Raw genomic sequence first — 71,822 nt, 5'->3', positions numbered from 1 at the left:
CATGATAGATATCATCCTACTCATCACCGCCCACCGAGCCTACGAATAGATTACTCACGAACGATGAAGAGCTTCATGGAATTGGAGAGGGGAGAAGGTTGATGATGATGATGGCGACAATCTCCTTGATCTGGAGCCCAAAACGGACTCCAGATCTGCCCTCCAGGGCAAGAACGGGATGTGGCGGCGCCTGTGGATCGTGAAACGCGATGAAATCTTCTCTCTTGATTTTTCCGGGACGAAAGGGAATAAATAGCCCTAGAATTGGGGGCGGCAGAGCCACGTGGGCCCACAAGCCTGGTAGTCGCGGCCAGGGGGAGGCCGCAGCTACACGGCTTGTGGCCCACTGGCCCATCCCCTGTGGTGGATCTTTGCGCAGGAATTTTTCATATTTTCCAGAAATATTCTCCATAAATTTTCAGGACGTTCCGAGAACTTTCATTTCTGTACAAAAACAACACCATGGAAATTCTGCTGAAAACAGCGTCAGTCCGGGTTAGTTCCATTCAAATCATGCAAATTAGAGTCCAGAACAAGGGCAAAAGAGTTTGGAAAAGTAGATACGATGGAGACGTATCAACTCCCCCAAGCTTAAAACCTTGCTTGTCCTCAAGCAACTCAGTTGACAGACTGAAAGAGAAAGAAAAACTTTGACAAACTCTGCTTGATCTTGTTGTTGCAACTATGTCCAACTCATAACCAGAATTTCAGCAAGATCACAAGTTAACCACATAAGCAAGTGACAAATAGGTCTCACGGTAAACTAATATCAATGGCATAATCAGCTAGCGAGCAAATAATAATGAGTTTCAGATACCAACAATTCAATCAAAACAAGCATGAAGCAATATGAATAGGTGGTATCTCGCTAGCTCTTTCTGAGACCGCAAAAGATAAATGCAGAGCACTTTGAAAGATCAAGGGCTGACTAAACATTGTAATTCATAGCAACGAAGATCCAGTCATAGTCATACTCAATATCAATCAAAAGCAAAGCATAAAAATGACAGAGGTGCTCTCTAATTGGTGCTTATATAAGAACAGGATGACTCAACAGGAAAATAAATAGACAGGCCCTTCGCAGAGGGAAGCATTGATTTGCAGAGGTGCCAGAGCTCAAGCTTTGAAAACAGAGATAATAATTTTGGGTGGCATGCTTTCATTGTCAACGCAATGACCAAGAGTTCTCAATATCTTTCATGCTACTCATGCTATAGGCGGTTCCCAAACCGAAAAGTAAAGTTTTAACTCCCCCACCACCAATCAATCACACTCCACGGCTAGCCGAATCCTCGGGTACCGTCCATACTGACATCAATCCGGGGGGAGTCTTGTTTTACAGTTATGTTTTCGATTTAAGCGTGGAACTGGGCATTCCAATTACCGCCCCCTTTCTCATGAATGACAGTGAATAAACACATGTTGAGGATAACATGCCTAACATGGAAGATACCAATAGCCCCCTGTCACCACATGAGCGGTTCGGGCATGCAAAACAGATTATTTCTTGAAGGTTAGAGAATGGCACATGCAAGTTTACTTGGAACGGCAGGTAGATACCGCAAATAGGTAGGTATGGTGGACTCTCATGGAAAAACTCTTGGTCTTATGGAAGTGGATGCACAAGCAGTATTCCGCTTAGTACAAGTGAAGGCTAGCAAAAGACTGGGAAGCGACCAACTAGAGAGCGACAACAGTCATCAAGATGCAATGAGTTTGACTAACATTGAGTGCAAGCATGAGCAGGATATAAATCACCATGAACACGAACATCATAGAGGCTATGTTGATTTTGTTTCAACTACATGCATGAACATGCGCCAAGTCAAGCCACTTGAATCATTCAAAGGACAATACCATCCTATCATACTACATCATAGTCATCTCAAAATCTATGTTGGCATTCAAGACAAACCATTATAAGCTCCTAGGTAATTAAGCATGGCATCAGAAACTATGATCTCTAAGTTGTCATTGCAAACATGGTTCTCTCTCAACAAAGCGGAATCTGGGACGACAAGCTAGTCATATTTACAAAAACAAAATAGATAGAGTACATACCAGCTTTTCCAGTCTCAGTCACTTCATCATATATCATCATTATTGCCTTTCACTTGCACGATCGAACAATGTGAACAATAATAAGAGTGCTCGTGCATTGGACTAAGCTGAATCTGCAGGCAAATACAAAGGAGAAGACAAAGTAATATGGCTCTTTAACAAATGAACAGGTATGCATGCGAGAGACACTAAACATTGTAACCATGGTCTTCTACCTCGACTCAAAGAAAAATAAAACTATTTACACGGGAAAGCTCCCAACAAGCAAAAGAAGAAAGGAAAATCTTTTTGGGTTTTCTCAAAAGGACACAAAACAAGAAAACAAGAAAACGAAAAATAAACTAGCATGGATAATATAGTGGCAAAGTGTAAACACCGACTAACAAAGTGAAAGCATAAGCATGAATGTAAAGTTGGTGCAAACACGTACTCCCCCAAGCTTAGGCTTTTGGCCTAGCTTGGTCTACTCCCAAGGAGGGAAATAACCAGCTCCGGGATACTCCGGAGCGGACTGTGGATGACACTGCTGTGTGAGCTCCTCTGGCTCCCACTGATAAACTGGCGTCTGGTACTCGACTGGCCGCTCGGGCATGGGCACCTGTGGTTGGGCCAAGCCCCAATATGCCTAGATGTATGAGGGCATAATAGTGTACCTGTCTGCATGAAGATTGAACAAAGAAGGAGCAGGCAAAGTAATAGTCTCACGAGTACCCTGACTAAATACCAGGTTATAAATCATCCGTCTACTAGCATCTCTATCCAGAAAATCATGGCGAACCATGCTGTCATAATCCAGATATTTCTCAAGAAGAAGCATTTCTTCTTCCTCCTTTAGTCTAATGGGTATCTCAAAGTGTCTGGCAAGACGGGTAGCATAGATACCTCCATAGACGACACCTTTGGAACGGTTTGTGTTCAACCGCTGAGCTACTATAGCACCTAGGCTATAAGTCTTATTGTTCTAAAGGCCTTCGTGCAAAACCGCAAGGTGTGGAGAGCTAAGTGATACAGCCTCCCCACGGCCAATCAAACATTTTCCCACAAATAATGAGAAGTATCGAAGCACAGGAAAATGTATGCTAGCAATTCTAGCGCGAGACACTCCTCTCTCCTCTCCAACAGCAATAGTACCTATGAAAGCCTCCAAGTCCCGTGGACGAGGATCATGGATACCCCCAACATAAGTTAATTTGCACACATTGCAAAAATCCTGTAGTGTCATGCGCTGGGGGATATCGTATAACATGAACTCAACCATAGGAGGATTCTTCCTCGGAAAAAGTTGAAGCTTTGAACGAAAATATTGGTGAGAAGGAGGTATTGTGGGCACTTATCTTCAACGAACACGGTAAGACCTGCGTTCTCCACCAAGTAATAAAAGTCTTCATAAAGTCCGGCGGCGCGCAAAGATTCATCACTTGGCCACTCACACGCTCGAACTTCTGTGACTCGAGGAACCACGTACTTGGGGTGGTTCTTCTCATCCTCCTTGGGGTTACGGCTTGAAGAGCCTCTCAAGAACCTCCTCATCTTTTCCCTTTTCTAACTGTGAAAAATTCTGAAATTTTTAGAGACTTCCAAAGAAAAGTGAGTAAGGATTAACCCAACTCATAGCAACTACTCCTACTAGTGCCTAGAGACCGTATCACACGCAAAAACTACTTGGGACCAGCTAAAATCAACATTTCAAGCTCAAGAACAGGGTCACCAAGGTAGCAAGAATACGCGAAGGATAAAGCACTAGAGTAGAAACTAATTGGACCAATGGAGGAGTCACTTACCAAGGAGTAATTTCCCCAAAACGGTTCGGAGAATGGTGCTTTGAGCAAGGAGATCGAAAATCATAGCCAAATGAGCAAGAACACGGGTTTGAGCTGCGAAACGATTTTTTCTAGAGGTAGAAGAAGAGGATGGGAGCTGGAATGAGTGGAGGGGGTCCCTGTGGGCCCCACAAGCTTGGTAGCCGCGGCCAGGGGGGAGGTCGCGGCTACAGGGCTTGTGGCCCACTGGTGTGGCCTCCAGGCCAGCTCTCAGTCCCAGTATTTTTCAAAAAATCCATAAAAAATCATATTTGATTTTCAGGACCATCGAAGAACTTTTATTTTTGGGGTACTTTTCTCCAGGACGCTAAAACGGGAAATAGGAAAAACTAAACTAAATCTATCATTTTTATTCTAAGCAACAGAAGTGAAAGCTTAAAACAGAGGTATGTGACTCGTTGATTCATCCATTACATGGTCATCGAAAGAAATGCGTCAATGGGGTTGATCAAATCCCCTCGACAAAACTTTTTCGAATCACAAAAGGAAACAGAGAATTGTCGAATAGCCACTAAGTCACCTCAATGGGGACATGAATCTCCCCAACAAGCAAATCATACTTCATCTTAACACGAGGAATAGGACATTCAAAGCTCCCAATAAGAATCGATGAAGTTTTTTCGATAGCATTGATGCAATGTACTTGATATCGTTTCTTCGGAAAGTGCATTGTATGCTCATTACCGTTGACATGGAAGGTGACATTTCCTTTGCTGCAATCTATAACAGCCCTTGCGGTGTTTAAGAACGGTCTTCCAAGAATGATCGCCATGGCATCATCCTCAGGAATATCCACGATAACAAAGTCCGTCAAGATAGTAACGTTAGCAACCACAACAGGCACATCCTCGCAAATGCCGACAGGGAAAGCAGTTGATTTGCCGGCCATTTGCAGAGAGATTTCAGTGGGTGTCAACTTATCCAGTTCAAGTCTACGATAAAGAGAGAGAGGCATAACACTAACACCGGCTCCAAGGTCACATAAGGCAGTTCTTACGTAGTTTCCTTTAATGGAGCAAGGTATAGTGGGAACTCCGGGATCACCAAGTTTCTTAGGAGTTCCACCTTTGAAAGTGTAATTGGCAAGCATGGTGGAGATCTCAAGATCTGGTATCTTCTGTTTATTAGTCACGATATCTTTCATGTACTTGGCATATGGAGACTTTTTGAGCATATCAATTAACCGCATCTGCAGAAAGACGGGTCTCAACATTTCAATAAAGCGCTCAAAATCCTCATCATCCTTTTTCTTGGATGGCTTAGGAGGAAAGGGCATGGGTTTCTGAACCCATGGCTCCCTTTCTTTACCATGCTTCATAGCAGTGAAGTCATTCTTATCGTATCTCTTAGGTTGTGGGTTACCAGGATTAACCGTAGGTTCAATCTCCACATCCTTATCATTGCTAGGTTGAGCATTATTATGAACATCGTTGTCCATATTGTCACCAGGTTCATGTTCATCACCAGATTGTGTTTCTGCATCAGACGCAGAAATATCATTTGGTTCTTCACGTGTGACAGTATTTGGTGAACTGACATGTAGGTTTCTATCATCCTTCTTCTTCTTCTTAGGATGACTGGGTGTATCAGCATTAATTCCTTGAGAATCTTGATCAATTCTCTTAGGATGGCCTTCAGGATACAAAGGTTACTGAGTCATTTTGCCTCCTCTAGTAATGACTCTGACAGAGTTGTCATTTAATTCATTGAGCAAGTCATTCTGAGCTTTAAGTACTTGTTCTACCTAAGTAGTAATCATAGAGGCATGTTTACTCAGAAGCTTCAGATCATTGACATTTCTGTCTACACAAGCACTTAAACGACTAAGCATACGAGTACTTTGTTCCAATTGTGTGCTAACATAATCATTGAAACTCTGTTGTTTGGCAACAAAGTTGTCAAATTCATCAAAGCATAGGCTAGCAGGTTTGTCAAAAGGAATATCACTCTCATTGAATCTACGCAGAGAATTCACCTCTACTACTTGTATCGGGTTATCGAGACCATGGATCTCTTCGATAGGCGGTAGATTTTTGACTTCTTCAGATCTAATGCCTTTCTCTTGCATAGATTTCTTGGCTTCTTGCATATCTTCGGGACTGAGGAATAGAATACCTCTCTTCTTAGGAGTTAGCTTAGGAGGTGGTTCGGGAATAGTCCAAGCATTATCGTTGATCAAGATGTTATTCAGTAGGATCTCGGCTTGTTCTATAGTTCGTTCCCTAAAAACACAACCGGCACAACTATCTAGGTCGTCTCTAGAAGCATCGATAAGTCCGTTATTGAAGATATCAAGTATCTCATTCTTCCTAAGAGGGTTATCAGGCAAAGCATTATGTAGCTGGATGAGCCTCCCCCAAGCTTGTGGGAAACTCTCTTCTTTGAGTTGCGCAAAGTTGTATATTTCTTGCAAGGCAGCTTGCTTCTTATGGGCAGGGAAATATTTCTCACAGAAGTAATAGACCATATACTGGGGACTACTCACACATCCAGAAGCAAGAGAAGTGAACCAGGCTTTAGCGTCATCCTTTAGAGAGAAAGGAAACAGCTTAAGGATATAGTAGTAGCGGATCTTCTCCTCACTAGTGAAAAGGGTGGCTATATCGTGTAGTTTGGTAAGATGGGCTATGATCGTCTCAGACTCATAACCGTGGAAAGGATCAGATTCGACTAGAGAGATTATCTCAGGGTCGACGGAGAATTTATAATCCTCATAGGTGACAAAGATAGGTGAAGTGGCAAATTTCGGGTCGTATTTCATCCTAGCTTTCAGAGATTTTTCCTTCCACTTGAGAAGTAATTTCTCAGCGTCATAGGCATCCTTACACGCAAGAAAATCCTCAGCTATCTCTCCCTCCATAACATAACCCTCAGGTATATCAGGCAATTCATATCTAGGAGAGCTAGATCTAGCAGGAGCAGAAGCAGGTTCTATCTCAATAGTATCGGCAGTTTCAGAAGCATCACGAGCATTGGCAGTAACTCTAGCAATATGAGCATCAAGGAATACCCCTAGTGGCATATCAGTCAAAGTAGCATCTCTAGCAGTATCAAGCATAGCATCATCAGGCAAAATAGCATCTCTAGCATCATCAGGCAAGGCAGTATCAAGCATAGCATCATGGATAGCAGTATGAGGCATAGCATCTCTAGCAATATCAGGCATAGCATCTCTAGCAGTATCAGGCATAGCAGCATCATAAGCATCATCAATAGCAGTAGCATCTCTAGCATCATCTAGCACAGGCGACATATCAAGATTTCTAGCAGGAGGTGGTGTCACAAACTTACTCATAACTGAAGGTGAATCAAGTGCAGAGCTAGATGGCAGTTCCTTACCTCCCCTCGTAGTTGAGGGCAAGACTTTGGTTCTTGGATCTTTCAGATTCTTCATAGTGATCAGCAGATATAAATCCCAAGTGACTCACAGAATATAGCTATCCTCCCCGGCAACGGCGCCAGAAAAGAGCTGTTGGCAGTCCCCGGCAACGGCGCCAGAAAAGAACTTCTTCCAGTTGCTCAACAATTAGCAATTGTCTTGCAATGGCCCACCAGCGTGTGGGATCGCGGCAGTTTTCGAGGGTAGAGTATTCAACCCAAATTTGTTGGTTTGACACGATGGGAGTGAAAGGATATTCTCCAGTATTAGCAGTTGAGTTGTCGGCTCAACCACACCTGAAAGATTAGTATCTACAAGTAGGATAAAAGCAGCAAAGGTAGTATGATAGCAACGGTGCTAGGACAGAATCTGTTGACGGCAGATTATTCCTAACTGAAGTATCAATGGCGCCAGAAAAGTATTGTAGCAGGTAGCAGCAGTGTAACGAGTAACAGCAGTGGCAAGGAACAACAAGTAACAGTAGTAGCAACAGTAGTGGCAGCAGCAGCAGGACAAAGCAAGTAACAGTAGTAGCAACAGTAGTGGCAGCAGCAGCAGGACAAAGCAAGTAACAGTGGCAGTGGGACAAACTCGTAGGCGATGGATCGGTCATTTGTTGGATGACATTCATCATGCAACACTTATAACACGGAGAGATATGTGGCTAGCTCCCGTTCGTCAATGTGATGTAGGCATGCATTCCATGTGTAGTCATACGTGCTTAGGAAAGAACTTGCATGACATCTATTGTCCATCTCTCCCGTGGCAGCACGGTCCAAATGGATACTACGGGATATTAAGGTTCTCCTTTAAATAAAGAACCGGACCAACGCATTAGCACTTGGTGAACACATGAACTCCTCAAACTATGGTCATCACCGGGAGTGGTTCCGGTTATTGTCACTCCGGGGTTGCTGGATCATAACACATAGTAGGTAACTACAACTTGCAAGATCGGATCTAAAACACACATATATTGGCGACAACATAATAATTTCAGATATGAATTCATGGCACTCGGGCCCTAGTGACAAGCATTAAGCATGGAAAAGTAGTAGCAACATCAATCTCAGAACATAGTGGATACTAGGGATCAATCCCCGTCAAAACTAACTCGATTACATGATAGATCTCATCCTACTCATCACTGCCCAGCGAGCCTATGAATAGATTACTCACGAACGATGAAGAGCTTCATGGAATTGGAGAGGGAAGAAGGTTGATGATGACGATGGCGACAATCTCCTTGATCCGGAGCCCAAAACAGACTCCGGATCTGCCCTCGAGGGCAAGAACGGGATGTGGCGGCGCCTCTGGATCTTGAAACGCGATGAAATCTTCTCTCTTGATTTTTCCGGGACGAAAGGGAATAAATAGCGCTGGAATTGGGGGCGGCAGAGCCACGTGGGCCCCACAAGCCTGGTAGCTGCGGCCAGGGGCAGGCCGCGGCTACAGGGCTTGTGGCCCACTGGCCCGTCCCCTCCGGTGGATCTTTGCGCAGGTATTTTTCATATTTTCCAGAAATATTCTCCGTAAATTTTCAGGACGTTCCGAGAACTTTCATTTATGCACAAAAACAACACCATGGCAATTCTGCTGAAAACAGCGTCAGTCCGGGTTAGTTCCATTCAAATCATGCAAATTAGAGTCCAAAACAAGGGCAAAAGAGTTTGGAAAAGTAGATACGATGGAGACGTATCAGTGCCATTGGAGTGTGCTTGTGGTGGATTTGAACTGTAGGACTCCATATCTTGTTTTGTAGTTTCCGGTTGATCCGTAGCTCCGTTCTCAACGTTCTTTATATGTTTTTGCACCATTTTCTCGTGATGCACCTGTTCATGCCAATCTCACGCATGTCAAGATAGCTTAGTATGAAGTTCTGTCCAGAAGTTTATCAACTCATCTCATGCATCATATTGTTTGTTGCATCATGTTGTGTTGGTGTTCATTGGTTGTTATTTTTATCTTGGGTAGCACCGGGATCGGAGAGCGAGTGTGTGGATTCTGGAGAGTACGTGCAGGAAGATCACGAGCAGTTCCAAGCTGAAGACATCACACGCAAGATGACCATGACCTTGATACCGTATCTAGCTTTGTTATGCTTAGAATCACGTTTCCTTCGATATATGCTCGCTGCCTACCACTTGATATATTGCCTCCTGTCATTGCCATGAAACCCAAACACCTTCCCCTCCTAGCTAATGTTATTTGGCTAAGTAGGCTTGCTCAGCTTCTAATTTATAGCTTTGCTAGTTGCAGGTGCCTGCTGTCTCATGTGATAACATGAGTATTTTGATATCATTATGATTAAACTGCTATTTAATTAATGCACCTATATACTTGGTAAATGACGGAAGGCCTAGCCTTTTGCCGGGTGATTTGTTTCGTTATTGCCGCCTTAGTTTCGGTTACCGGTGTTGCTTCCATAACTGATCGCTCCTAACACGTTCGGGGTTGTTATGGGGACCCCCTTGATAAATCGTGTAGCGTTAAGGCTCGTCTGGCAGGACCCAACATTGGTTTTAATTTGCTAATCACCTAATGATAATTTGCATAGGAAATAGCTACCCTGAGGATTTTAATCAACAACCCGGGCCAGTGCTCCTCATGAGTGTTGGTCCAAACTAGAGCACTGTGCGGGGCCAACTCAGGGCAACTTGAGTGATTTCTATCAAGCCACTGTACGCGTCGCTTATCTGTCGTGTCCTGAGACTGAGATACGCGGCTCTTCTCGGGGTCGTCGACACGACGGGAGTTCCTGCTAGATTTGTCTTACCTTAGCGATATATCTTGCATATAGGAATCCCGGTGAAACTTTGGGTCTCCTCAAAGTTGAGGTTTTCCTCTAAGGAATCCGACGAGATCACGAGATTCATGATAGAGGGTTACTTTGCGGCCCATGGCAGTTTGTGATGGACTAGTTGGAGCACCCCTGCAGGGTTTAATCTTTTGGAAAGTCGTGCCCGCGGTTATGTGGCAAACTTGGATAATTTGTTAACATCCGGTTCTAGATAACTTGAATTAACTCTAATAAAAGTGCCAACTGTGTGTGTAACCGTGATTGTCCCCTTCGAATACCTCTCTTCGATCGGGAACACGGTGGGGTTATGGTTGACGTAAGTAGGTGTTCAGGATAACTTAGTGATCACCTAGTCTTCGACCGCTCGCGTAGACCACCATATCAAATACTCTGATCATCGTAAGTTAGTCACCATACAAGCTTAGGATGCTGCAACCTATACACTAAACCTTCCTCACCTAATAACTTGACTAGATTCGTTACCAAGGTCATTCGATTGCTGAGTCCTTGTGGCTCACAGTTTACTACAAAACCCCAACAGGCACAGGTACGCCCGACGCAGGAGATCCTGATGGCACGCAGCTGGCGTGGCAGTACGATGAGGAGAATGACCGACTGTACGTGAACTATTTGGAGGACTGAGGCCGTGGTCGTGATCGTGGGCCAGCATGCGGGATATCATAGTCTTTTCCTTGTTTTCATGTTGTCCGTAGTGGGACTAACTTGTTTGAATAATTGTGTGGATCTATACCTCATGTTATACTATGTCACATGGCAAGTGTATGCCCAACTTGTCATTCTTCGTTTATGTAATGTTATGATTATCTCGCTTGCGAAACTTTTAGATGCGCCTCTTTCCCTTTTGGGGCATCGCCCCCAAAATAGGAAAGGGTCGCATCTTGATCGTTACATCGCGCCCCATTGTGCAGCTTACGGAGTCCATCTCGGGAAGGAGGAGGCCCCATCGGTCCAATCCGAGGAGGATGGGGCGACTAGGTTAGGGCTGCTATTGCCAGACATCGTTAGTATCCCCTAAACTAGTCTTCGACACCGAGGTAGAAGCTCTCAGTCTTTGGTCCCGAAGTCTTCCGCTCGATAGGCGAGTTCCCTTAATCCTTCTAGTCTTCGGCTTTAGAAAATCTTCGGCTAGTTTATCGAATTTGCCTAGCGGGCTGATATGTCCAAAACCATATGTTTTTGTTTGTCGATATCTATTTTGCAGGGGCTTCTACCCAATTTTCCGAAGCCGAAAAAATCCCGAGAAAAATATATAAAAAATCAGCGTAACGGAAGCTTATAGATCACCGAAGATGGGCCAGAGGGGGGGCCAAGGGCAGCCTAGGCGACCTGTGGGCACGGCCCACCCCTAGGCGGCGCCAAGAGGCCGCCTGGGTGGGTCCCACTTCCTTTGGTGCCCTCCTTTCGCCTATATTTACTCCTCCGGGAGAAGACCCTTCAATCAGATCCAGAATTGCGAATTTCTCCATCGTTCCGCCGCCGCAACGCTTCCGAGATCGGAAGCGTCAGGAGACCTCTTCCCGGCAACCTGCCGGAGGGAGGATTGACCTCCGGGAGCTTCTCTACCGCCATGGTCTCTTCCCGTACATGTCGTGAGTAGTCCTCCTTGGACCATGAGTCCATGACCAGTAGTTATGTGATTTCTTCTCTCCAATCTTATGCTTCCATGATTAGCCCTTGTGAGTTGCCCTACATGATCAAGGCATCTATGTAATTCTCTTTCTATTGCTATGCTCGGTTTGTTGGGATCCGATGGATTATGATATTATGTTCAGATTGTTATGAGTTATATATTTGATTATCCTTTTATATTATGTTCCTTAGTGATTCATGCATGTTCTCCATTGCTATTTACTGCTTTGGCCGAGTAGTAGATTGTAACTCCAAGAGGGAGTGTTATGCATGATTCTGGGTTCATGCCCCTCGATGTCTAGCTTGAGTGAGAGAAACATGAGACTAGGGGATGTGCCGTTGCCACCAGGGAGAAAACAATGGTGCTTGTGACCGCGGTTGCAAGGATTGTTTACCTTACGCATAGTTCGTTAATGCAGTTGTCCATTGCTTTGAGTTTACGCTTTGGGTGGGGCTCGCAACTTAATACCGGCGAGATGTCCTGGATAGATATCTCAAGGTGGATGATTAGTAAGTAGATGTTGATAAATAAACGGTCTACTTGTCTTGGCGTACTGCCCATTACTATTGAACCTCTAAGTATCAAGTAGCATAATTAGCATTGCGGTGCATTCATAATTCTATCAATTGCCCAACTGTAATTTGTTCACCCAAGCATAGTTGTTTATCGTCTTTTGGGAGAGAGACATCACTAGTGAACATCATGTGACTCCAGTCCATATCTGTGACAGCCCGAGACCGACGTTCCAGGAGATTCCCCTTTCTTTCCATTTTCGTCGTGTGTCTATTTTCTTTTATCGCATCATGCGCATCATCTGCATTGCATCGGCATCTCCGTGCCGCCAGTTTTCAAAAGTTGCATCCGTTGTTAGTTGCCGGTTCTCGTCGTTGTCCGGTCTGAGCCCGACCGCACACGCACGCGCCCGCGGCATGTCAAAACCCTGTTTTAAAAGTGCGTTTAAAAATTTCTCTCATCGGGGTGAAACTTGGCATGCGGTCGTAATTAGTTATAGCCAGGCCGCCTGTCAAGTTTCATCGCAATCGGAGACCGTCTGGTACCCGAACGGTCGACCGTAGCGGCACCGTATTCGGTCTACCATCGGACGTTTGTCGGTGTTTTAAAATTCGTTCCCGCGCCGCCCGTTCTCCCTCTCGTCTCCGGGTACCCCCTTTACACGGCCGCGTACCCATTCCCGCGTGTAGAATCATTCGAATCCGACCCCGCGGTTGGATCCGGAACGCGATTTCGGGTAACCTAGCCCCCCCCCCCCGTTTGTCTATATAAAGGCCCCCATGTCATTATTTTAGACACCCCCTCCCCTCTATCCTCGAAACCCGTGCTCACCCTAGTCTCCCACAGCCGCTCCCACCTCCTCTCTCCACCCACCAGCAGCCACCGGCCCGCGGAGCCCGATTGGAGCCTGCCCGAGCCCATCCGGGCCCGGATTAGCCGCTGCGAGCATCTACCCGTGCCCCCGCGCCCCTGGTGCCGCGCACCGGCCGCCTCCCGTTGTCGGACCCGCGCCACCCCGAGCTCCACCCGTGCCCCGCCGCCGGTAGGCCGCCGCCGCCCTTGCTCCGCCGCCGCCCCCTCGGTTCCTGCCGTGACGGGCATGCGTCACCGTCGTCGGCAGCCGCAGCAGCAGCCGCCGTTGCCTCACACCTTCCCCGTCGTCGTCGGGATCGCCGTCGGCCCTTCCAGCGCCGGGAACGGACCCATCGGTCCTTGAGCTGCCAGTCCGGACGGCCTCGCCTCGATCCCTCCAGTGCCGTCGCATCCTCCAGGCCCACCGACCGCTAGAGCCGATGCCGACGAGGTCCCCTCGATCCCGATCTAGATCGCGAGGAGCGGCTCGCTCGCGTGGGCCTCCCGCATCGCCGCGTGCCTCGGCCCACTCCGCCCCAGGCATGCTCGTCTTGGCCTCTTCCGTGGCCCAGCTGCCTCCTCCGGCCCGTATGGCCTCAGGTGAGCTTTCCCCATGCCCTACCTGTGCCTAGGCGCCATATAGATATCATGCACCCACGAGTTAGGCCCGTTAGCTATTTTTTTAGGAATACGGTGTTATTTATTTCAGGAAATACGTCAGATTTTAAACGTCCGTAGATATTTATCCGTATATCGGATCGGAGCGTTTTAGATATGTATCTCGTGTAGAATTTCGCGTAGATTACGAATTTACAACTTGCATTTTTGTTTGATGTAGTTTTGCGTGCCGAATGCCTAGATATATGTGTTGTTTATATTGTTTTGGTCCCGTGTTATTTTTCCGCGCGTGTTCGAATAGCCCGAATGCCATATTAGAAATGCCCATGTTTTAGGAACCTATTTTCCATGTATTTTAGAGCGGTCATTGGTATTTTTACGTGTACGGATTGCCGGTAGTTTATTTTCCCGAGTATAGGTTTTTTCTCGCATTTTCAAGTGGTATTATTTTGTTGTGCAACCCCACATATTTTATATGTTTTCGGGGTAGAAAAATCCATAGGAGCATTAGAGCAAGTTAATTCGCGTGATATTTTGCCGTGATGCCCTTTTGTTTAATCCGTAGGATTTATTCCGTGCTTCGTTTGATTAATTTGTCAACTAGGGAGTTGTTCTTGGGTGTTTAGACTAGCCCCTGGTATTTTTAGTTGCAATAGAAATGCAAGTTTAGGTGTGGTTTGATAGCCCTCAAGTTGCTAGAAATAGTGCTGATTTGGAGGAGCTGAAATATTTCCAAGTCTGAGATCTGTTATATTTTGTTGTTGTCTTGTCTTGCTTGTAACTTGTGATCTGTAGCTCTTTTGAGGTTGGTGCAATGGAGTTAGTTGTACCCCTTGTGTTTCCCTAGCATGCTGTAAATTTTCATGCCATTTGGAGTCATGTAGATATAGGTTTTGCTGCTGTCAATATTGCTTCAGATCGAAAACTGCACTTCATGAAATGCTATTTTCAATAAGTCTGAAATAGTGTGTGGGAAGCCATTTTGTGTCTTCTTTCCCTAGAGATCCATGATGCCATGCTAGTTGTTGTTAGTTGTTTGTAGTAGTGCTTCTTTCCCTCTTTCGTGTCATGCCTTGGTTGATTATATTTGAGTTGTGTAGCTCGTAGTTGTGGGGTGTAGAAAATGCTATGTGGCTGATTTTGGCAGATTGGGGTGATTTCTTGTTTTGCTCGTAGTTGTTGAACCGTAGCTCCGATTTGATCGTGTCCTACATGAAACTTGCTTAGAATCTCGTGTAGTTTCATTTTCTCTTGCTGGTTGTATGTTTTGAAGTCCTTGTGACCGCCGTTGCACACATATTGCATTCATCCCATCATATCTTGCGGTGCTTGTATCTTTTGATCCGTAGCTCCGTTGGAGATGTTCTCTATGTGTAAATTGCTTGTAATGACGCGTAGAATCACGTGAACCTATTTGTTTTGCTGGTTAACAACTAATGAAAGGTGTTAGATCAGATCTGGTCAGAATTGTAAATTAACATGTGAGGTCGTCTCGGAGATGCTATAAGTCATTTCCGACCTCATTTAAAATGCCTAGATAGGTAGATTAATTACGCTTCACCTCTTGCCATGTTTAACCACATTTAATAATGTCGTGTATCTAATCGGGATAGAACTAAATAATTAGACGTGGAGTTTCGTCAATATGCAACTCGTTGCATATTGAACTTCACTTAATGTGTAGTGTTTGTTTGACGTGAATTGTCATGCCGTGTCCTGCATGTATTCAGCTGCTCATGCATCATTTGTGTTGTGCATCGTGTGGTGAATATCGTGTGTTGATTCTTGTTTCCGGTTTGCTTCGTCTCGTTAGAGTTCCGCAAGCGTGCCGGATTGTGAGGACCCGTTCGACTACATCGGTTCGTCTGCTTCACGGAGGCATTCTTCTTCCAAGCGGGATCTCAGGCAAGATGACCATTTCCCCAGATACCATTACTATCATTTTCATGCTAGTATTACCGTTTCTATCGACTATGTCTCGTTGCCTACCACATGTTAAATATCAGCCTCTCAACAATGCCATGAAAACCTTCAACCTGTTCAACCTAGCAAACCACTGATTGGCTATGTTACTGCTTGCTTAACCCTGTGTTAGCGTTGCTAGTTGCAGGTGCAGTTGCTTCGATGTGAAAACATGGGTTCCTTGTCATATCACCATATTAATGCTATTAAATTTAATGCACCTTTATACTTGGTAAAAGGTGGAAGGCTCGACCTTTCTAGCCTGGTGTTTTGTTCCACCTTTGCCCCCTTAGTTTCGGCTACTGGTGTTATGTTCCATAATTGAGCGCTCCTAACACGATCGGGGTTGTTATGGGGACCCCCTTGATAATTCGTTTTAGATTAAAGCTGGTCTGGCAAGGCCCAACATTGGTTTTACATTTGCCCAACATAATAATTTTGATAATACTGTAATGCAAAAGGAGTTAGCGCTACCCGAGGAGTAATTTTACATAAACAGGGGGGCCAGTGCTGATGGTGTTGGTCCCAAATGGTCTGCCTGTGGGGACACCGCGAGGAAACTCAAGGTTTGGCACCTGTAGCTAGTTCCATCTGTCGTGTCCTGAGAACGAGATACGCGGCTCCTATCGGGATCGTCGACACGCCGGGCGGCCCTGCTGGATTAGTTTTACCTTTGACGAGATATCTTGTGCATCGGGATTCCGGTGATGCTTTGGGTAATCTCAGAATTGAGGTTTTCCACTAAGGAATCCGACGAGATTGCGAGTTTCGTGATCGAGGATTTCTATGCGACTTGTGATAATTTGTGATGGACTAGTTGGAGCACCCCTGCAGGGTTAAATCTTTCGGAAAGCCGTGCCCGCGGTTATGTGGCAACGTGGAAACTTTGTTTAACACTGGTTCTAGATAACTTGAAGTTAACGTAAATAAAACTTGCCAATTGTGTGCGTAACCATGACTGTCTCTTTCGTGAGTTCCTTCTCCGATCGAGGACACGGTGGGGTTATGTCTGACGTAGGTAGGTGTTCAGGATCATTCATTTGATCATCCGTAGTTCACGTCCGCTATGCGTAGATCTTCCCCCTCTTATTTTCTTGTACTCGTAATTTAGCCACCAAATATATGCTTAGCCGTTGCTGCAACCTCACCACTTAACCATGCCTCACCCATTAAGCTTTGCTAGTCTTGATACCTTTGGAAATGGGATTGCTGAGTCCCCTGTGGCTCACACATTACTACAACACCAGTTGCAGGTACAGGTAAAGGTTACTTGACGCGAGCGCGTTGATTGTTCATTTAGAGTTGCTTCTTCTTCTTCTTCATCGATCTAGGATGGGTTCCAGGCCGGCAGCCTGGGATAGCAAGGATGGACGTCGTTCTTCTTTTGTCGTTTGTTTTCGTCCGTAGTCGGACCCTGCTCTTACTCTTGATGATTATGTAATGTACTGATGTGACTCTGATGTAGCTTGTGGTGAGTGTAAGCCAATTCTATATTTATATCTCTTCTTTTCAGTACATGTACTTGTAATGATATCCATTCTTGCGACACGACAAGATGCGCTTCTATCCCTGACGAGGCCTTCGTGCCAAATTGAGGATATGGTCGCATCTTGGGCGTGACAAGTTGGTATCAGAGCAGTACCGACCTAGGAGCCCCTTGATTGATTGAACTTGGCCGAGTCGAGTCTAGTGAAAAACTGCTTTGAGTCTAGTTATATATCGGAGAGTAGGATTCTTTTTTCTCCTCTTCTATGCTCTAGTGAGGAATCTTGACGTAATAATTTATTCTACTCCTCTTCTCACTCAATTTTTTTTTAGGATCACGCGGATATTTTTGGAATCTATATGATGCCGATGTGACGGAGTTCTGTCTTGGTGCCTCCTATCTGCTTTAAGTTTCAGGGGAGTTGAGCTCCAAGGGATTCTCGAGCACATCGTTATCATTCAGGTTTCTGAGTATCTCAGAACGAAGGATGTTCGTAATTGCTTCAATACTAGTAGTGGCGAGATAACCCCGATGTCCCCAGTACTGGTGCAGATTGTTCGGGAGTACTGCCATACTTTGTATCGTTGTGGTCACGAGGGTCTGTTGTAGATGAAGGTCTGAGATTCTGGTTGTGTGTTGACGGATGTGATACAGGTGACGGGTTAGTATAGGAGTTGTGTGATATTACTCCTTGTATCCGTGTACCAGATTGCATGGCCAGATATTTCGGGAATTCTTAGGTGGGAATTCAAGTAGTTACTTATAGGACGATCTTCCAACAAATTCGTGTCGCTTCGATGTCAAGTGGTGATTTCAGATCTTTTCTAAGAGATTTTCTCATATTTTTATGAAAGTATTAATTCTTTTGCTCAATCAATTGTCTTATCAATTTTGTCAACCGGAGTCGTCATGTTAATTCTTTTCCAACCGGTGTGTTTCTCTCCAAGTGGATTCAATCCTCTCCAATTTTTGCAAGATCATTCTCTCATTTTATTCTGGAGTTCATCTCATCTGCCCAAATTCTCTTTGTTTTTCCCCGCCCTCCCGCCCTTTTTCTTCAGTGATTGGATTTCATCCAAGTGCATTTCATTCCAGTGATGCTTCCGCTATCTCGTCTTCCTTTCGTAGCCGTCGGTTCATTGTGAAGATTCTCAGGAGCTTCATGTTCATCTTTATTCAGTCTTGTTATCTTTTCCGGTGAAATCAATGCAGTTATCCGTGTTCATCATATTCTTGTCATCCTTTAAATTCTTTCCTGTGTTGGTAATTCTCATCGGTCTTCTCATTGTCATTTCTCTCTATTCCATCCGGAGTGTTGAAGTTATCTCAGTAATTTTTGTTTTTAATATTTTCAATTATTTCGTGGTGCTCAACTTCATCAAGTTTTGATTTGTACCGGTGCAATATCTCTCTTTCTAAGAAATCTCTTCAACGGTGGTTTCTTTGAGTGGGCCCATAACCCACAGGTTCTTTCCCAGGATCTTTCCTGGCTCTTTTAATTCTTTCCCGGAGATCTCTAATTCTTTCAACTATGACGTAAGTATGAATTTCATCAGTCTTATTCCTTCTTAAAAATCAATTTGAGTTCATTCTCATATTTGGCTCAACCTTGCATTCTTCTTTATTCCGGAGTGTCTCAGTTATTCGTGGTGTTGCTCCTCGTCATCATTCTCAGCTTGCAAATTCAAAGGAGTGTTTCTCTCAGTCTTGTTCCATTCTTGTGAAGATTGTCATCTCAGCATCGTGTATCCTCTCATTTGTTGTCAATCATGAGTAATCCCTTTCGTGCTATCCGGTGCTTCTTTGAGTTGTTTTTATTTCTCGTTCCTCTGAAGGCCATCATTTTAGAAGATTCTTCGTTCTCAGCTTTCAGCTTTCATCCTCAATTCTTCTCAATTGTTGTCTCTTCGTTCGTCTCTCGAGTATTCCGGTGCCTTGTTATAGTTTTCTCTCAGGTGGCTCATGAGCTCTTCATTCTCTTGCATCTCCATTAATTCATGGTGTTTCCATTTATTTGTGAATTCTTACCGGTGCTTCCTTCAATTTTGCCTCAAATGGTGCTTATCTCTCTGCCTCTTCAAGATTCTTTCAAGAATAAGTGCTATGCTAAATCCGTTGCTTGTCATCAATTAAACTTGATGAAGGATTAGCATAACATAATTCTTATTCTTGTTTCATCAATGATTTCAATTCTTCTTCCGGAGTGGCTCTTGATATCAATTCCTTTTCTCTAGAATTCTTATCTTTCTTTTCCGGAGTTCCAAGTTTTCTCAAGTATCTTTTCGTGTTCCTTCATCTAAATCTTGGCAAGGTCATAATCTTATTCTTTTCTACCTTCATATCTTTGCATCGTTCATTTGTATACGGAGGTCCTTCATGGTGGTTCATCAAGGTTTCAATCCATTCTCAAGTGTTCTTCAAGATTCTTGTTGGAGAACCTCAAGTATCCTTTCTCTTGCATTTCTATGTGCATTTGTCCTTCCTTTATCCTTTGAGGTGGTATTATGGCATTCTTGTTAGTGTAGGAGTCTCGAAGAGATTTTCTTTCAGGAATGAGATAATTAAACCCACCAATTCTATGGTCATGAGATATTTTCAACCCATGATTGCTTCATTGAGCTATCTTGGTTTGGTCTTCACCTCAAGCTTTTCCTATGGATTGTGCTATCATGGTGCTTGTCATTAATCCAAGTTCTCATTGTATCCTCTTGGTGTAAGAAATTGTTCATGTCTTGTTTCTCCCAAGCAATCCTTAATTCTGTTAGTGGCTGGTTGTCACTTCATTAGTTTGGAAGGTTTCCATAAGCCCACTACTATCTTGTTCTTTTCGTTGTTGTTTTTTCCAACAACTACGTACAATTCTTCTTGCAAGGTTGCTTGCCAAGTTCATTGGAGTAGTAGTTGTCATTCTCTCTTCATGCTCTTCTTCCACTTGAGCTAGTGCATATTCTATTGTTCCGGAGGCTTTGTGACGTTGCTCTTTGGGTCTATTATGTTGTTCTATCAAGATCATGGTGTTCCCTTGTTCTATTTAGTTGTTTGTTATGTATATTGTCTATTTCTTCCACCTTTTCGAATTTTTTGTCCCGTTTTTCCTACCGAAGTGCTGCCGAAATTTTCCGTGAATTCTTGCTTCTTTCTCTTATCATTCCTTATCGCCTTGCAACCTTCAAGGATCGTTGGTTTCACTCGTTTGTCAAAGAAGCGACTAAGTTTTTACCTCTTGTTCTTTCTCATCCTCTCCCCCTTTCATTCTTGGATCTCGGGGCGAGATCCTCTTGTAGTGTAGGAGAGTTGTGACAGCCCGAGACCGACGTTCCAGGAGATTCCCCTTTCTTTCCGTTTTCGTCGTGTGTATATTTTCTTTTGTCGCTTCATCATCGCATCATGCGCATCATCTGCATTGCATCGGCATCTCCGTGCCGCCAGTTTTCAAAAGTTGCATCCGTTGTTAGTTGTCGGTTCTCGTCGTTGTCCGTTCTGAGCCCGACCACACACGCACGCGCTCGCGGCATCGTCAAAACCCCGTTTTAAAAGTGCATTTAAAACTTTCTCTGATCGGGGTGAAACTTGGCATGCGGTCGTAATTAGTTATAGCCAGGCCGCCTGTCAAGTTTCATCGCAATCGGAGACCGTCTGGTACCCGAACGGTCGACCGTAGCGGCACCGTATTCGGTCTACCATCGGACGTGTGTCGATGTTTTAAAATTCGTTGTCGCGCCGCCCGTTCTCCCTATCGTCTCCGGGTACCCCCTCTACACGGCCGCGTACCCGTTCCCGCATGCGGAATCATTCGAATCCGACCCCGCGGTTGGATCCGTAATGCGATTTCGGGTAACCTAGCCCCCCCCCCCCCCGTTTGTCTATATAAAGGCCCCCATGTCATTATTTTAGACAGCCCCTCCCCTCTATCCTCGAAACCCGTGCTAACCCTAGTCTCCCACAGCCACTCCCACCTCCTCTCTCCACCCACCAGCAGCCGGCGGCCCGCGGAGCCCGATTGGAGCCCGCCCGAGCCCATTCGGGCCCGGATCAGCCGCTGCGAGCATCTGCCCGTGCCCCCGCGCCCCTGGTGCCGCGCGCCGGCCGCCTCCTGTCGCCGGACCCGCGCCACCCCGAGCTCCACCCGTGCCCCGCTGCCGGTAGGCCACCGCCGCCCTTGCTCCGCCGCCGCCCCCTCGGTTCATGCTGTCACGGGCATGCGTCGCCGTCGTCGGCAGCCACAGCAGCAGCCGCCGTTGCCTCGCGCCTTCCCCGTCGTCGTCGGGATCGCCGTCGGCCCTTCCAGCGCCGGGAACGGACCCGTCGGTCCTTGAGCTGCCAGTCTGGCCGGCCTCACCTCGATCCCTCCGACGCCGTCGCATCCTCCAGGCCCGCCGGCTGCTGGAGCCGATGCCGACGAGCTCCCCTCGATCCCGATCTGGATCGGGAGGAGCGGCTCGCTCGCGTGGGCCTCCCGCATCGCCGCGTGCCTCGGCCCACTCCGCCCTAGGCATGCTCGTCTCGGCCTCTTCCGTGGCCCAGCTGCCTCCTCCGGCCCGTATGGCCTCAGGTGAGCTTCCCCCATGCCCTACCTGTGCCTAGGCGCCATATAGATATCCTGCACCCACGAGTTAGGCCTGTTAGCTATTTTTTTAGGAATACGGTGTTATTTATTTCAGGAAATACGTCAGATTTTAAACTTCCGTAGATATTTATCCGTATATCGGATCGGAGCATTTTAGATATGTATCTCATGTAGAATTTCGCGTAGATTACGAATTTACAACTTGCATGTTTGTTTGATGTAGTTTTGCGTGCCGAATGCCTAGATATGTGTGATGTTTATATTGTTTTGGTCCCGTGTTATTTTTCCGCGCGTGTTCGAATAGCCCGAATGCCGTATTAGAAATGCCCATGTTTTAGAAACCTATTTTCCATGTATTTTAGAGCGGTCATTGGTATTTTTACGTGTAGGGATTGTCGGTAGTTTATTTTCCCGTTTATAGGTTTTTTCTCGCATTTTCGTGTGGTATTATTTTGTTGTGCAACCCCACATATTTTATATGTTTCCGGGGTAGAAAAATCCATGTGATTTTTCTGTACAATTAGTTTTAGCATTAGAGCAAGTTAATTCGCACGATATTTTGCCATGATACCCTTTTGTTTAATTCGTAGGATTTATTCCGTGCTTCGTTTGATTAAGTTGTCAACTAGGGAGTTGTTCTTGGTTGTTTAGACTAGCCCCTGGTATTTTTGGTTGCAATAGAAATGCATGTTTAGGTGTGCTTTGATAGCCCTCAAGTTGCTAGAAATAGTGGTGATTTGGAGGAGCTGAAATATTTCCAAGTCTGAGATCTGTTATATTTTGTTGTTGTCTTGTCTTGCTTGTAACTTGTGATCTGTAGCTCTTTTGAGGTTGGTGCAATGGAGTTAGTTGTACCCCTTGTGTTTCCCTAGCATGCTGTAAATTTTCATGCCATTTGGAGTCATGTAGCTATAGGTTTTTCTGCTGTCAATATTGCTTCAGATCGAAAACTGCACTTCATGAAATGCTATTTTCACTAAGTCTGAAATAGTGTGTGGGAAGCCATTTTGTGTCTTCTTTCCCTAGAGATCCATGATGCCATGCTAGTTGTTGTTAGTTATTTGTAGTAGTGCTTCTTTCCCTCTTTCGTGTCATGCCTTGGTTGATTATATTTGAGTTGTGTAGCTCGTAGTTGTGGGGTGTAGAAAATGCTATGTGGCTGATTTTGGCACATTGGGGTGATTTCTTGTTTTGCTCGTATTTGTTGAACCATAGCTCCGATTTGATCGTGTCCTACATGGAACTTTCTTAGAACCTCGTGTATTTTCATTTTTTCTTGCTGGTTGTATGTTTTGAAGTGCTCGTGACCGCCGTTGCACACATATTGCATTCATGCCATCATATCTTGCGGTGCTTGTATCTTTTGATCCGTAGCTCCATTGGAGATGTTCTCTATGTGTAAATTGCTTGTAATGACGCGTAGAATCACGTGAACCTATTTGTTTTGCTGGTTAACAACTAATTAAAGGTGTTAGATCAGATCTGATCAGAATTGTAAATTAACATGTGAGGTCATCTCGGAGATGTTATAAGTCATTTCCGACCTCATTTAAAATGCCTAGATAGGTAGATTAATTACGCTTCACCTCTTGCCATGTTTAACCATATTTAATAATGTCGTGTATCTAATCAGGATAGAACTAAATAATTAGACGTGGAGTTTCGTCAATATGCAACTCGTTGCATATTGAACTTCACTTAATGTGTAGTGTTTGTTTGACGTGAATTGTCATGCCGTGTCTTGCATGTATTCAGCTGCTCATGCATCATTTGTGTTGTGCATCGTGTGGTGAATATCGTGTGTTGATTCTTGTTTCCGGTTTGCTTCGTCTCGTTAGAGTTCCGCAAGCGTGCCGGATTGTGAGGACCCGTTCGACTACGTCGGTTCGTCTGCTTCACGGAGGCATTCTTCTTCCAAGCGGGATCTCAGGCAAGATGACCATTTCCCCAGATACCATTACTATCATTGTCATGCTAGTATTACCGTTTCTATCGACTATGTCTCGTTAAAACCTTCAACCTGTTCAACCTAGCAAACCACTGATTGGCTATGTTACTGCTTGCTTAACCCTGTGTTAGCGTTGCTAGTTGCAGGTGCAGTTGCTTCCATGTGAAAACATGGGTTCCTTGTCATATCACCATATTAATGCACCATATTAATGCTATTAACTTTAATGCACCTATATACTTGGTAAAAGGTGGAAGGCTCAGCCTTTCTAGCCTGGTGTTTTGTTCCACCTTTGCCCTCTTAGTTTCGGCTACGAGTGTTATGTTCCATAATTGAGCGCTCCTAACATGATCGGGGTTGTTATGGGGACCCCCTTGATAATCCGTTTTAGATTAAAGCTGGTCTGGCAAGGCCCAACATTGGTTTTACATTTGCCCAACATAATAATTTTGATAATACTGTAATGCATAGGGAGTTAGCACCACCCGAGGAGTAATTTTACATAAACAGGGGGGCCAGTGCTGATGGTGTTGGTCCCAAACGGTCTGCCTACGGGGCCACCGCGAGGAAACTCGAGGTTTGGCACCTGTAGCTAGTTCCATCTATCGTGTCCTGAGAACGAGATACGCGGATCCTATCGGGATCGTCGACACGCCGGGCGGCCTTGCTGGATTTGTTTTACCTTTGACGAGATATCTTGTGCATCGGGATTCCGGTGATGCTTTGGGTAATCTCAGAGTTGAGGTTTTCCACTAAGGAATCCGACGAGATCGCGAGTTTCGTGATCGAGGATTTCTATGCGGCTTGTGATAATTTGTGGTGGACTAGTTGGAGCACCCCTACAGGGTTAAATCTTTCGGAAAGCCGTGCCCGCGGTTATGTGGCAACGTGAAAACTTTGTTTAACATTGGTTCTAGATAACTTGAAGTTAACTTAAATAAAACTTGCCAACTGTGTGCGTAACCGTGACTGTCTCTTTCGTGAGTTCCTTCTCCGATCGAGGACACGGTGGGGTTATGTCTGACGTAGGTAGGTGTTCAGGATCATTCATTTGATCATCCGTAGTTCACGTCCGCTATGCGTAGATCTTCCCCCTCTTATTTTCTTGTACTCGTAAGTTTAGCCACCAAATATATGCTTAGCCGCTGCTGCAACCTCACCACTTAACCATGCCTCACCCATTAAGCTTTGCTAGTCTTGATACCTTTGGAAATGGGATTGCTGAGTCCCCTGTGGCTCACAGATTACTACAACACCAGTTGCAGGTACAGGTAAAGGTTACTTGACGCGAGTGCGTTGATTGTTCATTTGGAGTTGCTTCTTCTTCTTCTTCATCGATCTAGGATGGGTTCCACGCCAGCAGCCTGGGATAGCAAGGATGGACATCGTTCTTCTTTTGTCGTTTTTTTCGTCCGTAGTCGGACCCTGCTCTTACTCTTGATGATTATGTAATCTACTGTTGTGACTCTGATGTAGCTTGTGGCGAGTGTAAGCCAATTCTATATTTATATCTCTTCTTTTCAGTACATGTACTTGTAACGACATCCATTCTTGCGACACGACGAGATGTGCTTCTATCCCTGACGAGGCCTTCGTGCAAAATTGAGGATAGGGTCGCATCTTGGGCATGACAATATCATCACCATTGTTTACACCTCCATCATTTACTGCTCTCATTTACTTTTCCGTTGCAATCATTATCACTTTTCCCGCTTGTGTTTTGATCCTTTGCAAACTACAAGGCCTGAGAAGTTGACAACCTCTCTATACTCATTGGGAGCAAAGTTATTTGTGTGTGTGCAGGTCCACGTCTTCTGCTAGCACCAGGGTGGAAGACACCTACTTGTTGACTCTAGGAGTCCTCCTTGTTCGATAAACCTTACAGCCTCCGTGTAAGGGAAAACTTGTTGCTGACTACATCTCAACCTTCCACTTGGGATAACCAACGAGGTGCGAGAAGTATATACATCATCTCGTCATCAAGCAAAGTTTTCTGGCGCCGTTGCTGGGGACTCCAGTCTTCAAGATAGGGGAGTTGCACGCTATCTTTTACTTTTGCTTTTTAGTCTTGTTAGTTTGCTTTTTAGTTTTTTCCTTAGAGTCTTATACCAAAAACGAAAAAAAATAGTTGATTTGCTTTTAGTTGTTCTTTATGCTTAGTCGAGTATGTTAGGGTTTGATGCTTTGAGGGAATCTGAGGTCCTAGATTTCCATCAAAGGAATGGAGAAAATATGAAGGAGGCCTGGTATAGAATTTCTGAAGCACATAAAAGAATTATGCCTTGGATACCTATTAAAATTGTGCTTAGAAATTTTTATCATGGTCTTTTTATTTGGTGTAAACACACTCTTGATATTATAGCTGGAGGAGATTTTTTAGAGTGTGAAGAGGCTAGAGCTCTTGATATTATACATGGTCTATCTAAATACCTTGTTTATGGTCGTGGATATGACACTATTATAGATGGACTTGGTACCACTGAAAGGAAAATAGATGCTCTAGACTTAAGAGAAAGAAAGAAACCCATGGTTTCTAAGAAAAATGTTTTGGAAATAGATGATGATTGGGAGCCTTTTGTTACAATTAGCATATCTAACCAAGACTTCCTTGCTTATTGTGATATTGGATCCATGGTTTCTACAATGCCCAAAGTTGTTTATGATTCTCTAAGCTTTTTAAACATAGACAATTTTTCATCTGATCATGAACATGCTAATGGGGATATTTCTGAAATCCAGGGAAAGGTAAAAGATGTACAGGTTACATTCTTTAAAAGGAATGCAACGGTTGATTTCTTCATCATGAAGCCAAACCAAGGAAACATAGTGCTTGGAAGGGACTTCCTCTGAGCCATGAAAGGCTTCATTGATATAGATAAAGGACACATACGCGTACGTGGGAAAGAAAAAGGTACGTGCCCATTCCCTAGGAAAAATAAGGATGAACTTGTTGAGGATCCGTTTGAAGGTTTTAATGATTCCAATGACTTTGGTGAATTTTGATCCTCCCTTTTGCATCATGCCTAGCTCAAAGGCATAAAAGAAAGCGCTTGTTGGGGGGCAACCCAATTTGTTTTTACTTTCATTTTTAGTGGTATTGATGCTTGTTACTACTGTAGCAACATCATTGTATCTTTACTTTTAAGCTTTCTGCCAAGTTTTAGCCTCCGATTGCAAGAAAGTTCAAAAGTTGTGACATGCTGTCCAGAAACAGATTCTGTCTGCTTGACGGAAAACTTCGCCAAAAATCACCAGATCATCTTTTTGATCTGAATTTTTTTGACAGCATTCTCTATATAATTGTATTTCTGGCATATGTTCTGAGTTTTTTTATTTGAGTTGCAGAAGTACCCCGTAATAAATATTTACAACATGTTGTTTTGTTTTTCATAGATTCTGCCACGTTTTGCATTTTCATCATTTTGCAAATCTTAAGCTTGTTTTTCCTTTGCAAAAACCTTTTGGCAATCATGAGAAACAGTAGCTTTTCATGAAAATAATTATTTCCAGTAGGTAATGAATTATTTTGTCATGGGTACTAACCACTTTAATCAGCTTATGATGAGTTTCGTATGAAGGGAGTTTTCAAGTATGCGATTGGAGATGATGAAAGAAGATCCAGGAGTGTCAAGTGCTCAAGCTTGGTGATACCCCCATGCACCCCCAAGAAATATTCAAGGAGACTCAAGCGTCTAAGCTTGGGGATGCCCCCGTGCATCCCCTTCTCTATCAACAATCATCAGTTTGTCCATCTCCATGCTATATTTTTATCGCTTCATATGTTATGTGCTATGCTTGGAGCGTCCCGCTCTTTAATTTTTAGAATGTTTTAGTTTTTCTTGTTGTTCATAACAAGTCGGAACCTAGCCTACCTTGTTTGGGAGGGAAACACACTCCATTCCACTCTAGAACACAACATAGGTTTTCATGCTTACCTTTTTTGTGTGTTCTTTATCTTTACATAGCTAATGTCATGCTTAGCTCTTAGCTTTCATGCTATATCTTTTTAAGAGCTTTTATTTAGGTTGCTTTTGGAACTCTCTTGAGTTATCATGCTTATCTTGTTAAGAGAGTCGGCTTGTTGCACTGAGTTGTGTCTCTTGCATGAGTAGGTAATTAAGATTGCTATTTAAGTATAGTAATAACTTGCAATAGTTTTGAGGTATTGATTTGAGTAATGTCTCGACTATTGGTGCCAAGATCTTCAGCCTATTAGTGATAAGTGTCGTATTTTCGGAAATCCGTGTGTTTTTCAAAAACTAAAGAATTAGTTGAGAACTCTAGCTACTAAATTGATCGCTAACCTCTAGAGGGGTTGGAATATGTAGAGTACCCTCACGTTACCATGAGTCGAGGATGCGCAAGGATAACCAAACCCCCAAACACTCCTCCTCGGGGTACTTGTCTCTGTGAATTTCCTAACTAGATAGAGAGTTACCGATAATAAGTGTATGAGTTCTTCCGACTAATGTGAGTATTCGATTGTTGGCACTTCCACCATCCATATTTTGCTAGCCTCTTCGGTAGCGTGCACTGCCCTTTCTCACATTGATAGTTGGTGCAAACTTCGCCGGTGCATCCAAACCCATGACATGATATGCTCTGTCATACATAAGCCTCATTATATATTTCCTCAAAACAGCCACCATACCTACCTATTAAGGCATTTCCATAGCCTTCCCGAGATACATTTCCATGCAATACATGCTTTTGCTTTTGCTTGATCGTAGAGCCGCATGATAGTTGGGCCTTGCCCAAATTATTGCTACATGACGCGCTAGTTTCATTGCATATCCTGCTACACTGGCAGAGGCATACATTTGCATACATCATGATAGTTTTCACCTGTCTTTATGTTGAGTACTTCTTATAAAGTGTGATGATCTTCTTTTTATTCTTTTAAAACATAGAGTGTTGCCCTTAAGTGAGGAAAAGATCCCAAAGAGGACAAATGAAAAGATCCCAAAGAGGACAAATGAGAGATAAATAGAAAGAGCCAAAGAGGCCACACACAAAAAAGAGAAAATAAATAAAAAGAAACAAAGAAATAAAAAGAGAGAAGGGGGCAACACTACTATTCCCTTTGAAAGATCCACACTCGTACTCCATTGCTATATTTGTACTACGTAGAGATTATCATTCATGCATAACTATGTGGGGACCCTTACACTATAGAACTTGGTTTGCATATTCCAATGATGAGCCTCCTCAAATGATCTCTAGGTCTTCATGAGAAAACAAGTTGGATACACCCCCACTAGTTACATTGGAGAGCTTACCTTAGCTCATATGTGCATACGTTACTTGGCAATCCCTACTCCTCACATCATATCTATCATTTGGCTTTCTCTCGCCTATGGTTGTCCTCATTGATGTGAGCCTTTCACACCTTTTTGTCTTCCTTCCCCATCATTATTCTATTTTCCATCCTAAGTGCAAACATATCTTGCTTACGCTCATCCATTGCATGAGTGCTCAAAGTCGAAAGGGAGAGGATCATTTTGACTTGTGCCTGACTAGTGGTCTGGGGATGAGTCAAAATAAGATTCCGAAGGAGACCAAGTGTGAGGTTTAGTAGATTGAGTTCTCAATTAAACAATATTTTATGATCTCAACACATCTCCCACTTCTTGCACGCAAACACCATTTGGAGACATTCGAGTCACGGACAGCGAGAGCTCTTGCACCTTTATGTTCTTACTTTGCTAATTTCAATACTAGATATAGACTCTTGCTTGTTATTATCTTGACTTGAATTGCATATCTTACTTGCTTTACTTTGAAGTTCTTATATGTGTGTTAGCATGTCACCACAGAAATTATTGTGTTATCATTTATCTACTCGAGGACGAGCAGAAATTAAACTCGGGGATGTTGATACGTCCAAAACGTATCTATAATTTTTCCTTGTTCCATGATCTTTTAGGTGACATTGTTATATGTTTTGCTACACTTTTATATCATTTTACACGTATTTGGACTAACCTACTAACTCAGTGCACCCAGTGCCAGTTTCTGTCTGTTGATGTCTATTTTGAAGGGGCTTTTACCCAATTTTCCGAAGCCCGAAAAATCCCGAGAAAAATATATAAAAAATCAGCGTAACGGAAGCTTCCAGATCACCGAAGATGGGCCAGAGGGGGCCACGGGCCGCCCAGGCGACCTGTGGGCCCGGCCCACCCCTAGGCCGCGCAAAGAGGCCGCATGGGTGGGTCCCACCTCCTCCGGTGCCCTTATTTTGCCTATATTTACTCCTCCGAGAGAAAACCCTTCAATCGGATCCAGAATCGCGAATTTCTCAATCGTTCCGCCGCCGCAACGCTTCCGAGATCGGGAGCATCATGAGACCTCTTCCCCGCACCAAGCCGGAGGGAGTATTGACCTCCGGGAGCTTCTCCACCACCATGGACGCTTCCCGGACGTGTCGTGAGTAGTCCTCCTTGGACCATGAGTCCATGACCAGTAGTTATGTGATGTCTTCTCTCCAATCTTGTGCTTCCATGATTAGCCCTTGTGAGCTGCCCTACATGATCAAGGCATCTATGTAATTCTCTTGCTATTGATATGCTCGGTTTGTTGGGATCCGATGGATTATGAGATTATGTTCAGATTGTTATGAGTTATATATTTGATTATCCTTTTATATTATGTTCCTTAGTGATTCATGCATGTTCTCTGTTGCTATTTATTGTTTTGGCCGAGTAGTAGATTGTAACTCCAAGAGGGAGCGTTATGCATGATTGTGGGTTCATGCCCCTCGATGTCTAGCTTGAGTGACAGAAACATGAGACTAGGGGATGTGTTGTTGCCACCAGGGAGAAAACAACGGTGCTTGGGACCGCGGTTGCGAGGATTGTTTACCTTATGCATAGCCCGTTAATGCAGTTGTCCGTTGCTTTGAGTTTACACTTTGGGTGGGGCTCGCAACTTAATACCGGCGAGATGTCCTGGATACATATCTCAAGTTGGATGATTAGTAAGTAGATGCTAATGAATAAATGGTCTACTTGTCTTGGCGTACTGCCCATTACTATTGAACCTCTAACTATCAAGTAGCATAATTAGCATTGCGGTGCGTTCATAATTCTGCCAATTGCCCAACTGTAATTTGTTTACCCAAGCATAGTTGTTTATCGTCTTTTGGGATAGAGACATCACTAGTGAACATCATGTGACTCCGGTCCATATCACCACCATTGTTTACACCTCCATCATTTACTGCTTTCATTTACTTTTCCGCTACAACCACCGTCACTTTTCCCACTTGTGTTTTGATCCTTTGCAAACTACAAGGCCGGAGAGATTGACAACCTCTCTGTACTCGTTGGGAGAAAAGTTATTTGTGTGTGTGCAGGTCCACGTCTTCTGCTAGCGCCAGGGTGGAAGACACCTACTTGTTGATCCTAGGAGTCCTCCTAGTTCAATAAACCTTACAGTCTCCGTGTAAGGGAAAACTTGGTGCTGACTACATCTCAACCTTCCACTTGGGGTAACCAACGAGGTGCGAGAAGTATATGCATCATCTCGTCATCATGGGCCTGTCACATGTAGCATCTAATCACTAAGCTTTGCAACCACCTTTTCATGGGGAATTGGACTGCTTTATGGTGAAACATTGAAGCGTCGGCCCTTTCCCCTTTTTATTGGCAAGCAAGACGTGCGAATTTACCACGCACCCCAACCCCCTTTTCTTCAAGCAAATCGCGGAGGTGATATCCTTCCCCCAAGTCCATCCTCGAGAGTTTTCCATGGCGAACAATGCTGGCTCTTCGAGGCGCCCTCATGAGGCGACTGGGGAAATTGCGTTGTTCCATGCCTTCAACTAGAGCACCTGGCCAAGCAAGTCTATTTGCCAGATTCAGATTTGATAGCAACCCGCTCCGGTTTGACATCCATGAGCAGCCAAGTGCATGCAAATAACCACCCTTCTCCTCATGAGGGCAAAAGGGTAAGCTTTATATCTTTCTTATTGCATGGAGGGTTTCCCATTCACCCCTTCCTCCGGGGCATGTTGGAGTCCTATGGGCCACAGCTTCATGATATCTACTACACAACATGTTCTTGTAGACTCGTGTTTGACCTCCAATCACAGAGTTTTGTAGGATAGTAGAAAAATTCCCTCAAGTGAATGACCTAAGGTTTATCAATCCATGGGAGGCGTGGGATGAAGATGGTCTCTCTCAAACAACCCTACAACCAAATAACAAAGAGTCTCTTGTGTCCCCAACACACCCAATACGATGGTAAATTGTATACATGAACTAGTTCGGCGAAGAGATGATGATACAAGTGTAATATACTTGGTAGAAATATATATTTATAATCTGAATAAATAAAAACAGCAAGGTAGCAATTCATAAAACATAGCACAAATGGTATTGCAATGCTTGAAAATGAGGCCCAGGGTCCATACTTTCGCTAGTGCAACCTCTCAACAATGCTAATATAATTGGATCACATAAGAATCCCTCAACATGTGATGAAGAATCACTCCAAAGTTCCTATCTAGCGGAGAACATAAGAAGAAATTGTTCGTAGGGTACGGAACCACCTCAAAGTTATTCTTTCCAATCAATCTTTCCAAGAGTTCGTACTAAAATAACAAGTTATCCTTTCCGATTGATCTATCCAAGAGTTCGTACTAGAATAACACCATAACAAATTCAGATTCATAATACTCGATCCAACACAAAGAATCTCAAAGAGTGCCCCAAGATTTCTATCGAAGAAACAAAGACGAGAACGTGCCTCAACCCCTATGCATAGATTACCCCAATGTCACCTCAGGTATCCGCGAGTTGGGTACCAAAATATATATCAAGTGAATCAATATGATACCCCATTGTCACTACGGATATTCATAGCAAGACGTAGATCAAGTGCTCTCAAATCCATAAAAGTATTCAATCCGATAAAACGAAATCTCAAAGGGAAAACTCAATTCATCATGACAAGATAGAGACGGAGAAACACCATATGATCCAACTATATTAACAAAGCTCGCGATACATCAAGATCGTGTCATCTCAAGAACACGAGAGAGATAGATTAAACACGTAGCTACTCATACAAACCCTCAGCCCCGAGGGTGGACTACTCCCTCCTCATCATGGTGGCCATATGGGTGATGAAGATGGCCTCCGGTGATGATCTCCCGCTTCGACACGGTGCTGGAACGGGCTCCCGATTGGTTTTTCATGGCTACAGAGGCTTGCGACGGTGGAACTTCTGATCTAGGGTTATTTCTGGGGGTTTCTGTATTTATAGGATTTTTTAGCGTCGGTCTTACATCCAGATGAGCCTTGATGGGCCCATTAGGTACCAGGGCGCACCTGGGGGGCTTGCGCGCCCTGGTTCCTAGCGCCATGGGTCCCCCCTCTGGTGGTTCTTTGTTCCATTATTCCTCTTTTCCTCCAAAAAAATCGTCAAAAAGTTTCATCCAATTTCGAGAACTTTTATTTTTGCACAAAAAACAACACCACGGTAGTTCTGCTGAAAACAACATCACTCTGAGTTAGTTCCATGCAAATCATACCAAAACCATATAAAATTGTTGTAAACATGGCATGAATAAAGATTACAGATACGTTGGAGACGTATCACTTCACCACTTCACCCAATTCATTTCTACATATCAAGGGGTATTTCCCTCTTTGCAAGGTGCACCTCGGATGCGAGGCATACTTCGAGCTATGAAGAAAGTATTTCTGTGTAGTGCCCTGTTCTTCTATCGAGAAGTTGTACGAGGTCGGGGCAGTAGAAGTCTGTCAGATCGAGGGGGCTGAGTACCCATCAAGCACAACTCGGGAGGACACTGACGTCTGGCCAATAGAGTGGTTCTATATATAGATGGTGTCCCTCTTCTCGACCCAGTTTGTCATGGACTCCCTTCATTTTCAATGGAGCCCCCGATGAGGCATTATAGCTGGAGGCCGGACGGCCCCTCCCAAGAGCAAGATGTTGAGGTTACCGAGCTGGCATCTCGGGTGAAGCAATTGATGAGCACCGGCCTTACTATAATATATGTGATGGACACGGTGATGAACCGAACAGTCCAGCCACTTCCGCAGCACCCACGCAATTGATGACCGACGACGCCTCATGATCAATCCGAGAGGACTTATTTGATCAAGCAACCTTTGGATCGGCGTTGGTTGGTATTTATCAGGGGAAGTCGGAGGACTTCGCCATGCGGAAATTTCGGGGCGGGCTCCCCTACTACAATCTTGTTGACATAGTAAGTTTCTCCTACATCCCTTGTCCATCTGAGGTGTTCAACAATCTACCTAACCAACCATGCACTAGTTTTGAACAGATATGGAGGCATTGGGTTGAGGCCATAAGCAACCCAGCATTCGAGCCGAAGTTGCACTGCCGAGGTGAAGATCCCCTCTTCAATGAAGATAAGGACCTAGTCATCATCTATGAAGGGCGAAATTTTTCCTTGGAAAGCCTTGATGGCTCAAGGATGGCCATTGCCCCTAACATACCTAGGATGAGGTCAGCTTCATCGATAATACTCCCTTCCTCTAATAGAAAACGAGTTGCTCGCCCTCTAACCCCTAGCCGCCTGACTCCTAATCCAAAGGGACGGCGTTCGAGGTGTCAATGCGGAGGGACGACTCTACAAGGCAGGTCCCCGCGGTAGGTACAAGGTGCACAAGCCGAGGTCATGGGGAGACGAAAGTGCCCCTCGATTACCAGGTAACTTCTTAATTACTGCATATGTTAAAGGTAATATGTCAGGTCGAGACCCCTTTGATTATTTGCAGGAAAACCTTGCCTTCTCCCATGTCGGCGAGTGTGAGGGCAGAGGGAACGACAGCCCCGCATAGGGAAGCGAAGGCACGCCCTACTACAGGAGTTACTCCCGAGGTTCCCTAACCCGAGGTCTCGTCGACCAGTTCAACTACTCCTTCCGAGATCCAATGTACCGTAAATTATCGGCGAAAAAAGGCTTCCTTAAGGAATTTCGCCTTCTCGGACCTAGAGTTCAAGGCCCTTAGTATGGTTGATGCATACCTTGGGGCGGCCCGAGGTGCCTTCGACCAGTCACTTGATATTTTGTCGCAAGGTTTGCATGTGAGGCTTCACCCAAGTTCATGTTCCTTCAAATTCTTTGTGTAGTTTTTATTTCCTCGAAGGCAAACAAGACTACCAAGTATAGCCGGTCAAAAAAAAGACTACCAAGTATAGTACTCCCTCCGTCTCAAAATAACTGTCTCAACTTTGTACTAGCTCTAGCACAAAGTTGTACTAAGGTTAAGACACTTATTTTGGGACGGAGGGAGTAGTAGCCTTAGGCAGACGCAACCCTGATCGCACCCCATCATGCAGCTTTCGGAGTTCATCTCGAGAGGGAGGAGGCCTCATCGGCCAAATCCGAGGAGGCTGGGCCGACTAGGTTAGGCCCCATATTCAAGGACACCGTCACTTGTGTAGGAATCTCTGATTTCCCGAGAAGTTGTCATCTGCAAAATTATGATAGGTGGTCCTCACATGATTTAGTGTTTGCTTTGTATGATCCAATGTCTTGTTTTATAGATGATTAGTGTTTCGACAATTCAATGTTTTGTAGATGACTGAGTGTTCGCTTTGTATGATCGAGTGTCCTGCATAGAAAAGAAAGAATACAAATCATGTAATCGAGTCTTATCTAGTACTTTCATATCCTAAATATCTGCAAGTTGTATGGTTCTCAGGTGCAATTATGTGATGAACACAAATCATGTTATGGTATCTTATCTTGTACTTGCATATCCTAAATATCTGCAAGTTGTATGGTTCTCAATGCAATTATGTGATGATTTGTCATGTGAGATTTGAGATCGACTAGGGTTTTGAAAATTACAAAGGGTTTTCAGAATTTTGATTTGTGATTGTTGTGTAGTCCAAGTGTTTTAATCCTCTTTTGCTCTTTGATTGCCTTTTGATTTTTTTTTATCTTTTTTTTCTATGGGATGGAGTTGCCTTTTGATTATTCTTTTATCATTTGATTTTCTTCCTTTTTTCCATGGTGATGGAGAGGCGGCATAGGAGGAAAGAAAGAAGTCGCGAGTGGAAAGAACATGAAAGGAAGAAGTCACGGATCACCACATTTACGGGGTTTGTTTGCGCCCGATTCGGTGTGCACATTAGGGTGTGTTTGGTTCAAGGGCTATCCCTCGAAGGACAGGGATAACCCCTTTTTTAGATGGCTACCACGCGTTTGGTTCAGAGTTTTGGATGGTTGGGGATAGCCAGATTCCAGGAATATTCCATGAAAAACGGGCTGAGCGGAGCCGCTCAAAACGGGCGGATATGGGCAACCACCCTCGCTCTCTCTCTCCCATCGAACGGTATGCCGGCACGGCCGGCGCAGCAGGAGGGCGGGGCGGCCGGCGCGGCAGGAGGGTGGGGCGGCCGGCGCGGCAGCAAGAGGGCGGGGTGGCCGGCGCAGCAGGAAGCCGGGGCGGCCGGCGCAGCAGGAGGCCGGGGCGGCCGGGCTGCTCGCTCCCGCGCCGATCCTCTCCTCCTCCCCCGCCTCTGCCCCTCCTCACTCCCCATCCACTGCTCCTAGCAGCACGAGCGCGAGCGCGTCGGCGAGCCAGGAGCTGCCTCCCGGGCGACCGGGGCGACAGGAGGCCGGAGAAAGCTAGGAGGCCGGCGGGGCCAACGCGGCCGACTACGGGGAGGCCGGCGGCAGGAGGGCTGGATCCCACCCTCCCAATCAAATAAAAAATTGGATAACCTCATTCTAACAAAAAAAGGGGCTATCCCTAGCCACCTGGTTAGGGATACCCACAACTATCCTAAGTTTTCTGTTGTCTATCTGGATTTGACTGAAACTAAACCTAATGTCAGTCACTTTTTTCTTTTTGTTTTTCTTATCGTTGATTTACTGTCCAGCGCCTCAAAATCGAAGTGACTGAAACAGAAAAGAATTTCAGGTACCTGAGGCATAGGTGATAGGTGCTCCCATTATGTTTAGAGCCAGGCATGTTCTAAAGTGGGGTTACTAGAGCACATAATCACAATGTTGATTTCACTTCATACTCGTCTACAATTCAGTCACCCCAATTCAACAGATACGATTCTGAACACTCTAAATCAGCAGTTTCCAAAAACGAAAACACAGCTCGCCTGCTGCAGCGAACTTGGAGCCACAGAAAGCGATCAATCGACGCGGCTTCTACCTACTCTTCCTCCATGTCATCCACGTCTCCGCCGTCCTGCATGACCTTCATCTTCTTCACGGCGTGCGCCGCATCGCCCCCGCCAACAGCTCCGCTAGGAACCTGGATGAGGATGTCAGACTTCCGGCCCGTGCTTGCGTTCACCAGCCCCCCGTGCTTGTCGACGCCATAGGTCAGCTCGTCCTTGCCGGGCGCGGCGTCTACGTACACCGTGGAGTTCTCGTCGATCTCCTCGCGGATCAGCATCTTGGAGAGCTCCGTCACTATCCTCTTCTCGATCCATCTCCGGATCGGCCGAGCTCCATACACCTGTTGCCACAAGGAGAAATGGGTCTGGTTTAGAATCTACTCCGCACGATCTATGCCGGAATAGCAGTCTTTGATTAGTGTGAATGAGGCTCGATGCTTTCCACTTTACCGGATCGTAAGAGAGTGAGAGGATGACGTCGAGGGCGGCGTCGGTGACGGCCAGAGCGACGCCCCTCTCCGCGAGACGGGCCGCCACATCTTTCATCTGGAGCCGGGCGACCTTCCGCAGCTGCTCGTGCGACAGGGGGTCGAAGATGACCATCTCGTCCAGACGGTTCAGCAGCTCCGGGCGGAAATGCCTCCTCACCTGCAGGTCAACATCCTCGCTCACATCAGGCATCATCAGATTGCCAACAAAAAACAGGGAGGTGCAGACTCAGCAGTGCATACCTCCTGCATGACGAGATCGCGAGCAACCTTCATGGAGTTGCCCACCATTCCGGCGAGGAGGTGCTCCGCGCCAAGGTTCGAGGTCATGATGATCACGGTGTTCCTGAAGTCGACCGTCCTGCCTTGCCCGTCGGTCAGCCGCCCGTCGTCCAGGACCTGGAGCAGAGTGTTGAACACCGCCACATGTGCCTTCTCAACCTCGTCGAAGAGGATGACGCTGTACGGCCTCCTCCTCACTTGCTCTGTCAGCTGCCCTCCTTCCTCGTGTCCAACGTAACTGCAAAGAGATTCACAACAAGTTCAGAATGCCAGAACTCAGAATGCGGCGCCTATGATACACACATCGAAAGTGGGCATGCAGAATTGCTCGAGTACTTACCCAGGTGGGGCGCCGATGAGCCGGGCAACCGAATGCTGCTCCATGTACTCCGACATGTCGATGCGGACGAGCAGGTTCTCGTCATCAAACAGCTGCTCGGCAAGAGCCTTGGCGAGCTCGGTTTTACCCACACCGGTCGGTCCGAGGAAGAGGAATGAGCCAGTAGGCTGCTGTGGCCGTCCGAGGCCAGCCCTCGACCGTAGAACAGCCTCTCCGACTGCATTCACGGCCTCATACTGTCCAACCACTCTCTGATGCAGCCGGTCAGCCAGCCCGATCAGCCTCGCCTTCTCATTCTGCCCCAGCCTGGTAACCGGAATGCCAGTCCAGCGGCTCACCACCTGCGTATGCAAAGAGATTGTCTCAGTGCCGTATACATACAAATTACAGGAACTGAAGAACAACATAAGACTATTTGTGAGCACAAACATACCTCTGCAATCTGGTCCGGGCCGACGGTCTCGGTGAGCATCAAGTTCTCGCCGGTCTCGCCCTCCAGCCTAGCGATGGCAGCGTCAACCTCCTGCAGAGCACCGTATCTGAGATCAGCCACGCGGGCCAAATCCATCCGGCGCTCGGCCTCCTGCAGGGTGAACTGCAGCTCCTCGCGGCGCTGCTTCAGGCTCCTGATCTCGTCGATCCTCTCTTTCTCCTTGCGGTACTTCATCTGCAGCGGCTGCAGCTTGTCCCTCAGATCCTCCAACTCTTTCCTCACCTGAATGAAACAGTTAGAGTTTTTGCACGTTGTCAGAACAGAACAGGTACAGTGAAGCTTTTGCACATTGTCTCAGTAAGTACAGAGCATAAATTAGAGAAACCAAGATCACCGAATTCACCAGTCACTCACATCAACTAGCCGAGCTTTGCTAGCCTTGTCCTTCTCCCTCTCGAGAGCATGGAGCTCGACTTCCAACTGGATCCTCTTCCTCTCGAGGTTATCGATCTCTTCAGGCTGGCTGTCAAGCTGCACCCTCACATTTGCGCAGGCCTCGTCAACCAAATCGATTGCTTTATCAGGCAGATGACGGCCTGCAACAAAACCAAAAACATCGTCAATTTATGGCCGGAGATCAAGGCGAAAACTCTGAAAATTCACCACGCAGAAATCACAATGTCAGTAAATTGGTTTGCAAGAACAGGGAGGGCACTTACCCATGATGTACCTCGCCGAGAGCTGCGCGGCGACGACGAGCGCGCGGTCCTGAATCCTCACGCCATGGTGGCCCTCGTACTTCTCCTTGAGCCCTCTGAGTATGCTGACGGTGTCGGGGACGCTGGGCTCCGCCACCAACACCTGCTGGAACCGCCTCTCGAACGCCGCGTCCTTCTCGACATACTTCCTGTACTCCTCGAGGGTCGTGGCGCCAATGCACCTGAGCTGCCCCCTCGCGAGCATCGGCTTGAACAGGTTGGCCGCGTCCATGGAACCCTCCGTCCGCCCGGCGCCGAGCACCAGGTGTATCTCGTCGATGAACAGTATCACCTTCCCCTCGGCCTCCTCCACCTCCTTGAGCACGGCCTTGAGCCGCTCCTCGAACTCGCCGCGGTACTTGGCGCCGGCCACGAGCGCGCCCATGTCGAGCGCCACCAGGCGCACGTCCAGGAGGTTGCTGGGGACGTCGCCGCGCACGACGCGCTGCGCGAGCCCCTCCACCACGGCGGTCTTGCCCACGCCGGGCTCGCCGATGAGGACGGGGTTGTTCTTGGTGCGCCGCGACAGGATCCGCACCACGCGCCGGATCTCCTCGTCGCGACCGATGACCGGGTCCAGCTTGCCCGCCACCTCCACGAGGTCGCGGCCGTACGTCTTGAGGGCCTGGAAGTTGGTGTCCCCCGACGCGGACTCCACGCGCCGGTTGTCGCCGCCACGGAGCTTCTCGACCTCGGCCTTCACCCGCGCCGCGGAGGCGCCGGCCTCCTTGAGCGCGTCCGAGATCTGAGGGTCCTCGAGGAGGCCCACGATCAGCTGGTCGACGGCGAGGTGCGAGTCGCCTCGAGACTTCTGCGCCGACTGCGCGCGGCGGACGGCCTTGACCAGCGAGGTGGACGCCGGGACGGTGTCGGGCGGCGGGGACTGCGAGGGCAGCCTCTTGAGCGCGGTGGACGCGACGCGCTCGAACGACTCGACCGCGGCGTCGTTGCCGCCGGACGCGTGGGCAATGGCCTGGCGGAGGATGCCCGACCTGTCCGCCGCGAGCGCGGCGGCGAGGTGCAGCGGCGTGAGCTGCGCGTGGCCGGCCTCGGACGCCATCTCGTGCGCCGCCGCGAGCGCCTCATTGGTCTTGTGCGTGAACTTGTCGGGATTCATGGTTTCCGCTTCTGCGAGCTACGGATTAACTGCGACAAAACTGGCAATGGTGATTGGGAGGGATTTGTGGGTTCGAAGATTCGCCTTGGTGTCTTTTTCTCGTCGGAAATTGCCGAGGGGGATCGGAGATGGGATGGGTAATAAGAGGCAGGAGGCGAGAGTTCGTCGGAGGTCTAGAACGGCGTGGAAGCGGGCCGGAAGGCGGCGAGTTAGGGGGGACAGGAACGTCCCAGAACATTCTAGTGTGCAACCGTTTCTTTGGAAAACCTGAAACCGTGCGCGTTATCCCGAGCGTTGGTCTCCTTTTTCTTAACCTGTATCTCGACCGTTGGTTCCAATTTCATGGCTTTTTGGGGGGGAGTCTTTACACCATTATCTCTACTCATATCTCTACTCTCACTAGTAAAATGTCCGTGCTACCCTACGAATTAATATAAAATTAGGGAGAAAAGTAGTCCATTCTCGTATCGCGTTATAAAAAGGTTTGGTAGTTCTATATACTTCAATGTTTGTAAGGGCCTATCTGCTCGTTGCATTATGTTATACTAGTGCAAATCATAAAACCTATCTTTTACGTAAATGCAACCAATCAAAATCATTGGTATAATACAACATGTTTTCTTAGTTATTCTTCCTTTTTGTATTTGTCTCTACCAGTTTTACGATTTCCATCTGGTTCTTCTTTATTTCTTATTCATTTTTTCTGTTTCTTAAATACATGTCGACTTTTGTTGAATGCATGTTTAACATTTTCTATATATGGGTTAAAAATTTCAAATACACATTCAACGTTTTTCAAACAAACATTAAACATTTATCCAAAAACATGTTGAATATTACTCAAATGCATATTGAATATATTTCCAAATACACGCTGAATATTTTTTAACATGAGTTGAATACTTTTCAATAATGTCATGATTTAAAAAACGGATGGCAACTATTTTAATTGTTACCAACATTTTTTTTTTCAAATGGCACAATTGTTTTTATATGTTATAAATATTTTTATTAAATTTCACAAACTAAATTTAATATTTCATGAACATTTTAAATAATACTATATCATAAACATATATTTAAACTTGTGAAGTTTTTTGAAATGTTGTGAGCAATCTTTTGAATGGTAGGATATTATTTACAAATTACATGGAGTCTTTTTTAAATAAACAATATTTAGAAAAATGTGATGAACATATTTTAAAACGTTAGAACATTTTGTAAATCTCAGGGACATTTCCTTAAATTGCATGAACTTTGTTTTAAACCCATGCACACAGACTTCCATGAATTTTTTTTAATGTGAGGTGAACACTTATACAAAAAATCATAGAGAAACGAAAAACAAAAAATATCAAGTATTCTACGTGTTGCTTGCTTTTTTATTTGTGAAAGCTCGTTGTTTCTTTTTAGAACTGAAAGTTCGTTGCTCGGTCGTCGCATGAAGGAGACATCCAGCTCAATTATTGCTCATCGTCTGGAGCGCAAACCTCCTGACCCAGCCGCGAGAGAGGATACCAAACGATGCTAAATCATGGAAATTCATCGATGGCTGTTACGTCCCCCTTGGATGCCGTGATGCGCTTCGGCGGTACGGTGGAACGTCTCACAACAGCGCCACGATGGCAATGGCACATCATGACTGGTTGTACCGCTGTTCAGACCCGGCCAAAGTCTTCAGCACTTTCTCTCTCTCTCCCGCGCAGTGGTACGCCTTGTCAGACCTGTCTAGCCATGGCGGCTCTTCAAGCCAACACATCTTCATATGACTTGAAATCTCGAATCGTTTTCATCGTTGGGTTTCCCGCGTCGACATCTTCAAAACTATATCTCATGTTTATAGTTTTTGACAATCTTTTTTTACGAAAAAAACGACGGAAAAACGTGCCTCTCGTGATAGAAAAATAAATAAAAAACATTTTTTTTCCTTTCTGAGAGGGACGGCGCCGTGCCTCTCAAGAAGGCAAAAACGTGTCTTTCGCGGGACCAACCCGTGCGTCTTGCAAAAAACCAACAAAAACCTGTGATTTTTTTCCTTTCCGGAAGGCATGACCCTTCCGCGGAAGCAAAAACGTGGCTCTCACAAAAAAACCAAAAAATGTGTTTTTTTTCTTCTTCAAGTGGCGCAGCCGTGCCTCTCACGAAGGCAAAAACTGTGTCACTAAAAAAATAAAAAACTTTTTTTTCGTTTCAAGTAAAATCATGAAAAAAACAGAAAATACATTTTTCCATGCAAAAAAATGATTTTTTTCGTCAAAAAGCTAAGAAAGACATTTGAAAAACCGAAACACCAAAATAATCACTCAAAAAGCCAAAAAATGCTGGCGGGGAAAATAAAATAAAATAAAATAAAAAACGCTCAGAACGCGACACATGACGACGACTGAGAACGCGTCAAGCGATGGCATGTGGGAATGGTCGTTTGGAGGCTTCGAAAGGAGTGTTTCTCAACTACTCTCTTCATTCTTAAATATAAGTCTTTCAAGAGGTTTCACTAGTGGACTACATACGAACATATATAAACATATTTGAAAGCATAAATTTCATTCATTTTGCTTCGTATATATTATTTAATAAAATCTCTAAAAGAATTAATATTTAGAAACGGATGGAGCAGTTGCTCTCCCGTTCCTGCGAAGCGTGTATTTTTTTAAATTTTTTTAGGGGGCACTCCAAAGCGTGTGTGTTTTCTGAGGGGTAAGCGTGTAGTTTGGGCTTTTATCTTTTGCTCACAGCGAGGCCACTGCGTTAGGGTTGGGCCTTGGAAGATTTGGTCAAGAAGAGCCCACCTACACGATCCCAGCGCTAAAAAGAAGTACGCCGATCGTCATCCCACACAGGGCAGGCGCGGGTGATGCTGGTTTAATCCCACCTCGCCTGGGCTAACCGGTGCGAGCCGGGAGAGGTGTATAAAACAAGAGGCAGGACGGCAGGGGAACTCATACCTTTCTCGGCCTTTTGGCTAAGATCAAGTGTAGTATCTGTTCTTATCAGTTTAATATCTGATATGTGGGCCAAGCGCCCACAACGATATTAAATTTATTTTTTGTGGGGGTGGGTCCACCACAGTAGCTTGCTACTGGGGCCCACATGCGTCGCCTGGGCGTTGCACTGCTGCCCTGGCCCGGCGCACCCCAACCAAATCTAACGCAAACTCTTCAATACTTTCCCAGGCTTAGGATGCTGCAGTTTCTTTCTATTTGGAAAGGTTTAGATTTTTGGACCTCACTGCTTCGAAAATATATCAGCAGTTAAAAAGTTTGAAGAACTAAAATGGTCCAGTTATGACACGATTATCTAACATAAGCCGGGAGATGAACTTGATAAGCCAGCCGGGAGTGATCCGAAAGCAAAGTATGCCTCAGTTTGATAGGGACAAGGCTGCTGACTGTCAACTCTTATACAGGTTACAAACAATACTTTCTCTAACACAGTGCCAATCATACCACTTCAACATTCCAAGGTATCATAGGCACTTGCTCAGGGAGGAGTGGTGATCCAGTAAATAGCAAGTTGTTCCACTTGTCAGTAATTCACTGGTTGACATAATTCAGAATTTCTACTGTTCATGCGGTTCTCGCTCAATTGCTACATGGGAAATGGAATCTCATGCGTCCGGGATTACGCCTTCCTATCCTACATTTCAAATGGAATCTCCTTGCACTACAGAACCATACGTCCATACTGGAGGTTCCAGAAAGAAAAAAGTGATGCGCGGAAAAGCATACAAAAATGTGGATATCTCTAACCAAGTTCTTCTCGTCAGTGTGTTCTTCTCCCGAGTTCGGGCACTTTGGCCACGGCAAATAGTGTGTTTGTGTTCTTCAAGGGTAAATAGTCGGCTTGTGTTCTCTATTCGTCTATTGCCATGGGTTCTTCTTTCCAGCTCCTTTGCGCATTAAACTTGTTTTCGAACTCTGCAGTCAAGAAGCAAGGAAAAGATGCTAAATATTTTCAAAACTTCAAAAGTACATGATTGTAGGCAAGCTGTAGTGCTGTCTGGCTTACAGATTTCGATTTCAATTTCAACTTTCCTCGAACCCTGTTCTTTTGCGGTTTCAGTTTGTAAATCCTAACCATCCAGTGCTGGGTTGTAAAAACCTGCATTAAGCAATATGGTACATGATCTGTGCAGTCCCGCAAAGCTGCGAAGCGGATTATGGTTTCCAAATTGTTGGGGGAGTAGTAGTAGCATTGTACCTCCTCAAAATGGGTCAGTTTAAAATGCTTCCTTCCTATTTCATATCTCCTCGCTCTGTCAAATCCCTTACCATCAGTCTCAGCGAATCTGGATGCAAAGGGGAAGAAATGTCAAAAGAAAATCCATGATTCTGATACATGAGCATGGTAACTTCCTTGCACTGACAGACCTGTAATAACAAAGCTTGTACATGAGGCAATTCAGCATCGTTGGAGTGCCCTCAGCATCAACACGGTAGTTGCCATCTCTCTATAGAAATAATATAACATAATAACTCAAAAGAAGTTTGAAACTTCTCAAATACTTCCTCCGTCCCGAAATAAGTGTCTCAACTTTGTTGTACTAAGCTTGAGACACTTATTTTGGGACGGACGGAGTAGTTGATAGTGCTTTTCTTCCACGTGTTACTACAATGCAAACTAAGTTTTTTTTAGTTTTCTACCACGACACTACCGAATGATACGCGCAATAGTTGCAAAACGCAAGTTCACAACTCACAAGGTAATCTTGTTCCTTGATGTGAGGGAATTCACCACCTCCGATTCGAACCATCCAGAGGAACTTATTAATATCATCACTTGGGTAGCCAATAAGCCCTGAAAATAAAATCATCAGGTGTTATGGGTTCTGGATTCAGGAAGCACTTTATTTAGAATATTGTTATCTCTACAAGTCCAAAACTCATCAACCTCCAAAGACCACAAGCACATATTTGACATCTAAGGAATTGAAGATCTCCCATGCTTCTTTTTCTGGGGATGACATTGCTGTCCCAACTGTCGCTATGTGTGTGTTATTCCAGGTATTATTGTCTACAATCACAGTCCTGTTGGCCATTGCAGTTGTCTGATAACCATAGTCCCACCATGATGCAACCTACAGCAATCATTGCAATCTTACTATCAAAATGATGCAATTCAAGTGATCAGAGTAGGTCCATTTGAAGCATGCATACCTTATCGTCTACTTCTGTGTTATGGCGCAGCCATGCATAAGATTCACGGAAATCGTCATAAACATGCAACCCGTCATGTGAATGAGATGTCAGCACGATTGAGGGTGCAGAATATGCTTCTGCAGCTGCCCATACACAATGGATCTGCAAAAATGGCATCGTTAACTAATAGCGTTCCTCTAATGAGAATGCTGCTTCCAGTGAGAACAGACACCTTACCACATAAAGTCCACAAAGTATGATCAGGAACAGTATACCCATGGCAGATGCTTCAGAAGGCAGTACACAAAGCTTCTCCTCTTTTTCGGTCCTAACATGAGAACCTCCCACCAATTCTTTCTCCTTCTTATTCTTCTTTGATGATCTTTCCTTTGAAATATTTTCCGCTTTTTCTTTTTTTATGTTCACACTTTTCATGGAAGTTGTGATAGCGGCTGCAGTACTGGAACTCCCTGGAGTACTATCTCCTGCCTTAAGTTTGACAGGACAATACATCAGCAAACCTTTTGTACTCCCTCCGTTTCTAAATATAAGACCTTTTATAGATTTCAATATAGACTACATAAGAATGTATATAGACGTATTTTAGAGTGTCGATTCACTCATTTCGCTCCGTATGTAGTCCGTATTAGAATCTCTAGAAAGTCTTATATTTAGGAACGGAGGGAATAGAAACTAAATCTGGATAAGAAAAATAATAATGAAATAATCATACAGTAGGAAGGACATCATCTGATATTGGGCGCTGAAATTTCATTGATCGCGTGAGGACATTAAAAGCTTCTGACAGAGCAATCCCAGACAAAATGCACGCAGCAGGAGCGAGGACAAGCATTAGTCGTACCTAACATTGCACTAACATCACTATCATCAACTGATAAATAAACCAGTACGGTGCTGTAAATGTCTTTAGCAGTGATGACTTACCATTACCCCGGAGAAATATACTGAAGTTACCAAGTATAAGACCAAAAATGAGCTTGCATCGGATAAAGGTAAGAAGCATGACTGCAGGTTGTGTTAAGAGAAATTAATCACAACAATGCTAAACACCAAGTAAATTCCATTTTTCAACAAAACATGAATGCTTACTATGATCCCAGCAGGAACTAAGAAGGCTAAGACATTAATAGCCATAAAGTAAGAAGGCCAGGTAGGGGGTTGATGTTCGCTCACGCTAGCAATGATAGGGATGTACTTGCTTGCATATGTTCTGTCAGAATGGAACAAATCCAAGGAATTCAAGGCATCAGCTTATATATAAACAGAAGAAGAATTCATCATAAATAGGAATCAGAATTATGTCCATCCTGCATACAGAATAAATTTCAAGGTATCAGTACATACGTGGGTAATAGAAAGAGTGAATTTCAGTTTTCACCCCATACTTCAATATTTTTTACGCTAATTACCTCATTTGATCCAGTTTTTACCCCTTCTAAAGTATTTTAGGTTGCGGATAGCTTCTCTAATGATGTTATGATGTACAAATCATCGATGGAGTTATGTCTAGTATGATGCAACACCCAAAAGCAAATGCCATGAAACAGAATGAGGTGGAAACAGTGAACAAGGAGCTGTGTGACATGAATAAGTAACTCATCAAGGCAAAGCGTATGTACATCTGCCGACAGTGAGGAAAAACTGTGTTCGGCTAAGCCATGTGTACCTGATGATCGGGCTCGCCTGATAGATCACTAAATGGGATAAAAAAATGGTAAAACTTTTACTAAATGGGGTAATCCAGAACTGTTAAATGAGTTAATTTGTGTCCAAAATGTCAGCATATCGAGTAAAAACTCGAATTCCCACTAATAGAAATCACAATTCTTTTGTACTAATGCGGAAACCTAGAAGGTAGGATATCTCTTTAGAAACTCCAAATACAGAGGAAAGGTGGTTCCAGTTAAAATTGTCATGTTTATTGTTAACCAGAGTCGAGGTTTGTTATCAATGAAGTAGAAACAAGAACAAGTCTTGCGCCAAACAAATACTTTATGAGAACTTACGGGTCAAGTAGACTCAAACTGCGCCCACTCCAACCTTTTGTTGGGCTAGATGCGACCAATGTAACAAGTACCGCTACTACAGCGAAACAAAGGGCTCTGCAGGAATCTTTGATATCAGAATGTATACAGAACATCTACTTTGTTTTGACTTACGAGAAACAAATGTTATGTCTATCAATATTATGAACCAGTTGCAAGTATAACACATATTTTAACACATTTTAACTGCTTTTGACATCAGAAACTTACAAGCCAACCGTTAGTACAAATGTCATGGCCACTTTGAACAGACGAGGAGTTAAAAGTCCTTTAATGTAATACACAAGAGCAATCACATGGAGGATTATAAACACCTGGAATTCGATCATCATTTCCAGAGATAAAGAGGAGAAATTAGCCATTTCTTAACAGATATACAAAATTTGGGTGAAATAAAAAAAAAATAGGAGGGGGGGGGGGCGAACACAGCGTAGGTACATAATTAGTTGGTATACCAGAAATGATGCAAAGTGCTCTGATGTCAATACTGCATTAAAACCAACCACAGGTACCAATGCTGCCAGAAGTGTTCCCAGTACAACCTGCATGGTGCTAATCATGATAATGAGAATCTGATGTTCATTTGTGCACACCATAACCAATTGGTAAGGCACTAGACTTGTCGACTTACAAGGGGAGCGTAAGCAATGTAAAGTCGTGAGGAATAACGACCAGTTACAATACACAGGAGAACATGCATTGGGATAAGGTTGATGATGAATGTGTATCCTCCCCAGGAACAGACCTGAAAGCGGAGATGCAGTATAATGTGAAGAACTCACTGAAACTTGTAGCTATTCTAAAGATTTTCGACGAAAAACTTACCATGTAAAAGTAGGAGAGGGCATTAAGCGTTGCGTAAAAGAGTGATCCCGTGTTTAGCGTCTGCATAGTCATTAGTGTGTTATCTTCTTGAAGGCGCAAAGAGAGGGGGAAAATGAACAAGGCCTAAAATTCTAAGGACACTTTCAGAACCCAACCTTTACATATAGATAAAATGTGAATATTAAAGCAAATATTGCTACAGCTTCGTTATCATAGCTGCCCGCAACAGATCTTGAGATGTATGAGGGGACCTGCATAGTAAGAGGAATGATAAGTACATTCTTGATCAAGTCCTATTTACTCCCTCTGTACCTAAATATAAGTCTTTTAAGATATTTCACTAGATGTCTACATACGCAACAAAATGAATGAATCTATACTCTAAAGTATGTCTATACTCTAAAGTATGTCTATATACATCCGTATGTAGTCCATTAGTTGAACCTCTAGAAAGACTTATATTTAGGAACGGAGGGAGTACAAGATAGTGTCTAAGGATATGGTAGTGGTACGTAGGCATATTTATATATATATAAAAAAGGAAAGATAGTGTCTCATGGTCGCAGATCCCAAATAAACGAGAAAAACATAGCCTTTACCCCATGGCCCACAAAAGCAATGATCATTACGATTCACATTGACAGGAAATTTCAATTTCCATAATTCGGAAACATTTTGGTTCCCAGCTTTGCGTTCCAGTCCCCTATTTTTCAGATTTTCCCAGGTCATTCTAGGACCTCAACTTTTTAATGGAGCTATTTCGATCACTTAGCTCTCAGTTTTCAGTTCCATACTGATTCTTCGGATTAAACAGTTGTAAATTTCTGTATTTTCATGTCTTTGACATGTAAGAAATGAACTTTGTAGGTTACAGAAGGCTTTTTGGATAAATGGCAACGTCGAAGAACGAAATAAGCTCACTGGAAATGATTAGGACATGAATTCGTCCGGAGCTTAAATCAGAGGACCAAAATATGACTCCTTTTGTGTGGAAACACCAATTCAACCCCTAAACATTGACCAGCTGAGAAGTGATTTGATAACTGTTCCAGAAAAGAGTAATTGAGAGTAACCTAACAAATAAGGATTGGGATGTTAACAAGTTATTCGGCTAGGAAGACTGAAGAGACAGATTTACAAAAGCTTTTGCTGATACAGTTGGTGATATGGAAGCGATTTTTAGGAAGCTAACAGAAATATCGCATCAAACTATCCTCATTCTCTATTTTACCCACAAATGAATGGAAGAACAGACCTGGACTACATTTGTCCATTGGAATTCACAGCAAAGTATAAATATGTAAGGATAAACAACGGGCTGCATGCATCGTATTGATGCAGAGGCCGGAGGGAATCCTCCTTTTCTAAAAAAACGATAAACAACAAGGTATAAAATGGGAAATATAAATCAGGTAAGCATATAAAAAAAACTTAATTTTCTCATAGCCAAACTGAGTAAGTCCCTCCATAAAAGAAAAGATAAAATAAACAGAGCATACCATGGCTAAGATAGTTGCTGCCATTAAACCAGCCCCATTACCCTTTGCTTCCTGGAAGGGAAATTACGTAGTTACTAAAGGATTTCAGTGGTTGAGAAACTAGTGTAAGCACATCTGATTCTCATATCAGGAAAACAACCTTTGTCAACAGATAAGTTGCCCAGGAAGCATTTGCCGAAAAAACCGGAGCAGTGAACACGCAGACAGTCTCCACCGACAATGGGATGTTAAGGGAGTTGAGCAACCTAAACCAAGCAAACATTTGAGCCGCAATCGCAGTTTTTCAGAGCTATCATACAACGCATAGCTCTATGCTGTGGAATGGAACATCTTACATACCACCATATCGTGCCAGCCGTCAGTGTCAGGCCAGGATAGACGGTGCCGCCAATAACACGTCCGAGGGGGTACCTAATAGTACACAAATAACAGTAAGAAACGACGAACACCCATAACGCATGCTGAATCATTCGTGAGTCCCGGCAAGTGGCAACCATACCATGTTCGATCGTCGAACCAGTTCCAAAACTCGTAGATTCCACTCTTTGACAGAAACTGAGACAAAGGCAGGGGAACATAGCCGATAAAATATATATATACGCATTTTGATACACCAATGCTTGTACGAAAACGTAGGCAGCGGATTGCACAAAAGAACACATCACATGTCCCCAGCCACATGCAGCGGCCAGGAGGCTTGCCCTTCCATTGGATGGGGAAAAAACATACGTTCGCCCCAATTTTCTCGCCGCTCTTAATACTAGTACTACCATGTGGAAGCAAAACGAGGCTTCCTGCAGCCGTAGTTCTTCCGAAATACGCTGTGAGCTCAGCTTCACCATGCTGCTGCTGCTGCTACACTCCGCACGTGCCTGAGCAAGAGCAACGGACGGCGGGCAGCAAGGCGGCGCCGCCGCCCAAACTGACCTGGGTGACGCGGTAGTTGAAGTAGGGATCGAACTCGTGGATCACGCTCTCGTACTTGATCACCTGCGGGGCACCACCAGGGGACATGTGAGGCGGGCATAGGATCTAGAGAAGGTTGGCGCGGATCTCATCTTACGGAGAAGAGGCGGATGGAGAAGGCGAGGACGCCGATGAGGAGGAGGGCGAAAGCGCACAGCGCGCCGCCCAGGGCGTTCCGGAGCCGGCCGCCGCCGGCCGCGATGGAGCCGGCCTCGGGCTCCGTCATCGGCGGCCCAGCAGAGCTCTGGGGTTGGGGGGCAGACGAAGGGGAAGGCTGTCGGAATAGCTGCTGTGCTGCCGTCGAGCCGCTGCGTAGCGTTGCAGTGGAGTGTGCTGAACTTGTTGGGCGATTTGGCGCAGCCAAGCCTCCAGATCGAATACACTTTTTCTGAGTTAATTGCAAAAGAGTGCCACAATTCGGGCCGTATTCAAAAGTTGATGTCATCTTTCAAATTTTTTGCAAATACGTACCAAGATACAGGTCGTATTTTACAGATCATGTATTTATACGTATAGATGTTTTTTGTGACATACATGGCCCACCCGTCAGCCTCTTAAAAAAAACGCCCGGACCGCTACGGCTGGGGAAAACCGGCTCTATCCATCTCTCCTTCCTCTCGGATCGGCTGCGGGGAAAACCGGCTCTATCCATCTCTCCTTCCTCTCGCATCTGTTCCGAACCCTACTCCCTCTCCTCTATCCCAGCCATGGCGGCGGCGGCTCGTGGAAGCATAGTTCGTGCTGGCGGCGACGGCTACGTTGATGGCGACGACGACAGCGACTCTTATTCGTCCGATGGCGAGAGCTCCTACGATTTCTCCGAGCCTGTTGTGTCCAAGGCGGGGATGTTGAGGCTAGCACAGATTTGGGTGGCGAATCCAAGCACAAGCCATCATTGGACGTCTGGGATCGGCGGCGTTGAGTAAGTTTTCTTCATCAATTTATAGTATTGGGAATTTAATGAAATGGAGATTTAGGATTAGGTTCCCATTCCAGTTTCTGAATATGCCCAAAATCTCCTGCTGCTCAGTAAAAATTATTACCTGATAGCACAATAAGGCACTGTATATTAACCATATTCACTGACAACATCATCACTGACAAGTGCCATATTTTTGAAATTTATAATAATGGGGATTAGGGTGTTAGATTTAATTAGTTCCAGTTCTCTAGTTTGTGAAATTTAGTGTTACATTGTCATGTGATGTGAATTTATCAATGACAAGTGCCATTTTTCTGAAATTGCAGTTTATATCCAGAAATTTGGGATGTTGCCATTCATTTTCAAGATCTGGATAGTTTAGAGTTGAAACTGTGCAGTGATGATGTTGTCCTTCCTAGTGTGGTAGCACTGATGGAGACACAAGCCTATGGAAGCACTGACTCGGTGTATTTTGATAAAGGCATAGGAGTTGATGGTTTGGAGAAAATAGATAGCAATGCTAAGTTGCAACAACTAAAGAGGCGACACAAGGATGCCAAGTTGCTGAATTTGTCTGTGTATAGGGGGGGTGCACCTGTATTTGAAGATGTGCTTGTGACACAAGAGAGCTAAATTGTGGTTGGAAGACAAGAGAGCAGAAATGAGGAGAGAGAGCAGAAGGGCAAGCTGAAGCTTAAAACAAGTAGTGGAAGAAGATAGTACTGATGCATCTTCATTTGATTCAGAGGGTCCAATAGATATTGAACATGATCCTTACTTCATGGGGGAGTATAGGCCAAAATAAAATGAGGGAAGAGGGCTTACATTAGAAGAATTTGAACAGGAAGAAACAAATGATGATGAAACAGACAGCAGTGGACTTGATGATGAAGTGCTACCAGAGGTCTTACATCATTATGATGGTGAAACAGATGTGGAAGATTTATTTGAGCTGGATGAGGAGGATCAAGTTGTTCAAGAAGGAGAACACATTACTGAACCTGCAATAAAGAGGAGGAAACTGCCATTGGGTAGAGGACCCACAAGCAGGTCACATTCCAGTGTCATACAAATATATGAACCAGATTTTAAACCCTCATCAGATGAAGAGGAGAAAAGTTTCCTTGAGGAAAGTGATGATGATGGGTTTGAGCCAGCTAGTTTTGTACCACCTAAAGGAAGAAAGAGCAGGGCAAAGAAACAGCCACCTAGGAAATGGTATGATGAAAATAGGGAAGAGCCACATAATCAACTATGTCTGAAAATGTGTTTCAGAGATCAACACCAAGTTAGGGATGCTTTGTTGAGCTTGCACATCAGTCAGAGTAGGTCTTTTCAGTATCACAGGAATTCAGATAAAAGAATAATTGTGGAATGCATAACAAAGAAGATATGCAAATTCTTTATGGTGGCAGCAGTTATAAAAGGAGAGAAAATATTTGCAATAAAGAAAATGAGATTGCAACACACTTGCCCTACTACTACAGATAAGAGTAGGGTCACTGCAAAGTGGCTTGCAAAGACATATGAGCCATTGTTTAGATCTGATCTCAACACTAGCATTCAGACAATGATTGACAACTGCCAAGAGAAGTATGGTGTAGAAGTTCCAAAGGCAATGGCATACAGGGCAAAAAAATCAAGCTGTTGAGAATATTCTAGGAGAGCACAAGAAGCAATATACCAGGCTTAGAGAGTATGCTCAGACTGTGATGGATACAAACCCTGGTAGTAGGGTTATAGTTACAACAGTAACTCCAACACCTACTGCAAAAATTCCACATCCTGGGCCAAGGTTTCATGCAATGTTCTTCTGCCTCAATGGAGCAAGGGAGGGTTTTCTTCAGGGATGCAGACCCTTCATTGGTTAGTTCAAATTTATATAATTATTATGTTATTTTAGTTGTGAATTTGATATTATAGTGACAATTTTGTGTTGCAATATATTAGGTGTTGATGGATGTTTTGTAAAGCTATGCACTGGTGCCCAAATCCTTGCTGCCACTGGTAGAGATGGGAATAATAATATATATCCCCTGGAATTTGCTATTGTTGGACAAGAGGATACACAAAGTTGGTGTTGGTTTCTCCACCAACTGAAGATCTGCCTAGGAGGAGAAACTGGACATTTTGGTCCATACACAATCATGTCTGATAGACAAAAGGTAATACTGAATTCTAGCTTACAATTGTAGTTATGAATTGTAGCTATGTATTTTAGAATTGTATCTTAGAATTGTAGCTTATAGTTGTGTCATGTGTGAACAGGGGCTACTGAATGCAGTGAATCAAGTTTGTCCTAACTCCCACCAAAGATTTTGCCTTAGACACTTGTATGCAAATTTCCAGAATGCTGGGTTTAGGGGGGAATATCCTAAGAAGTACATGGATAATGCCAGTTATGCTTATAATGAACACAAGTTTGAACTTGCAATGGATGATATGAAAAAAGAGAGTGAAAAGGCTTGGAAGTGGCTTAGTGAGATACCTAAAAAAAACTGGGCTAGGCATGCATTTGACACAAACTGCAAAACAGATTTGGTTGTTAACAAACTGTCTGGGGTGTTTAACAAGTACATCCTTGATGTTAGGAAAAAACCAATTAGGACAATGTGTGATGGTATTAAAGATAAGATGATGGTGAGGTGGCATAGGAATAGAGAGAGTGGGAAGGCAGCTAGATGGGGAATCACACCTCATTATAGTGAAAAGCTAGAGGCAGAAAAGGAAAGGGCCAGATTCTGCAAACCCATTCAAGCTGGTGTCAATTTGTGGCAAGTGAGTAGTGGACAACAGACACATGTTGTTAATTTGGAGCTTCACACATGTAGTTGCAGAAAGTGGGACACCATGTAACCATGCAATCTCTGCAATTAACAAGGCAAAAAGGTTTCCAGAGGATTTTGTGTGCAACTTCTTTAGAAAACCTTTGTATGTGGCAGCATATGAACCAATGATTTACCCTGTTCCTGGTGAACATAACTGGACAAAAAGTACAGGGCCAGACATAGACCCCCCTGAATTTAAAATTAAGAAAGGCAGAAAGAAAGAGAAGAGGGCAAAAGGAAGATTTGAAGTGCCCAAGCCTAAGGATACATCAAGATTGGGTACAATAACATGTAGCAATTGTGGACTCCAAGGTCACAGATACACAAGCTGCAACAAAAACTTGAAACCAGAATTGCTTTTAAGGAAAAACAAACATGTGGTAACACTTTTTTTACTTTGTTTCCCTCTTTCTTTCTTTCTTTCTTTCTTTCTTTCTTTAATATTTTGCACTTGACATATATATTCAATGATTTGTTTCCCTCTTTCTTTCTTTCTTTAATAGGCACCTGCAAGAAATGCACCTGCACCTGCAACAACTGCTCCTGCTCCTGCTCGAAGAGGTACTGGTGCTGCTGCTGGTAGAGGTGCTGGAAGAGGAGCTGGTGCTGGTGCTGGTAGAGGTGTTGGTGCTGGTAGAGGTGCTGGAAGAGGTGCTGGAAGAAGAGGTTTCTCAGCCCCAAGACGGGCTTCTAGTGCTTCTACTTCTGGCAATACTGGATGGGCTAGTTACTTCAATGCTAGTGGTAATATATGAGCTAGGTGACAGTAAGGCTCGGTGACAGTAATGCCAGTGGATGTTTTGTAATGCTAGTGGTCTGTTTGAGAACTATTGTGGTGTTTGAGAACTTTTGTGGTGTTTGGTAATATATGAGCTAGGTGACAGTACTGCTGAAATTTTGCTTGTGTACTGTTGTGGTGTTTGAGAACTTTTGTGCTGTTTGAGAACTATTTGTCTGTTTGAGGTGTTTGGAACTTAAGTAAAATGCTGCTGAAATTATGCATGTGTACTGCTAAAATTTTGATTATGTGCTGCTGAAATTTTGATTGTGTGATGTTGTGCTGCTCTGCTGATGGATATATCAAATTATACCCAATTTTCATTGGATATATATACTGAAATTAACTCAATTATACTCCAACATAACAACATGACCATATGCAAGCACTGTTTCAGTATATATACTGAAAATTTACTCAAATGTGACTGGATAAAAATTAACTCAAATTTCAGAAGCAACAACAACATAACCCATTCATTCAGCAGCTGGTTCCAACATAACAAGTAACTGGTTCAAACATAACAAATAACTGGTTCAAACATAAGTCATAAAGCAAGAACAACATAAATCAAACAACAGCATGACTCATTCATTCATCTTATCACTTCATCTTTTCATTGAGAAGCTGGTTCCAACTTGAACTTGTAGCAACTTCTTCAGTGAGCTTTTCATTTGAAAGTGTCATACAAGCAAGTTCATTCTTCAACTTGGTCACTTCATCAGTGATTTCTGCTTCTGAATTGGCTAGGACCTCCTGTAGTTGACTGATCTGCAACTTTATTTTCCTCCTCTCTTCAATAAGCCTCTCCTTTTCTTTCAAATGGCTGCACTTCACATTTTTGATCATTTTCCCTTGAGCTCTTGAAAGGTTTTCAAGAATGACATACTTCTCATTCAACTTCTGGTTCTTTCCCTCTTTCCTTGCTATCTCTGCCTTCTGCTCTTCAAATTCTTTTTTGTACTCACTGACCACATACAAATGCTCTTTTGTCCTAGTTTCTTGGGCCTGAAAAAGGGTGTCCACATGTTTAGCTAGTTCCTGAAATTTATCTTCAAGACTCTTCTTCTCACATGTCAAAGTCTGAATTGTTAGTGCACTATTCAGATTGTCACTCCTCCTCTAAGCTTTGACATCTTCATACATTTGCCAAAGCTTCAACAGGGCAATCTGCATTAGTATAGGCCAATATGGATCAACCCATTCAACAAATCCACAGTTATCAGCTCCCTGTAAATTAAACAATACACAAAGCATAGTAAGCATATCATATTTAACTTTCATCAAACTGATAAATAGAACTCTGCAATAGTTACCTGCTCAGCACATGCCAAGAACCTCCTGCCAGTGCTGGTTCCTTCAAAAGCTACAAATCTTTCTCTTGCTTTGCCATGCTTCCGGCAGAAAACCATAAGATCCAACTCAAGCCCTCTGTAATCCTCATCTTCAATGCTATCAGGAATCTAAAGCAAGAAAAAATCATTACTAAGAAACCATACTAAAACCCTAACCCCTACCAAATTACAACAATAATCAAATCACCAAATCCTAACCAGGCTACCAAACTACAACATAATTCACCAAATCACCAAACCTAACTAAAATCCTAACAAACCGTACTAAAACCTAACTAAGGAGCACTAATTCCCCAAATGTAGCAGCACTAAATCCCCAAATGCAGCTGCACTCAAATACTAAGCAGCACTAAATCCCAACCTAACCTAAATCCCCAAATGCAGCTGCACTATACCCTAAACCACACACTAAAATCCCTAAGCAGCACTAAATCCCAAATGCAGCAGCCTACTCTAATCCTAACCACACTAGAACCCTAACCCCTACCAGACTAAAACCCTGATCAACAAATCCCCAAACCAGACTACAACCCTAACCCCAAAACAAAAAATCCCTAAATGCATATGGATAGAACCCTAACCCTAGCTGTGAGCACTAACCTTGTACTTCTTGTCGTCCTCACTGTTTTCGCAGAGCATCTCAGAGTAACCCTGGTTGTTGTCGTCGGTGCTTTCCTCCTCAAACTCCATGGCGCGGCAGAGCTCAGCTGCCGGCGGCGAAGAAGAGCAGGAGAGGAGCAGCGGGAGTAGCGAAGAAGAAGAGAGTGCCATCCGCAGCGGTCCCCAGCCGAAGAAAAACAGAGTGCGACTGGCACAGAGCCGATTTTCCCCCAGCCGCAGCGGTCCGGGCGATTTTTCTTTAAGAGGCTGACAGGTGGGCCATGTATGTCAGAAAGAGCATCTATACGTATAAATACACTATCTGCAAAATACGACCTGTATCTTGATACGTATTTACAAAAAATTTGAAAGATGGCACCAACTTGTGAATACGGCCCCAATTGTGGCACTCTCTTGCAATTAACTCACCTTTTCTTTTGGGAATCGTTTTTGGCCGGTGCGCCGGCCGAACCGTTCGGTCGGCCGCACGCGACCGCGCGCGCGTGCTGATTGGGCATGCAACATTTTTCCGTTTAAATTATTGCAAACAGCGTCATATTTGCTGCAAGCGTTATTTTTTCTACATTTATCCAGTAAAAAAAAGCTGCATATACGTTTGGTTGCAACTCCAATTCTTCGATTTTTTCGTTACAATCGATGATTTTTACTTTTGCTACAACCATGTTAATTTTTGCTACAACCAGCATCATTTTTTGCTGCAACCGTTCACTAAAAAAGTTGCATACACGTCACGTAAATATTTGTTACAACCGGCGTTTCACTTTTGCTACAACGTACCATCAGCTTCGCTTTTTTGCTACGATCACGTAGATATTTTTTTTCTTCAAATTTTGTTTTTTTTTGCAACCGTTGAAAAAATTGATGCATCGCATCGAAATTTTGTTGCATCAGGGAAAAAATGTTGCATAGAGATCCAACGGTGCGGACATGCAGGGGTTGGTGGATCGTGCGGCCGGCGCGCGTCCGGCCCAAAGTTTCGGCCGGCACAGATCACTCCCCTTTTCTTTTTTACATGAGATGGTTGTAAGCAGCACAAGTATGGCATGTCTTGGTTTCAAAAAAATAATGTATGGCATGTTTAATTTTTTCTGCTTCAGTCCAGTGAAATGGTTGATATTTTGTCTACAAAAAAATGTTATTCACACCCGACAACCAGTCAACGTGGATACCCTTCTGCACAAGGGTCAAATTCACAGGCCATTTGCTCTATCCAATTATAGAGGCAAAATTGACAAAAATGACCCCTGGGGGGAAAGAACTCACGGAGTGACCCCTCAAGGAAAATATGTCACCCGGCTGACCCTTTTGTGTGGCGCCCGACACCTAGGCGCCACACTACACTGTGTGACGCCTAGCCGTTCGACGCCACACTACACTGTGTGACGCCTAGCCGTTCGGCGCCACACCCCCCGACCACCTGGCAGAGAGAGCCCACACCCCAGGCCGTGTGACGCCTAAGCCTCATGCGTCACACATTGTAATGTATGGCGCCGAACGCTTAGGCGCCACACATTGACTTAACTGGCCACGGGCCAGCCCCCCTCCCCACCCCCTCCCCATTCCCCTCCCTCATTCAAACAGAAACAGCAACGGCGGCGGCTGGCTCTCTTCGAATCCCTAATCCCCTCCCCCATCTCCTTCAGATCTGGTGATTTCTTCCTTGGATTGATCCCCCAAGGTAATCTCTTTCGTTTCCCATCCTTCTATCCATGTGGAATAGGTTTTTGTTGAGTAGATTGATTTGAGTAGGTTCTTAGGATTTGACTAGTTAGTGTTGGGTAACGTAGCATAAATTCAAAAAATTTCCTACGCATGTTCAGATCTTCCTATGGAGAGACCAGCAACGAGAGAGGGGTAAGAGCATCTTTATACCTTTGAAGATCGCTAAGCGGAAGCGTTTGCTAGAACGCGGTTGATGGAGTCGTACTCGCGGTGATTCCGATCTAGTGCCGAACAACGGCACCTCCGCGTTCAACACACGTGCAGCCCGGTGACGTCTCCCGCACCTTGATCCAGCAAGGAGGAGGGAGAGGTTGGGGAAGAAGACCAGCAACACGACGGCGTGGTGTTGGTGGAGAGACGAGGTCTCCCGACAAGGCTTCGCCAAAGCGCCGGCAGAGAGGAGGAGGGAGAGAAGCAGGGCTGCGAGAGAGAGATTAAACCGTGTCTCAAACAGCCCCGAACCTCATCTATATATAGGGGGAGAGGGAGGGGGCGCAGCCCTTAGGGTTCCCACCCCTAAGGGGTGCGGCAGCCCTCAGATGGGGAAGGGGTGGCGGCCAGGGCAAGGGGGAGGGGTGGCGCACCCCTCTGGTGGGCCTAAGGCCCACCTGAGTTAGGGTTCCCCCCCTCTTTTCCTTTCCCCTGCGCCATGGGCTGAGTGGGGAGGCGCACCAGCCCAACTAGGGGCTGGTTCCCACCCCCACTTATCCCATCTTACCTCTTGGGGTCGCAGCCCCCCTTCGGTGGTCCTCCGGGACCACCTCCGGTGGTCCCGGTGGTCCCGGTACGTTACCGGTGATGCCTGAAACACTTCCGGTCTCCGAAACCATCCGTCCTATATATCAATCTTTACCTCCGGACCATTCCGGAGCTCCTCGTGACGTCCTGGATCTCATCCGGGACTCCGAACAACTTTCGGTAATCTCGTATAACAATTCCCTATAACCCTAGCGTCATCGAACCTTAAGTGTGTAGACCCTACGGGTTCGGGAGACAGGCAGACATGACCGAGACACCTCTCTGGCCAATAACCATCAGCGGGGTCTGGATACCCATGGTGGCTCCCACTAGCTCCACGATGATCTCATCGGATGAACCACGATGTCAAGGATTCAATCAATCCCGTATACGATTCCCTTTGTCTGTCGGTATAGAACTTGCCCGAGATTCGATCGTCGGTATACCTATACCTTGTTCAATCTCGTTACCGGTAAGTCTCTTTACTCGTTCCGTAGCACGTCATCGTGTGACTAACTCCTTAGTCACATTGAGCTCATGATGATGTTCTACCGAGTGGGCCCAGAGATACCTCTCCGTCACACGGAGTGACAAATCCCGATCTCGATTCGCGCCAACCCAACAGACACTTTCGGAGGTACCCGTAGTGCACCTTTATAGTCACCCAGTTACGTTGTGACGTTTGATACACCCAAAGCACTCCTACGGTATCCGGGAGTTGCACAATCTCACGGTCGAAGGAAAAGATACTTGACATTAGAAAAGCATTAGCATACGAACAATACGATCTAGTGCTAGGCTTAGGATTGGGTCTTGTCCACCACATCATTCTCCCAATGATGTGATCCGTTATCAATGACATCTAATGTCCATGATCAGGAAACCATGATCATCTATTGACTAACGAGCTAGCTAACTAGAGGCTTGCTAGGGACACATTGTGATCTATTCATTCACACATGTATTACTGTTTCCTGTTAATACAATTATAGCATGAATGATAGACGATTATCATGAACAAGGAAATATGATAATAACCATTTTATTATTGCCTCTAGGGCATATTTCCAACAGTCTCCCACTTGCACTAGAGTCAATAATCTAGTTACATTGTGATGTATCGAACACCCATAGCATTATGGTGCTGATCATGTTTTGCTCGTGGAAGAGGTTTAGTCAACGGGTCTGCAATATTCAGATCCGTGTGTACTTTACAAATATCTATCACTCCACTCTGGACATGGTCCTGGATGGAGTTGTAGCGGCGCTTGATGTGCTTCGTCTTCCGGTGAAACCTGAGCTCTTTGGCTATGGCAATGGCTCCAGTGTTATCACAGAAGAGTGTCATAGGACCCGACGCGCTTGGAACCACTCCAAGGTCGGTGATGAGCTCCTTCATCCAAATTCCTTCATGAGCCGCTTCTGAAGCAGCTATGTACTCCGCTTCACATGTAGATGCTGCCACGACTTCTTGCTTGTTGCTGCACCAGCTCACTGCCCCACCATTCAACACATATACGTATCCGGTTTGTGACTTAGAGTCATCCGAATCTGTGTCGAAGCTAGCGTCGACGTAACCCTTTACGACGAGCTCTTCGTCACCTCCATAAACGAGAAACATTTCCTTAGTCCTTTTCAGGTACTTAAGGATATTCTTGACCGCTGTCCAGTGTTCTGCACCGGGATTACTTTGGTACCTCCCTACCAAGCTTATCGCAAGGTTTATATCAGGTCTGGTACACAGCATGGCATACATTAGAGAGCCCACGGCTGAAGCGTAGGGGACAGAACTCATCTTCTCTCTATCTGTTGCCGTGGTCGGCGACTGAGTCTTACTCAATCTCATACCTTGCAAAACTGGCAAGAACCCTTTCTTTGAGTTTTCCATATTGAACTTCTTCAGTATCTTGTCAAGGTATGTATTTTGCGAAAGACCTATGAGGCGTCTCGATCTATCTCTATAGATCTTGATGCCTAATATGTATGCAGCTTCTCCAAGGTCCTTCACTGAAAAACTCTTGTTCAAATAGGCCTTTATGCTCTCCAACATCTCTATATCATTCCCCATCAATAATATGTCATCCACATATAGTACGAGGAAAGCTACAGAGCTCCCACTCACTTTCTTGTACAGACAGGCTTCTCCGTAAACCTGCATGAACCCAAACGCCTTAATCACCTCATTAAAGCGAATGTTCCAACTCCGAGATGCTTGCACTAGCCCATAGATGGAGCGCTGGAGCTTGCATACTTTGTTAGCACCTTTAGGATCGACAAAACCTTCTGGTTGCATCATATACAACTCTTCCTTAAGATTCCCGTTAAGGAACGTTGTTTTGACGTCCATTTGCCAAATTTCATAATCATAAAAGGCGGCAATTGCTAACATGATTCGGACTGATTTCAGCTTCGCTACGGGAGAGAAAGTCTCTTCGTAGTCAACTCCTTGAATTTGTCGAAAACCCTTTGCGACAAGTCGAGCTTTGTCAACGGTTACATTACCGTTTGCATCAGTCTTCTTCTTGAAGATCCATTTATTTTCAATGGCTCGCCGGTCATCGGGCAAGTCCACCAAAGTCCATACTTTGTTCTCATACATGGATCCTATCTCGGATTTCATGGCCTCAAGCCATTTGTTGGAATCCGGGCCCGCCATCGCTTCTTCATAGTTCGAAGGTTCACCGTTGTCTAACAACATGATTTCCATCACAGGGTTGCCGTACCACTCTGGTGCGGAGCGTACCCTTGTGGACCTTCGTGGTTCAGTAGTAACTTGATCCGAAGCTTCATGATCATCATCATTAACTTCCTCTTCAGTCGGTGTAGGCACCACAGGAACAACTTCTTGCGCTGCGCTACTTTCCTGTTCGAGAGGGGGTGTAATTACCTCATCAAGTTCTACCTTCCTCCCACTTACTTCTTTCGAGAGAAACTCTTTCTCTAGAAAGGATCCGTTCTTGGCAACAAAGGTTTTACCTTCGGATCTAAGATAGAAGGTATACCCAATAGTTTCCTTAGGGTATCCTATGAATACGCATTTCTCCGCTTTGGGTTCGAGCTTTTCTGGTTGAAGTTTCTTCACATAAGCATCGCAACCCCAAACTTTAAGAAACGACAACTTAGGTTTCTTGCCAAACCACAGTTCATACGGTGTCGTTTCAACGGATTTAGACGGTGCCCTATTTAAAGTGAATGCTGCAGTTTCTAATGCGTATCCCCAAAATGATAGCGGTAAGTCGGTGAGAGACATCATAGATCGTACCATATCTAATAAAGTGCGATTACGACGTTCAGACACTCCGTTGCGCTGCGGTGTGCCAGGCGGCGTTAGTTGTGAAACGATTCCACACTTTCTTAGGTGTGTGCCAAACTCGTGACTCAAATATTCTCCTCCACGATCAGATCGTAGACATTTAATTTTTCTGTCACGTTGATTCTCAACCTCACTCTGAAATTCCTTGAACTTTTCAAACGTCTCAGATTTGTGCTTCATCAAGTAGATATACCCATACCTACTCAAATCATCGGTGAGAGTGAGAACATAACGATAACCACCGTGAGCTTCAACGTTCATTGGACCACACACATCAGTATGTATTATTTCCAATAAGTCGGAGGCTCTCTCCATTATTCCTGAGAATGGAGTCTTAGTCATCTTGCCCATGAGGCACGGTTCGCATGTGTCAAATGATTCAAAGTCAAGAGACTCTAGCAGTCCATCAGTATGGAGCTTCTTCATGCGCTTAACGCCGATATGACCAAGGCGGCAGTGCCACAAGTATGTGGGACTATCATTATCAACTTTGCATCTTTTGGTACTCACACTATGAATATGTGTAACATCACGATCGAGATTCATCAAGAATAAACCATTCACCAGCGGAGCATGACCATAAAACATATCACTCATATAAATAGAACAACCATTATTCTCTGACTTAAATGAGTAGCCGTCTCGCATTAAGCAAGACCCTGATACAATGTTCATGCTTAAAGCTGGTACTAAATAACAATTATTAAGGTTTAAAACTAATTCCGACGGTAGATGTAGAGGTAGCGTGCCGACGGCGATCACATCGACCTTTGAACCATTCCCGACGCGCATCGTCACCTCGTCCTTGGCCAGTCTCCGCTTATTCCGCAGTTCCTGCTTTGAGTTGCAAATGTGAGCAACAGCACCGGTATCAAATACCCAGGAGCTACTACGAGCGCTGGTAAGGTACACATCAATAACATGTATATCATATATACCTTTAACGTTGCCGGCCTTCTTGTCCGCTAAGTATTTGGGGCAGTTCCGCTTCCAGTGACCCTTTCCCTTGCAGTAGAAGCACTCAGTCTCAGGCTTGGGTCCGTTCTTTTTCTTCTTCCCGGCATCTGGCTTACCGGGCGCGGCAACAACTTTGCCGTCTTTCTTGAAGTTCTTCTTACCCCTGCCTTTCTTGAAACTAGTGGTCTTGTTGACCATCAACACTTGATGCTCCTTCTTGATTTCTACTTCTGCAGACTTGAGCATCGAGTACAACTCGGGAATTGTTTTCTCCATTCCTTGCATGTTGTAGTTAAGCACAAAGCCTTTGTAGCTTGGTGGGAGAGACTGGAGGATTCTGTCAATGATAGCATCATCCGGAAGTTCGACTCCAAGTGAAGTCAGACGACCGTGTAACCCAGACATTTTGAGTATGTGCTCACTGACAGAACTGTTTTCCTCCATCTTACAGCTGAAGAACTTGTCGGAGACTTCATATCTCTCGACACGGGCATGATCTTGAAAAACTAGCTTCAGCTCTTGGAACATCTCATATGCCCCGTGTTGCTCAAAACGTCTTTGGAGCCCCGTTTCTAAACTGTATAACATGCCACACCTGACCAGAGAGTAGTCATCACTCCGCGCTTGCCAGACGTTTAGAACGTCCTGGGCTGCTGCGGGAGCGGGAGGGTCACCTAGCGGCGCATTAAGGACATAAGCCTTTTTAGCTGCTTCAAGGATGAGCTTCAGGTTGCGAACCCAGTCCGCATAGTTGCTACCATCATCTTTCAGCTTGTTTTTCTCTAGGAATGCGTTGAAATTGAGGTTGACGTTGGACATCTACAATATTTATAAAGACAACTTTTAGACTAAGTTCATGACAATTAAGTTCATTTAATCAAATTAAGTATGAACTCCCACTTAAATCGACATCCCTCTAGTCATCTAAGTGATACATGATCCATGTTGACTAACCCGTGTCCGATCATCACGTGAGACGGACTAGTCACCATGGTGAGCAACTCATGCTGATCGTATTCAACCATACGACTCATGTTCGACCTTTCGGTCTCTTGTATTCGAGGTCATGTCTGTACATGCTAAGCTCGTCGAGTCAACCTAGGTGTTTTGCGTGTGTAAATCTGGCTTACACCCGTTGTATGCGAACGTTAGAATCTATCACACCCGATCATCACGTGGTGCTTCGAGACAACGAACCTTCGCAACGGTGCACACTTAGGGGAATACGTTCTCGAAATTTTAGGACGGATCATCTTATTATGCTACCGTCGTTTTAAGCAATAAGATGTAAAACATGATAAACATCACAATGCAATCATATAGTGACATGATATGGCCATTATCATCTTTGCTCATTCGGTCTCCATCTTCAGGCATCGCATGATCATCATCGTCACCGGCGTGACACCATGATCTCCATCATCGTGTCTCCGTGAAGTCGTCACGCCAACTACTACTATCACTACTACTATGGCTAACCGTTAGCAATGAAGTAAAAGTAGCAAGCACATGGCGTTGCATCTCATACAATAAATTAAGACAACTCCTATGGCTCCTGCCGGTTGTCATACTCATCGACATGCAAGTCGTGAAACCTATTACAATAACATGATCATCTCATACATCATACATGCAACATCACAACTTTGGCCATATCACATCACATGTCAAACCCTGCAAAAACAAGTTAGACGTCCTCTAATTGTTGTTGCAAGTTTTACGTGGCTGATTTGGGTTTCTAGCAAGAACGCCTTCTTACCTACGTGACAGCCACAACGATGATATGCCAAAGCTATTTACCCTTCATAAGGACCCTTTTCATCAAATCCAATCCGACTAGAGTAGGAGAGACAGACACCCGCTAGCCACCTTTATGCACGATGTGCATGTCTGTCGGTGGAACCAGTCTCACGTAAGCGTACGTGTAAGGTCGGTCCGGGCCGCTTCATCCCACAATACCGCCGGAAAAGAATAAGACTAGTAACGGCAAGAAAATTGACAAACCATCGCCCACAACTTTTGTGTTCTACTCGTGCATAGAATCTACGCATAGAAAACCTAGCTCTGATACCACTGTTGGGTAACGTAGCATAAATTCAAAAAATTTCCTACGCATGTTCAGATCTTCCTATGGAGAGACCAGCAACGAGAGAGGGGTAAGAGCATCTTCATACCTTTGAAGATCGCTAAGCGGAAGCATTTGCTAGAACGCGGTTGATGGAGTCGTACTCGCGGTGATTCCGATCTAGTGCCGAACAACGGCACCTCCGCGTTCAACACACGTGCAGCCCGGTGACGTCTCCCGCACCTTGATCCAGCAAGGAGGAGGGAGAGGTTGGGGAAGAAGACCAGCAACACGACGGCGTGGTGTTGGTGGAGAGACGAGGTCTCCCGACAAGGCTTCGCCAAAGCGCCGGCAGAGAGGAGGAGGGAGAGAAGCAGGGCTGCGAGAGAGAGATTAAACCGTGTCTCAAACAGCCCCGAACCTCATCTATATATAGGGGGAGAGGGAGGGGGCGCAGCCCTTAGGGTTCCCACCCCTAAGGGGTGCGGCAGCCCTCAGATGGGGAAGGGGTGGCGGCCAGGGCAAGGGGGAGGGGTGGCGCACCCCTCTGGTGGGCCTAAGGCCCACCTGAGTTAGGGTTCCCCCCCTCTTTTCCTTTCCCCTGCGCCATGGGCTGAGTGGGGAGGCGCACCAGCCCAACTAGGGGCTGGTTCCCACCCCCACTTAGCCCATCTTACCTCTTGGGATCGCAGCCCCCCTTCGGTGGTCCTCCGGGACCACCTCCGGTGGTCCCGGTACGTTACCGGTGATGCCCGAAACACTTCCGGTCTCCGAAACCATCCGTCCTATATATCAATCTTTACCTCCGGACCATTCCGGAGCTCCTCGTGACGTCCTGGATCTCATCCGGGACTCCGAACAACTTTCGGTAATCTCGTATAACAATTCCCTATAACCCTAGCGTCATCGAACCTTAAGTGTGTAGACCCTACGGGTTCGGGAGACAGGCAGACATGACCGAGACACCTCTCTGGCCAATAACCATCAGCGGGGTTTGGATACCCATGGTGGCTCCCACTAGCTCCACGATGATCTCATCGGATGAACCACGATGTCAAGGATTCAATCAATCCCGTATACGATTCCCTTTGTCTGTCGGTATAGAACTTGCCCGAGATTCGATCGTCGGTATACCTATACCTTGTTCAATCTCGTTACCGGTAAGTCTCTTTACTCGTTCCGTAGCACGTCATCGTGTGACTAACTCCTTAGTCACATTGAGCTCATGATGATGTTCTACCGAGTGGGCCCAGAGATACCTCTCCGTCACACGGAGTGACAAATCCCGATCTCGATTCGCGCCAACCCAACAGACACTTTCAGAGGTACCCGTAGTGCACCTTTATAGTCACCCAGTTACGTTGTGACGTTTGATACACCCAAAGCACTCCTACGGTATCCGGGAGTTGCACAATCTCACGGTCGAAGGAAAAGATACTTGACATTAGAAAAGCATTAGCATACGAACAATACGATCTAGTGCTAGGCTTAGGATTGGGTCTTGTCCACCACATCATTCTCCCAATGATGTGATCCCGTTATCAATGACATCTAATGTCCATGATCAGGAAACCATGATCATCTATTGACTAACGAGCTAGCTAACTAGAGGCTTGCTAGGGACACATTGTGATCTATTCATTCACACATGTATTACTGTTTCCTGTTAATACAATTATAGCATGAACGATAGACGATTATCATGAACAAGGAAATATGATAATAACCATTTTATTATTGCCTCTAGGGCATATTTCCAACAGTTAGGATATGAGTTCTTAGGATTTGAGTAGTTAGTATATTAGTAGTTAGTATATGAGTATTAGGAGTTAGTATATTAGTAGTTAGTATTAGTAGTTAGTATATGAGTATATGAGTAGTAGTAGTTCATATTAGTAGTTAGTATTAATAGTTAGTATTAGTAGCTAGTATTAGTAGTTATTATATGAGTATATGAGTAGTAGTAGTTCATATTAGTAGTTAGTATATGAGTATATGAGTAGTAGTAGTTCATATGAGTACTTAGGATTTGAGTAGTTAGGATATGTAGATTAGTGGATTAGTAGATGAGTAATTTTTTGAATATGAGTATTTTTTTGTGATTTGTAAGATGGTGTGGCTTCTGAATAATGTTTATGACGTTGAACACCGGGCCTATTTCATGTCAGAGAAGAAAATGGTAAGTAGAAAATGATTAGTAGATGAGTAATTTTTTGAAAATGTAATAAGCACTTGATATCTTCTTCTCCTATCTGTTTGCAGGAGCTTACGCCCATGAAGATCCGGTCTCATGGGGCATCGCGTGTAATGCAATACAATGAGCGGTACACCCCATACATCGATGACAGGACTCCTTCCATTCGTTCAGCTTGTGAGTTGGTCAACGCCCAATCTGAACGCTGCGGCAGTCACAACACTTATTGATCGTTGGAGGCCAGAGACACATAGTTTTCACCTCCGGACCGGAGAGATGACAGTTACTCTTCAAGATGTTTCCATGATCACCGCACTTCCGATCGAGGGGAAGCCTCTTTGTATGAGCACTGATTCCGAGGGATGGCGACAACAAATGGAGGCTCTTATTGGTATGTCGCCGCAGGAGCCGGAGGTAGAAGATGGAGGGAAGAAAGATAGAGTCCCGGCCGGCGCTCCTTTCACTTGGATTGCCGCGAACTTTGCTCATTGTCCTGAGGACGCAGATGACGAGGTGATCCAGAGGTATGCTCGCGTGTACATGTGGTACGTCATCTCTAGGACTATCTTTGCTGACGGCACTGGCAAGAATGCTCCATGGATGTGGCTGAAGGCGTTGACTGTTTTCGACAACAAGTTCAGCTGGGGCTCGGCCGCACTGGCTTACTTGTATCGACAGGTAATAAATTGTTAGTATTAAGTACTCTCTGTTATCTTTTTCTGCTAAACTGATGCATGTTTGTTGTTACTTGTAGTTGGACGATGCTTGTCGCAGGACCACAAAGGACGGTGGAGTTGGTGGTTGTATGCTCCTACTTTCAGTATGGAGCTGGGAACGCCTACCTGTTGGACGTCCTAAAAGCTCACAGTGGAATACCTGGGATGATCACGGCAACCCTGTACGGCAACCTACATGGGCTTACAAGTGGGACTTGGTATCGGAGGTGGCAAGCGAAGTGAACCTATTGTACAAGCAATACACCAACGAGATGGATTCTCTTACCCCCGAGCAGGTAAGATGGTTTCAGAGTTGACTTCCAGCTTTTATGTTGTGAGTAAAATGAATTGTGCCTTTTATGTTGTGTTGTAGGTGGAATGGCAGCCATATGGTGTCGGGCCAAACTTTGGTGATGCACACACGTTCGAGCTCAATCCACTATGCGTGCAGGAAAAACATCTTTGGCTAATGCGTTGTCCCCTTATATGCAATTGGGCGGTTGAATTTCATCTCCCGCATCGTGTGATGCATCAATTTGGGTTCTTTCAGCCACACCCGCCGGAGTGGGTGGACACGGACACACGGCTTCACAGGTAACAAAAAAGAAGTATTGATTAGTTTTGTTCTTAGTGTTGAGCGAGCTACTGATGGGTTTTGTTAAAAGCAGGTTGGATAGGAGGAGGCAGCGAAAGATCAAGGATTGGCATAAGCATCATAAGAGCTATGTCATTATGTTCGAGCAAAGTGTGCAGGCAGCTTCGAGCATACAACGAACCCAGTACCGCCAGCATTGTCCGCTTGCGTTCAACAACAACTTGCTATTGCAACCAACTTAGTGCCCTTGAATTGTCCGGTCAAAAACGTGCCATCGATGGAGATGACAGGACGACAGTGCTGGAAAGCCCTCACACATTGCTCAAATGCCCAAAATGCACGGCCAAATACGCGGACCCTATTTCCATTGAGAATCCTTGTTTTCTCCCCATACGGCTCGACCACATGAACCATGCCCGGGTTAGTGTGGGCAATAGCTCCCAACAACCTAGGTATGCAGTTGTATGCTTCCTCCCAATCACCATACAACATCTTGAATGCGGCTTGCTTTGCTTTCCATGCCTTACCATATTTCACCTCGTAGTGAAAGAGGGCTTTCACAAGGTCTTGTACGCTTTTTATGCTCATTGTAGGAAGAGAGGAGATGGAGTCGGAAAGCCTATAAGCGATGAACTCGGAGGTGAGTTGTCTATGGCTTTGCGACGAAAGGGCACCATCAACCCTCTTGCCTCGACACATGTGAGGCATACAACTGACAATGTTCCATCCTGGCCCTCCTTTCCATGGTCTTGCACGGACAATCCAAGGACACCCTCTATCCTCACATGCAATCGTGTAACGCAGCTTCATGTTTGAATGAACAACTTTGTGTGACCTATAATGCGTAACAGAATATTCATCCAACCACATCTTCAGTTCAAAGAATGTTTCGAACTTTGACCCCGGCAAAATAATATTCTTCCCATGTGTGTCCCGATGAGAAGGTGGCCTAACTCCAAACAATATGCCTTCGCCTCCGTCAACCACGGCTTCATCCGCAAGGCTAAGATCCTTGAACAATGGTGTCCGGTGATCACGCGTTAATACCTTCGTGAAAGCTTCAGCCTCCTTTGCCGTGAACCCTTCCTCATCAACTTCTTCATCGAGACCCTCATCGTCAGACTCAGAGGCATAGCCACGTGAATACGGAATAGAATGGTCCATTGTCTCTTGCAAATTATATTTGTCCAAATCACCAAGATTGTTGTCATGAAGAACATTACCATCATTCTCATCATCATCGTGCTCATCATTAGCCTCTACCAATGGTTCATGTTCAATGTTGACCTCTTCGTTGGCCTCATCGACACAAGAAAGAGGTTCAATGTTGGCCTCTTCGTTGATGGGTGCAGGAATAGCTTCAACAATCGAAGAGGCAACCCGGTTCAAATCCAACAAGTTAGGAACATTTGTTTTGATGGCAAATAACTCTAGAGCCTTGTCTAGTGATTCGGCCACCGTATCCTTGTATGCAAGCCAACGTTGCTCGGAGTTGACACGCATGGTCTTCCAACGAATGTGCATTCCGAATCCCACATTATGCCTACCATCAAACTCAACTACATCACTAGGGTCCATCCAATTCAAATCCTTTCGGACTTGTTCCAACAATTCATCATAGATAGGACACAAATCGAACACCATGTCAAGCTCATCCGGGTCCGGATCAATATTGCCTTTTAAAAGGCATCCTTGTCCACGTGATGAACATAAACACATGTTCTTCCCATCCCTAAACAACAAAACATAGAACTTTTTTTATAAGCAATCATACAATTACAATAACCCTAGCCTAACTTCCAAACAACCATAACCCTAACCCCATCATAACCCTAACACAACCAAACATCCCTAACCCTAGCCTAACCATAGCCTAACCCTAGCCTAACCCTAAAACAACCATAATGCAAACATCCAAACAACCCTAATCCTAACCCCATCATACCCCTTATCCTAACATACAAACAAATACAACAATATCATATACATCCCGCATTTCATGAAAAACTAGGGTTTCCTCAAATTTGCAAAAAAAAAAGACCACAAAAGATTTTTTTTTTTTAATGAGAATGAGGGGAGAGGTGGGGATTACCTTAGGGGAGTGATTGGACAACAAATGTCCGGTCCAAACCTTCAGATTTGGTGATTTAGAGAAGGATTTGAGGGAGGGGCCAGTGGCTGGGAGAGGGGTCTAGGGGAGGGGAATGAGGAGGGGGTGGGGAGGGGGGTGGGGGGCTGCCCCGTGGCCAGTTAAGTCAATGTGTGGCGCCTAAGCGTTCGACGCCACACATTACAATGTGTGACGC

The 71,822-nt window shown here is 44.9% G+C and overlaps 2 protein-coding genes and 1 non-coding gene across 6 annotated transcripts; 1 reads left to right on the top strand and 2 right to left on the bottom strand.

Annotated features, from left to right (window-relative positions):
* Window positions 1–36,664: 36,664 nt before the first annotated feature.
* Window positions 36,665–40,545, bottom strand: LOC123444393 (chaperone protein ClpB1-like). Its single transcript, XM_045121090.1, has 7 exons — window positions 39,063–40,545; window positions 38,758–38,939; window positions 38,344–38,625; window positions 37,911–38,251; window positions 37,532–37,808; window positions 37,251–37,448; window positions 36,665–37,141 (listed from the first exon to the last, which is right to left on the bottom strand). The coding sequence occupies exons 1-7, from the start codon at window positions 40,216–40,218 to the stop codon at window positions 36,833–36,835; spliced, it is 2,745 nt and encodes a 914-aa protein (XP_044977025.1). The 5' UTR covers window positions 40,219–40,545; the 3' UTR covers window positions 36,665–36,832.
* A 2,614-nt stretch (window positions 40,546–43,159) lies between these two features.
* Window positions 43,160–43,356, top strand: LOC123445885. Its single transcript, XR_006631243.1, has one exon. It is a non-coding gene; the product is annotated as a U2 spliceosomal RNA (small nuclear RNA).
* A 356-nt stretch (window positions 43,357–43,712) lies between these two features.
* On the bottom strand, window positions 43,713–51,075 carry LOC123444392 (dolichyl-diphosphooligosaccharide--protein glycosyltransferase subunit STT3A-like). 4 transcript variants are annotated; one of them, XM_045121085.1, is made up of 23 exons: window positions 50,810–51,075; window positions 50,674–50,736; window positions 50,246–50,301; window positions 50,086–50,157; window positions 49,886–49,991; window positions 49,747–49,797; window positions 48,403–48,498; window positions 48,248–48,307; window positions 48,054–48,167; window positions 47,878–47,964; window positions 47,633–47,736; window positions 47,384–47,479; window positions 46,467–46,587; window positions 46,302–46,382; window positions 46,090–46,218; window positions 45,594–45,845; window positions 45,375–45,518; window positions 45,109–45,295; window positions 44,918–45,015; window positions 44,589–44,668; window positions 44,419–44,506; window positions 44,227–44,319; window positions 43,713–44,135 (listed from the first exon to the last, which is right to left on the bottom strand). In XM_045121085.1, the coding sequence occupies exons 1-23, from the start codon at window positions 50,936–50,938 to the stop codon at window positions 44,079–44,081; spliced, it is 2,364 nt and encodes a 787-aa protein (XP_044977020.1). In that variant the 5' UTR covers window positions 50,939–51,075; the 3' UTR covers window positions 43,713–44,078. The 4 variants fall into 4 exon arrangements, with proteins under 4 accessions (XP_044977020.1, XP_044977021.1, XP_044977022.1 ...); XM_045121086.1 differs by having other exon boundaries at window positions 46,551–46,587; XM_045121087.1 differs by lacking the exon at window positions 47,384–47,479.
* Between the last annotated feature and the right edge of the window lie 20,747 nt (window positions 51,076–71,822).

The sequence above is a fragment of the Hordeum vulgare genome, chromosome 3H, assembly GCF_904849725.1.
Source record: "Hordeum vulgare subsp. vulgare chromosome 3H, MorexV3_pseudomolecules_assembly, whole genome shotgun sequence".
NCBI classification, from domain to species: domain Eukaryota; kingdom Viridiplantae; phylum Streptophyta; class Magnoliopsida; order Poales; family Poaceae; genus Hordeum; species Hordeum vulgare.
Note: the sequence above shows the minus strand (reverse complement) of the source record. Positions and strands in the feature narration are given on the sequence as shown.

Bases quoted from the DNA above. Each gene is read 5' to 3' on its own strand.
- LOC123444393 (XM_045121090.1), bottom strand. From the start codon at position 40,218: ATGAATCCCGACAAGTTCACGCACAAGACCAATGAGGCGCTCGCGGCG. The intron at 38,252-38,343 runs GTATGTTTGTGC...TTGCATACGCAG, and splicing joins GCCCGGACCAGATTGCAGAG to GTGGTGAGCCGCTGGACTGG. The intron at 37,142-37,250 runs GTAAAGTGGAAA...TTGTGGCAACAG, and splicing joins TCTCACTCTCTTACGATCCG to GTGTATGGAGCTCGGCCGAT.
- LOC123444392 (XM_045121085.1), bottom strand. From the start codon at position 50,938: ATGACGGAGCCCGAGGCCGGCTCCATCGCGGCCGGCGGCGGCCGGCTC. The intron at 48,308-48,402 runs GTTGGGTTCTGA...ATGACTATGCAG, and splicing joins CATTTTATCTATATGTAAAG to ACGCTAAACACGGGATCACT. The intron at 46,383-46,466 runs GTAAGCATTCAT...CACAACCTGCAG, and splicing joins TAGTTCCTGCTGGGATCATA to TCATGCTTCTTACCTTTATC.